The following is a 72089-nucleotide window of genomic DNA, read 5'->3' as shown; positions in this document are numbered from 1 at the left end:
TTGATGCAAAGAGGTTTGCTTGGAAGAATATTGTTACCCAATTTGGGATTCCCCACATGCTCATCTCAAACAATGGGCTTCAATTTGATAGTAAGACCTTTAGGAGGTACTACTGTGAGCTTGGCATTAAAAACAGATATTCAACCCCAGCCTATCCACAAGGGAATGGGCAGGCTGAAGTAGTCAACAAAGTTATAGTGAATAGGCTCAAGAAAAGGCTGGATGAAGCAAAGGGTAGATGGGTCGAAGAGCTCCCACATGTTCTTTGGACATATCGGACAACTCCTCGTCGTTCAACAGGGGAAACGCATTTTTCTATAACTTATGGATCTGAGGCCGTGATTCCCCTAGAGACTAGGTTTCCGACTTTAAGGACAAGCTTGTTCACCCCTGACAACAACGATCAGTTACTAGAGAAAAGCTTGGACCTAATCAATGAACGAAAAGAGATGGCCATGGTCCAGTTGGCACACGATCAGCAAAAGCTTAAACAGGAATATGATGTGGGTGTGAAGGTTAGACGATTAGCACCAGGGGATTTGGTGTTGAGAAAAGTGGTGGGAACTGCAAAGAACCCAACTTGGGGGAAACTAGGACCTAATTGGGAGAGGCCATACCGCATCACTTCCGTGGCCGGGATAGGAGCTTATTTTTTGAAAGATTTAGATGAAAATGTTGTACCACGTCTGTGGAATGTAAATAACCTTTGAATGTACTATTATTAATGAAAGGCACTCTTGCCATCATTTATTTTCATTATTGTTGCTCAATTTGCTTTTTACTGCTCTAAGTGTTAAACAAAACCTAGGTTATGCCTGGTTCCTCGGACCATATACCTTGGGTAAATTATTGCTTTTTACTTTTCTAAGTGTTAAACAGAACCTCGGTTATGCCTAATTCCTTGGACCACATACCTTGGATAAATTAATGCTTTTTATTTTTCGAAGTGTTAAACAAACCTCGGTTATGCCTGGTTCCTTGGACCACATACCTTGAGTAAATTAATACTTCTTACTTTTCTAAGTGTTAAACAGAACCTTGGTTATGCCTGGTTCCTCGAACTACATACCATGGGCAAATTAATGCTTCTTACTTTTCTAAATGTTAAACAGAACCTTGGTCGGGTTCGATTACTCAGATCACCTACCTTGGGTAAATTAACACCTAGCTTATCATTGAGGGTTAAACAGAACCTCGATCAAGTTCGATTCCATGGATCTCCATAAGCATCACTTAAAGCATTTGAAAGTATATCCATGAAATATTCTTTGGTGATAAACATAATTTCATTATGCATTGCTCCTTGGATTACACACCTTAAGTGCATTAACACCGTTCGTTTGATTCAATCTTAGGTACATAAGTACTTTATTAAATATTTCTTTTGCTTTGTTACTTGGGTATTTGGTACTTTATTAAGTATTTCTTTGCTTTGTTGCTTGGGTATTTATGAATATACTGGAATAATTTTGTGCCAATTGACAATCTTTGGGGACTTACAAGTCATTTTTATACATTCAAATGTAGCCATGATTGAGATAAGATTGATAACAATGTGTATTATACTTTTTTTTTTTTTTTTTTTTTTTTTTTTTTAAAAAAAAGGTAGAACAGTAGCACATGCCTCGAAGGAATTGAAATTTTCATTAAGTAAGAACTGAGACTTTTCATTGAATCATAGAATTTTCCTTTGGGAAAAACAAGGAGGGTACATTACACTTGGTATTACACAAGGTCAAGCCAAAATGGTAATGCCCTAATTAATAGTGGATGGTAGGGGGTCGGCTTTAGCTACTGACTGGGAAGAGGGTTCAGGCGCTTTGCTCTGTGCTGCCTCCTTCTCCTTGGAAGCCTCTTGGGTTGTTGATGAAGGTTTAGTTTGCTCAAGCACTTGCCTGGGGCTGCCTCTTTTTCCTTGGAAGCCTCTTTGGGCGTTGGTGGAGGTTTAGTTTGTTCAGGCATTTTATCTTTGGCTGCCTCTATCTCCTTGGGCTCCTTAGAGGTCTCTGAAGTGGCTGGAAGGGTACCAACATGAGTAGACTTGGCAGGTTCAGGAGCTTTAGGAGCAGTGACCGCCTAAGAGCTAGATTGAACTGCTATGCACAAAGCTGGGGGGTAGAAGATATTTTCTGTCTTCCTTAAATCTAAAGAAGCACCCACCCCGGCCAGGTTTAATGCCTTGGTCCATACCTGAAGGTAGTAACCTCAGCAAACTCCTATGACTTGGGCCCTTAGGGTGTCTTCAATCTCTTTTACCCCAATGTCATAACCATTTTGCTCGTCCCGAGTCGCAACTTCCTCAGCCTTCTCCAATTCTTTTTTATGAGCCTGTATTTGCTCTTTAGCAATCACAAGCTGCTTCTCGGCTTTACACAGCTGCAAACGTTGGTCTTCAGCCTGCTTCTCAGCACCAGCTAGTGCAGCTTCAGCACTTTTCCTCTCCCTGTCTGCCTCGGTCAACTTAGTGCCAAGGTCCTTTATTCTTTTCTCAGCTACAACTAGAGTTTGGACAGCAGCTACACGCCTTGCTTCCTTATCCTTCAACTGAGCATGGGCATCATCCACCCATTCCTCGGCAATGTTTGTTGTTTGGATGGCTTGGAAGAAAGCAACACAATAAATCCTTTAAATAAAGTATATATGTATGTAATGATGATAGTGGAAGAAAGGTGCGTATATTTAGTATAAGAAATTAACTAAAGGGCATACCATGGCTAAGTCTCTTTTCAAGGTCAGGAACACCTCGTACTTTTTAAGAGTTCTCAAGTCGGCCATGTCTTGAGGCAGAAGCAGGGATTGTTCTAGTGCGTTGGCCACATAGCCAGCCTTGCCTTTTTGGAAATCCCTAATGGAGGAGTCCAAGGGGAGTGGGGCTCCGTCCAATACGAGTGATAGGTTCCAAGTCGGAACCCTAGGGCGACGCTTGGACGCTCTCTCCACGCCTGTACCCTCAACCGAGGTCTTCCTATGCCCCCCCTTTTGTGATTGTTGCCCCTTTTTGGGGTTCAAGCTCTTTGGAAGGAACAACCTCACCTTCCTCAAACACATCCTTCCCTTATTTATCCCTCTTCCTCTTCTTGTCTACTAGTTCAGAAAGGGAGCCATGGGTTAGACATGGCAATACGGGTCAGAATTTTCTGACCCAACCCGAAAAATACCTGACCCAAACCTGATTTTTTTGACCTGAAGTAAAAACGGGTTGACCCGTGACCCAACCCGATTTTTTACGGGTTAACTCGACCCAACCCGAATAACCCGTGACCCGACCCGTTAAAAAAAATTCGCTAAATTTTTTTTCTTAATTACATCCTGATACTATGTGTATAAAGCACAAAGTACCAACACTAGTAATAATATATTCAATGTTTATCACAACTAATAAGAAGAGCTTCAGTGCTACTGTGCTTGACAGTAGACAAGACATCACAACACTACACAAGGGCTAAGGCCGTCACAACCATTAAAAAAAAAAATCTCATTCAATGCTTGCTAGCTATAGTCCATCACTCGATTCACCCCATTGTCCAAAGCCAAAGCACAAAATGCACAATACAATTATACAAACAAACCTGAAACCTGAAAGTTGAGTTCCTCTACTTCTCTTGTGCCTCCAGAGTCCGGCCTCTGCCCTTCTTCAATCTTCACACATTTGGCATTCCACACTTTTACAGTTCACACAAACCAGTCAAAGCTTGCGCCTCTGCCCTTCTACACTGATCTGCTTTCTCACTTCTCTCAGTCAAAGACTTTTTCCATTACGAATTTATGACTATAAATTATTTTTATCATGCTCAAAAGTCAAAACTATCAGAATTGGAAGGATATTAACAAGAGGCATTAAGTGCATTTCATTTGCTTAACTGATTTTACTCATTCTCTCTAAACAGGTTGTCATTGATTTGTTTTTGTAATTGAAAAAAAAAAAAAAAAAAAAGAACACTTGTTTGAAAAATACCGTTTAAAAATGACTCGTGACCCGTTTGACCTGCAAACCCAATTTACCCGACCCGACCCGCCCGTTTTGCCACGTCTACCATGGGTAAGGAAGGGAGTTGGAGGCCGGGTTTGGATAGCCACCTCGAGAGTAGACCCCTCAGCGTGTGACTCCAATAATTCAAGGAGGCTTATGTTCTTTTTCCTTTAAAGCACCATGGCTTCGGAAACGTTGGATGGTTCTTAGTTGCTGCTTACTTGAGCAGGGGGTAGATGGGAAAAGGAAGCATGTAGAGACTTGGTAGGGGATGATTGATTAAGAACCTCGAAGTCTTCTTCAAAATTTGTGATCTCAATCACTCTGAATGTCTCTTCTTTCAGGGCAGGATGTGAAGAGGTTGCTTCTTCTCCAATTACACGCTAAGTAAGCAACTCGACTTGTTAAGTACCTTCAGGTGGAGGATTGCCAAGGAACCCAGGGACAACGATGTTGATTTGTTGCAGTCGGGGGTCCTTTGCCTTTATTACATACTTCGGGGATTGAAAGTTCAAAGAGATCGGCTTGTATCCGAGGATTACGTGGGTGGCTTGCAGTTGTCTATCCATGTGGAGAAAGATTTCGGACTTAAGTATCCTAGTAAGGTCGAGCTCGTTGACGAAATTGAAATTGGGGGCTATGAAGTTCTAGTTTGCAAAAATCCCATAAATGAAAGTGTTATTAAAGAGGGGTTCATTAAACAAAGAGAAATAAAATTTTAAATTACAAGAGAAGAAGTAAGAAACTATGAAATTAAAGTGTTCAGAGTTAAGACAGGAGACTAAGCCTAAAATACCCCACCTAGTTTCCCCTCTCGTGTCGGACAATGAAGACTATCATGCCCTTGTTAGATTCGGGGAGACACAAGATGATCCTAACTTCGGGAACCCTAGTCTTAAGGTAATATCTCATACTTTTTAGGTGTTGGCAATTATACACTCAATTGACATCGTGATGGGTAAGATTTACTCCCATCTTGTCATTAAGGACATCCACACTACCTAGTATCCTAAATAGGTTTGGGGAACATTAGGTCGAGCAGAATCTATGAGCAATCAAAAAATCCCTAGTCACTCTCCCCATGGGAATCCTCATCCCTCCCTCTATAAAAGCAATCATAGGGATCACTACTTCCCCCTCTGACCTTAGAGCATGCCATTCTCCTTGAAGGCAATACCATATAGAAACCCTACGTGGTATATTATATCGGGCCTTGAAATTTTCTATACCCTCGGGAGTATCCACTAAATTAGCAAACCTACCCATCTAAGAACTAAGAAAGGGTTGTTAAGAGAATGAGGTGAAAAACAAGAGGCTGAGGAGGAAAGGGTCCTAAAAGTCAATATGCTAGCTAAAGAATACTTACAAAAGTGTAGGGAATGAGCACCTCAGACCGCTTCCTGAGAGTTTGAAGATTCAAAAAATGGAGGATTTGGATTCTTCGTATGCTTTATATAGGAAGAGAGAGTGAGCGCGAAAGTTCCCACTTGAGTCCCTATGGAAAACCTCTACCGTGGGATTCTCATCACACCATAGAACATAGGGGACAAGGCACTGTGCGAAGCAATTAATGGGACGTCGCGGATGCCGAAATGTCAGGAATGCGCTCATCGTAAGTGAAAAGATATCCCTACATGGGGATATTCATTAAGCGTGGGAAATTCACTAACCCAAAATCAAAACCCCACTTTCCTCAAAAGAGAGAAAAACTAGAGTTTTGAAGGGCTATTGTGGGGATAAAAGAATTGAGTGGTAATATTGGGCTGTGGGCCATACCCGAGGATACAAAGTAGCCCAAGGATGATCAAACAGTAAGATAAGTAAACGGGATAAGGGGCCGAGAAGAATGACAAATAGCAACGAACAAATGGTATTTCTTGAGGAGCCAAATGTCCTCAGGGAGCATCGAGGAAGGTTGGCACCCCGTAACATACAAAATACCGTGTAAGGGGCGACCATATTTTTAAGGATAAGCTTCAAAGGAAGGAGTCCACAGTAAACTAAGAAATATCTGAGAATAAGGTTGCTACCACCACATTAAAAGTTCTACACCTAACCAACTGGCCGCATTTATATGGAAATGACACTTGAACAGTGGTATTCAACCTCACAGCTACACACAAAATCTCCAGGAGAGCTCTGATGGAACAAGCATCCAAGAGATCATCTACATAATCAACAAGTGGAAGGCTGAGATCAAAAGAATAAAGACTATATAAGGGAAGGGGCTCCATGAAAAAAGGAGAAAAGGAAGAACATCTTATACTTAGATAAACTTGAGTAAATATAAAAACTTATCTTCCTCGGATTTGACCAAGGAGTGTTTATCTCTTCAAAGTACATTTCTCAATCTTTCTAGCACTAAACCAATCTATTGTGGCCCATACTTGATTCATTAAATCTTCACCCGTAAAATCCACTCTCTTACAAATCTATTATTGTGGGCTTGTTTGGCCATCACTCACATTTCTTAGGTCGAGGGTCTGATCCAGTCTTTACAATAATAATAAAGCTATTTTTTAATCAAGTTTAATGAAAGCCTTAAAAATAAGATTATAAATGAACTAAATTGTTTATAAATAGTTTGGACTTGACTTGAAGAAAAAAAATTGTATATATTTGTTTATTAAACAAATGAGTCAAAACCTAAGTGTATGCTCAACTATTAAACTCAAGTTCAAACATAATAATGTGATCATGAAAGGTAATGAATATGAAACTCGATAAATGTATAAATGTTTAAAATATACTTATATATAAACTTGAGATTGGATTATAAAAAATTGTAAATAAATTAATAAGATATATAATTATTACTTATAAAACAACAAAAGATTGATAAGTCTAATTTTTATAAGTTTATAAAAAAAAATTATTCTATCTAATTAATTAACTGAAACAATATAATTTCAAGTATAATTTAGTTATTTGTATTAAGGTAGGTTTGATAAGGGATAAAATATTTTAGTTGTAATATTTATATGAAAAAATGATAAGTTAATCAAGTAATTCGTGCAAACTCAAGCTTGTTCGACATGAAAATTAACCAAACTTGAACAAATAAATTTAATTGAAAATGACCTCGAGCTCAACTTGTGTTCAAATAAATTTAATTGAACCATTTGCACATTTAAAACTTGGTTCAACTCATTTTTGCACAATATATACTCTTGCAAAGTAACCTAAATATATCTCCCAAAACTAAATTGGTCTTTTTGTCTCATTTCCATTGGTTGTTTGGGATTGAAATGTTATCCATTTAAAATAAATAAATAAACTATTTTAAGTAAAAGTTAATAAAATTTATTTTGATATTTTCTTGTAATTTTTGAAATATTAGTGTAGACACTCAATTTTGCAACCATAATTTAATCAAGGAAGATGACTAGAGTGACCAATCATATACCCAAAATTCATGATTGCATTACATATGTTAATTCATTCATTGCATATCATAAAAATAATCTTGGGGTTCTAACAATCGTGACGGTATGCCCGATTTCCGAATCGGATCGTTGGATTAAAAGATATCGCATGATCAAGTTTGCACAGCCTACATGCATTTTGTTTAGATGAAACCAACCTCGCATGATTAATTTAAATTAATTCTAATTGGCTAGACAATTAAAATTAATTAAATAATTTTGTGATTGGTTGTTAGTGAGTGTCAAAAATAGGCTTGCTTGCATGAGAATAAAAGGGATAATCAGATAACCACAAAATTGTGGATAATTAAGACTTTTTGGAGTATTTATCTACAAGATAATCATTGCTAAAAAGACCTGAATTATCAGAAAAAGAGTTTAATTTTTAGAATATATATTAAAAATGTGTCTAAGTGCAAGTCCCGGCTCAAAAAATCTCAAAAAAGGAGTCCAAAATGGACCAAAATTTGAACATGGGACCGGCACCCAAAAGGGCCATTCGACACTTTTGGAGTGCTGACTGGTACAAACACAGGCCACGGCCCGAGAGCACTTAGATCGAGATAAAACTCATACTTTTCGATTTTTTAGAAATAAGGATGTGTCCCAGTTCTCTATAAATAGACGCTGCATCTCAAAATTCAGGAGACTTTTTCACACTCTCTGATTTCCCCTCTTTCTGACTCTCATTCTCTATTATTTTCTCTCTTACGTTAAAGACATTCTAAAAGCTCTAGCCTTAAGAACTTCCTTTTTGTAAGCAAGGTATTTTAGGTTTCAAAGATAATTGAATAAATTTTTTTAAACCCTAAAATATTCCCTCAATAAGAAGAGTACGTCCATGCAAGAGGTTGTCTCTCTTTACCCTTTTTTTCTATTTTTCTATTTTGATGATGCATGAGTAGATATTCTTTTAGTTTTAATTTCTAATGTTCATACCATGTGTTGTTAGTATTTTTGTTGAAATATATTCTTAATGCTTTTGTTGTCATGATTTACCTTGTTGAATTTCAAAAATATGTTCATTAACAAATCTTTTTCAAAACATAAAAACAGATCTTTATCTTCCTTAAATGCAGATTTGAAATTTTCAAAACCAAAAAACAGATCGGTATCTTCCTAAGATGCAGATTTGAAATTTTCAAACACAAAAATAGATTTGTATCTTCCTTAGATGCAAATCTGAATTTTTTCTAACATAAAAACATATCTGTATCTTCCTTAGATGCAAATCTGAATTTTAACACAAAAAACAAATCTGTATCTTCTTTAGATGCAGATTTGAACTTTTTCTAACACAAAAACATATTTGTATCTTCCTTAGATGCAGATCTGAATTTTTCAAAACATAAAAACTGATCTGTATCTTCCTTAGATGCAGATCTAATTTTTTTTAAATACAACAGATTTTGAAATAAAAAAGAAAGTCATAAGTAGTGATGTTTTGTTTGTTTTGTTTAATGCAAGTAGCGTAGGTTTATTTCATGGGTGTAGTCCTCTTCTAAAAAATCCTTTTTTTCACATAAAAAACAGATCTGATTTTTTTTCTCTACAAATCTAGATTTTCTTACATAAAAAAATAAAAAAACTGATTTTTTTTTTTTTTACATATAAACCAAAAATCAATTTTTACTTTACTTCAAAACATATCTGATATTTTTTTAAAGCAAAAAAAAAAAAAAAAAAAAAAAAAAAAAAAAAAAAAACTTGTTTTTATTTAATAAAAACAAATCAGATTTTTCTTTACAATTTTTTTTTTTTTTTTTACACCCATACCAAAACAAATATGATTTTTTTTTTATGAATCAAATCAAAATTTTTTATTCACAAAAACAAATCTGAATTTTTTTTTTTTTTTAATAAAAGAGGATGCATTCATAAAATAGATTTATATGACTTAGTTTAAGGTTAAGTGTCTCATGTATGCAACATATCATTCATATCATGCATAAAAGTTATATTGGTCATGAGAGTCTAGAAGACCAAACTCTGTCTGGGCGGAATGGGTGTCTAACACCTTCTCATTCCATAACTTAGCCTCAAAATTTAGTTTGTTTTGGGATAGGTATACCTAGGTTTTATCTTTCTTTTATTTTTCTTTGGTAGATTGTAACTAGGATCCAAAGTCTTGTAATATTCAATCTATCAAGTTTGTACTTTTTTATTAAATTAATGATAATGGAACATTTCAGTCATGTAAAGTTGTATTTAATTTTTTTTTCTTATTTTTTTGTATAAAAAAATAAGTGGCAACTCCACACCATTTACCCAAAAAGAGAGGTGTCCTGAAAAAGCACCTGAAAATCTCTTTTTCTGAGAGCCACCTTTGCCGGTCTCTCACAATTAGATATAGAGTTTTATTTCCTTGATTTTAAGTTTTTTTAATGGTTTTCTCATCAAATCAGGGTCTTTAATTACATAATATGGTATCATATATATGATCTCTTCTAGAATATTATTTATTATCAATCAAGTTTTATAGAGGGTCTCATAAATAAAATAAAATAAAATAAAAAGTTTTATAGAGGGTTTAAATTGGCAACTCCTTAAGGGAATGGAAAGAAATGGAATGATCATAAGGGAATGAAAAGGAATGGAATGTATTTAAGTAAGGAAAAGGAATGGAAAAGAATGAAATGGAATGGAATTAAGTAACTTTGATTGGATGTTTTAAAATAAAGGAATGGAAATGAATGAAAATGAATGGAATGTAAATAATCTTGTTTGGGAGCAACATGAAGGGAATGGAATGAAATCATTTTATGACAATATTACTATTAGACCATTATTTTAAAATAAAGAATTGAATATACAGGGGTATTTTGGGGGTTTTAGTAAAAAGATCATTAAATCTAATTTCATTCCCTCCCATTCCTTCCAATTTCGGAGGAATGAAAATTTAAGGTTTTAAGAAAATAGATAGGAATGAGTGTTCTCTCCTACCCATTCTATTCCTTCCTACTTAAACTCTCAAACAAGGGAATGGACTTTCCATTCCCTCCATTAAAACTCCCAAACAAGGGAAGAGAAGAATATTCTAAAATGATTCTTTTCATTCATTTCCATTCCATTCCATTCCCTCCTTCCAAACGAAGCCTAAATGAATTTTTAATTCAGAAGTTGATTAATAAATTTTTCAAAAAGGTTTTTCTCTTTTCTTTTATGGCAAATTCCAAAAAATATCCTTCAAAAAGGTTTTCCTCTTCAATTTGCAATGTTTATATAAATTGTATTTACATAAAATTATTCTATATGCAAGCGTTTTATGTTACCATCTTCCCACATGTATGAATAGGCATTTATGTCAATTTAGGCTAGAAAGTCACAATTACACAAAAATTACTTAATCTTCCTCTTGCCAAAAAAAAAAAAAAAAGGATAGAACAAAACAAAGTTCCACATGCTTCTTTTTATTTCATTAAACTTTTAAACAAGGGAATGGACTTTCCATTCCCTCCATTAAAACTCTCAAACAAGGGAAGAGAAGAATATTTTAAAATGATTTTTTTCATTCATTTCCATTCCATTTCATTCCCTCCTCCCAAACAAAGCCTAAATGAATTTTTAATTCAGAATTTGATTAATAAATTTTTCAAAAAGGTTTTTCTCTTTTCTTTTATGGAAAATTCCAAAAAATATCCTTCAAAAAGGTTTTCCTCTTCAATTTGCAATGTTTATATAAATTGTATCTACATAAAATTATTCTATATGCAAGCGTTTTTCTGTTACCATCTTCCCACATGTATGAATAGGCATTTATGTCAATTTAGGCTAGAAAGTCACAATTACACAAAAATTACTTAATCTTCCTTTTGCAAAAAAAAAAAAAGGATAGAACAAAACAAAGTTCCACATGCTTCTTTTTATTTCATTAAACAATTAACATAACTGTACGGCACCTAACGCCCAAGTTCATATTGGGCCTTGGACCATGAATCAATGATATGGGCCAAGAGTCCAACCTTCACATCAACAAGAGCCCCAGCCCAAACCCACGAATAACTACCAATCTGAACTGAGTGTTGTCCAGACACTTAAAAGGTGGACTGCGTATGCCCCGCTCACAGGATGCTCGGGAAACCATTTCCGGGCACTATGCACATGCTCGGTCACATCGCCATTTAAGTGCCCAGCAAAACCTTAAGAAACTCCGCTGTCGAACACATTTACTGAAGTGGAAACCGTTTCCAAAGCCACTCATACCTAAAAATTCACTTAAGTTCATCGACATTGGACCTTTCTTTGCACTAAGGGAGAAGATAATGATGATCACCCCATTAACAAAGGTTATAAATAGGAGAAATGAATGGATAGTAAGGGGATGCAATTTTGAGGAAAGAAAAGAGTGAGTGAGATAGAGAGAAGATAACATTGAGAAAGAGAGAAAAGTGATCTCATTGGGTCCCTTAGCCTAGGACAACCCAAGGTAGAAAACCCAGACCCACCAAATAAATAAATTGTGGGCCCAAATAGTGGTTTGGCCCAGCAAGCCCGTCTTTGGAGCCTACAATAACAAACTTCAAATTACGGAATTTGGGAAACTTGTTAATTAGCTTGTGCGCTTGATGGCGATGGACGTGGATTAGTTGAGTTTGTAAATAAATGTATATTCTTCTCTCCTATGTGTGTTAAAATACTTAATATTCAAAATAAATAAATAAATAATAATAATAATAATAACAACAATAATAATAATAATAATAATACAAGCTGTGGGTTTGTGCTAGTGTCATTGTTCAAAGCAATTGAAGATGTTCTAATGGATTAGTTCAAGAGTTGAATTCTAGATCTCATCCATCTCTTATGATTTATGGAAGACCTACTAGCTAGCTGCTCAATTAGTACAAATATAAAAACAAAGCATTTAAGATTGACAGAGGATGGAGATCAGAATTACTGGTTGATTTTATCTGTTTTACAATACAAAAACAAAAACAAAAGTAGAGAGAAGTTAAAAGAAAGGAAAGCTATAAACTGTTGTGACTCAATAGTTTTAAATAAACCAGTTTTTTTTTTTTTCTTTTGGTATAAAAATAGATCAATTTTTCATTTTTTTTAAAAAAATTAGGCTATATATATATATATATATATATATTTCTTTGGATGAATAGTAAGAACAAATAAACGAAAAACATGTGACTAACCCATCGCACTCCTTTCTGAACATCCAATTAATGGAACTATATAGAGCAGCCCAAGTAACAATATTATGAGTCAACAAATTAGCTTAGGAATAAAATTTACAATTCAAAAAAAAAAAAAAAAAAACCCTACAATAATGTGGACAAGATGACGAAGCAAATTAAGAGTCTGTTTGGATACAACTTATTTTTGCTGAAACTGAAAACCGAAAACACTGTAGCAAAATAATTTTTAAATGTGTGAATAGTGTCATGGGACCCATTTTTAATATTTTTTTTAAATAAAGTGACTGTGGGTCCCATGAACAGTGCTGCTATAGTGTGTGATAATTGTCTCTAAAAGCTAGAAATGCGTGAAAAAAAAAATATGAAGAAGAAGAAGCAGCAAAACGCAAATGACAGACACAACATAATTCCTATCCAAACGCTCACTAAAGCTAGCTATTTTAAATAAATAAATAAATAAATAAATTATATATATATATATATATTTCCTCTTTGGGTTGGCCTTCTGACTTGGTTGGACCAAAGAGAGGACTCTTGAACTTGTTGGATTGGACGAAGACTCTGACTTTCGTATAGGGCGACCTTACTACTTTCAAACAAGACTCACTCAGTGGTTATCTCTTGGCTCTCTCGTTCACTCATGTCTCCACATTAATCGTCTTGACCACAAATTGTGACTGGCCTCAAGTTCTCATGTAGAGCACTATTGCTGGAGATTCTGTGTGGTAAAAAATTCATACAAACACAAAGGGGTTTGATAGGAAAGTCGTTTCGATCCAATCCATTCTTGTACGAAGAGCCTTTTTGATGTAGGGGCTCTATTCTTGCTTTTGGGAGATATCTTGATAGATCCAAGAAGCGTCCCTGCCTTAATAAACCAATGCAGTGTTTCTTCTTATAAGAGTAAGAGAGAATGATTCATGTGGTGTGGAATCTGTAGAGATTGGCGACAAAGACCTCAGTTGGTTTAATACCTGACCAATTGGCAAGTGAGTAATGAGAGTGTCACAAGCAACACAGTCCAATTTTGTTGGCTCGACGAAGTGAGTGTTGGCCATCTCAAGCAATTATGTCAGATTAAGCGGTGTATTTTATCTCTTGGCCTTTTACGCCACTGAATTCTTGTTTGATTTAATTTATTTTTCATTTTAAAATAGGACCTAAGTAATTTAAAGCCTCACATTTTTTTTAATATAATTATATTGTTATGTTTTAAGCAAAATAGATCAAGAAAAACTGACATTGAATTGTCTTAGTACCTTTGTATTTGTAGTTTACATTTTATTTTGATCATAAACCCCTCAAAATCACATCTACCTTTTTGTTATTATTTCACCTATCAAAGTGCGTACTTGGTACGTATAAGACAGTATCCTTACCTATGATGGTTCTTTGGTGATAACAATAGGGAAAATAAAGATAAGAATTGGATTTAACTGAGGAAACCCTGACCTTTTGAGACTTAGCTCGAAATTAATTCTTTGATGATTTATTCATTATTGTCTTACTGCTTAAATACAGCAATTGATAACAACAAAAACGAAATACAAAGACTTCTTCCTAATATGAAGGGATACTGTGGCACAACAACCCAACATGCTAAGGACTCACTAAAAATTGAAAAACAATCCAAACTGACCAAAAATCCAAACGTTACAATAGAGATCTTCCCAAAGATACTAACAAACACCTAAAACAGAGGGCACTAATAACAATCACCTGAAACAGAGGACTCCAAACCACATCCAAGTAGATACACGTATCAATTCCCTCCCCTCTTGAGAAGGCCCTTGTCCTCAAGGGTATACTGAGGAAACTGCAACTTCATAGCTGTTAAGTCTTCCCACATGGCATCACTAGTTGGAAAACCTTGCCAATGCACAAGTACTTCAATTCTGTTGTGACGAGTCCTTTGATCCAATACTGTCTGTGGCCTTACTAGTAACTCATCTTGGTCTCCCATAGTAATTGGTAGCTGAGGTTGGGCAAAAACTTTGGTGCCTAACTTCTCCTTTAACAAAGACACATGGAAGACCGAATGTATACGAGAATCTGAAGGTAATTCCAATTTGTAAGCCACATGTCCAATACTTTGCAGGATGCGAAATGGACCATAATAGCGTGGAGCTAACTTCGCATTTCGGCGCAAAGAAATAGAGACTTGATGATATGGCTGAAGCTGTACATACACCCAAGTCCCTTCCTTATAGACCTTTTCCCTATGCTTCAAATCATATCTTTTCTTCATTCAATCTTGTGCCATATTCAGATTTTCCTTGAGATCCTTCAGAATCTGATCCCTTTTCATCAATTCCATTTCCACAGTAGCTACCTTTGCAGTACCCGGAACATAAGTCAGTAATGATGGTGGCTCCCTACCATATACCACTTCAAATGGAGTCTTTTGGATAGCCGAATGCCAACTTGTATTGTAACAAAATTTTGCCCAACATATCCACCTGACCCAATGCTTGGGTTTGTCACTAGTGAAGCAATGTAAATACATTTTATAGTTCTATTCACCACCTCGCTTTGTCCATCTGTTTGTGGACGGTAAGCTGAACTAAAATTGAAATTATTTCCATTAAGACGGAACAACTCAGTCCAAAAGGCACTAGTAAAAGCTGGATCACGATCACAAACTATAGTTCTAGGCATACCATGGAGCTTAAAAACATTTTCAAAGAATATTTGGGCAATACTCACTGCTGTGTAAGGATGTATTACGGGAATAAAATGTGAGTATTTAGAAAGCCTATCTACCACAACTAGGACAGTGGACTTACCTTGAGACATGGGTAGCACATCCACAAAATCCATGGAGATATCTTCCCAAACTCGACTTGGAATTGGCAACAGCTGTAGTAAACCAGCAGGAGAAAGTTGTTCCACCTTATGCCTTTGACAAATTTCACATTCCCGAATAAATGCCTTGATGTCCTCCCTCATCTTAGCCCAGTAAAAATTTGCTTGCACCCTTTGAAATGTTTTTTGGAATCCTTCATGAGTGCTTCCATGAAACTAGTTGATGATATAAACCCTTATAGCTAAACCTGAATCAAGGTAAATCTGATCCTTGAATAAGAGCAGACCATCTCTTAGCTCCCAAGGCCCCACTGCCTCATCATCCTGAACCTTCTGAATTAGTTGCTGTACTTGAGGCTGAGATTATTGTTCTTCACTTATTGCATCAACCCAATGAGGAACAAGGGATGAGAAATCTAACAATTGCTCCTCCTTCATAGCTTCATCTCAACAAGATAATGCATCAGCCACTTTATTTTCACTACCCTTCTTGTATTCAATTGAAAAATCAAATCCCATAAGCTTGTATAACCAATTTTGTTGAGCCTCCGTTGTGATTTTCGGACTCCAAAGGTACTACAAACTTCACTAGTTTGTTCGCACTATGAATTTCCTTCCCAATAAATAATGCTGCCATTTTTTCACTGCATTAGATTTTTCCCATGTAGTGCTTGACTATGAAAGGTAATAGGACGATCTTGACGTAAAACAGCTCCAATTTCTGACCCAGAGGCATCGCACTCAACTACAAATTTCCTTGTAAAATCGGGAAGTGCCAAAACAAGGGCTTGGGTCTTGCTTCCTTCAATCTTTGAAATGCTTCTTCAGCTTTGGTAGTCCACTTGAATGAATTCTTCTTCAACATGTTGGTTAGTGGAGCAACAATCTTACCATAGTCTTGAATAAATTTTCGGTAATACCCCATCAATCCAAGAAAGCCCCGCATTGCCTTTAGAGACCGGGGTAGAGGCCACTGTACCATTACTGAAATTTTTTTAGGATCCACGAGAACCCCTTCTTGAGAGATGATATGGCCCAAGTATGGACCTTAGTTTGGCCAAAACTGCATTTTTTTAATTTAACATGAAGTGTATGGCTTCTCAGAACCTCCAATACTTCTTTAAGATGTCATAAGTGTTCATCCCAAGTTGCACTATAAACTAGGATGTCGTCGAAAAATACAAGCACAAATCTACAGAGTTGGTTCTTGAACACGTCATTCATTAGTGATTGAAATGTGGATGGTGCGTTTGTGAGACCAAAAGGCATAACAAGGAATTCATAGTGCCCATGGTGATTGCAAAATGTCGTTTTTGGCACATCCTTATCTTGAACTCAAATCTGATGATAGCCAAAACGCAAGTCTAATTTAGAAAAGAACCTTGCTCCATTTAATTCATCAAGAAGCTCATCAATAGCTGGAATTGGGAACTTGTCCTTGATGGTGATCCTGTTTAACAATCGATAATCCACGCCAAGTTCCATCTTGCTTACTGACTAATATCATTGGAGAGGAAAAAAGACTATTGCTAGGACAAATCACTCCAGTAGAGAGCATTTCTGTCACCAATCTCTCAATCTCCACCTTCTGATAATGAGGATACTGATACGGGTGAGAACACACAGTCTAGTTGCCAAGTTGTAGTGGAATTTTATGATCATGGACTCGATTGGGAGGTAAACCAGTAGGCTCTTTGAAAATTCCGAAAATGAGCCTAATAATTCTTGAAGTTCAGGTGCATCACTCCTTTGTTCTAGCTGGTCATGGTCTTCAATAGCCATGATTTGAACCAACGCCCCTACAGGTTGTTTTGATGAAAGATGATTGATTTCATGGCTGTCCACCACTTGGTTTGTAAGGCCCTTCAAAGTAATCATTTTACTAGCACTTTGGAACCTCATAATCATCTTAGAAAAGTCCCACATGATTTCTCCAAGTGTACGTAACCATTGAGTTCCCATAACAACATCATACCCTTCAAGAGATAAAATGTAGAAGTCAGCCTTTGTAAAAAATTTCCCAAGCTTTACCATGACACTGACACACTTCCCTTTGCTAGTAAGCTTATCTCCATAAGCTACCATTACTGGAATCATAGGGCCCTTAATTGGTTGCAGTTGAATTTTTTGAGCAAGGGATTCACTCAAAAAATTATGAGAACTCCCTGAGTCTAACAAAACAGTGGCAGGAAAGGATTCAATGCTTCCAACAACCTTCATTGTCTCTGGTGCGTGACCCCCACTAATAGCATGCAAGGAAATTCCAGGAGCTTCTTCCTCAAAAGGACCTTCCACTTCCATGTCTAAATCTCCATCTTCCTTTGTGGTACAAGCCTCAATGAGGAACAATTTCTTGCATCGATGCCCTGGTACAAATCGCTCATTACAATTGTAACAAAGTCCCTTTTCACGCCACTCTTTAAGCTTAGCGGGTGACATTTGTCGGACTACAAGGGGGGTTCGTGGAGGGGCACCCTCCCTAGAAACTTGAGGAGTGACTCTGGTAGTTACAGGAACTGTCACAGGTGTTCGTCATAGCGAAGAATTTCTAGCTTCATATAATCGGGCTAACCCGATTGCCATAGACAAATCAGTTGGCCTTCCTACTAATACATCAGCCTTGATATCTTCCTTTAATCCACTCACAAAGCAACTTACTTGACGAACAGGTGGGAGGTGCCCAACCTTGGCCAATAGTTGCTCAAACTTGGTTTGGTACTCCTTAACAGTACCAGTTTGTTGTAACTTGGTGAGATCTCCAAAATAATCATAAAACTGAGTGGGACCACAACGGGCTAATAGGCCTACCTTGAAGGCAGCCCAAGTAAGAGTCTCTGCTTCTTGCTGCATCAATTGATACCACGGTTGAGCTTCTCCCTCTAGATGAAAGGAAGCCAACGCTACTTGGTCTTCAATGGGCGTTTCATGGAAGCGAAAAAATTGCTCAGCACGGCATATCCAACTCGTGGGATCCTCAATTCCATTGAATCTAGGAAAGTCAAGTTTCACCAAACGAGGAGCATATGAATGATTACTTTCGCCAGAATGACCACCCTCGGTGGCCACTCTTCCTTCTAGCCGCTTGCCATTGCGGTTTTGGGAGCTCTCTCCCTCTTCTCGACTGGAAGACAGTGATCCAAGCTTGGCACAAATCTCTGTTAATTTTTCCATTATCTGTTTCTGGTTGCTAACAAGAGAACTCACACTCTGTTCTAACTGCTCCACCCTCTAGTCCATTCCTAAGCTCTGATACCACTTTGGTATGTATAAGACAGTATCCTTACCTATGATGGTTCTTTGGTGATAACAATAGAGAAAATAAGGATAAGAATTGGTTTTAATTGAGGAAACCCTAACCTCTTGAGACTTGCCTCAAAATTAATTCTTTGAAGATTTATTCATTATTTTCTTACTGCTTAAATACAGCAATTGATAACAACAAAAACAAAATACAAGGACTTCTTCCTAATATGAAGGGATACTATGGCACAACAACCCAACATGCTAGGGACTCACTAATAATTGAAAAACAATCCAAACTAACCAACAATCCTAACGTTACAATAGAGATCTTCCCAAAGATAATAACAAACACCACCTAAAACAGAGGACACTAATAACGATCACCTAAAATAGAGGACTCCAAACCACATCCAAGTAGATACAAGTATCAATACTTTAGGCGATAACTCGGCACGGCAACAAGAGGAACAGCTTTTGGAGCAGTGAGTCCAAATGAATCACTCATATCAAGTTCACTACTCTTCATTCCCTCATGTAACTCCCAAGTAAAACAATGAACAAGCTCTGCCACACTCATCTCTAATGCATAAAACCCTAGTTGCATGCCTGGACAAGACCTCCTTCCTGACCCAAATGGAATAAACTCAAAATCATTTCCCTTAAAATCCTTAGCACCTTGTTCCAAAAACCTCGAGGGCTTGAATGGGTTTGGCTCATCCCACACCGTCTCGTCCCGCCCAATAGCCCACGCATTGATCACCACGCGCCAGCCAACTGGGATTGGATACCCAGCTAACACGGCGTCCTTGGCAGTCTCATGGTGGAGGACGGGGATTGGAGGGTGGAGACGAAGAGTTTCTTTGAGTGTGCACTTCAAATACGTGAGGTTTTCGAGGTCGAAGTCCTGGACTCTACGGTACAAGCCTACGACATTTGAGAGCTCTTCTTGAACCTTCTTGAGCTCTTTTGGGTTCTTCATTAGCTCTGCCATTGCCCACTCAATCGCTGTAGCAACAGTTTCGGTTCCACCAAACATAACATCCTGTGTAATAATATAAAGAACCAGCAAATCTTACTTTTATCATCCATGCACATATGTATACAATTTATGATAAGTGATGCGAGGGAGAGACTGAATTTTACTAAATAAGCCATTGCAAATGTGCTATATAATTTGCATCCTTACACACTTCTTGTCTGGTGTCGATTTATATCACAAGTAGTTATCATATTTGTTATCGAAAAAAAAAAATCTAAGACCACAAATTAATTTACAGTTTTTTACCACAAATGTGATGTGGTAGTTTGTGAGGAGTGGAGAAAAAACTTTGGATCCATGTATAAGTAATAGACAGTTACTCATAATATGTCATATCAGAGTTCATAATATGTCATATCAGAGTTATGGTAAAGAAAGTGTGAAATTGTTTATGATCCTAGAACTACTCTTAATCCAAACCCTCTATGGTATTAAAAATACTAAAATTATTATCAATTATTATCAAATCTAGTACAAATTTAACGACTTAGAAACTGATATGATAAATTGAAGCTTTATCGATAAATAATATAATAAATAAATTTGTGAATATAGTATTTATAGCAATAGCATCATCCATGGTATAAATGAGAATATGTACAAAATGTGTATTATATATAAGGGGAAAGGTTAGCCAATACCCAATGTGCAATGGGCATTATCAATTGGTTTAAGAAATATTTTATAAGAAAATAAAAACGTAATATATTTTTATATTTTCTATAAAAATATTATGAAGTATTAAAACATTCTTAAAATAATTAATTAACAAATATTTTAAGAATACCGTTAATTTATTTATTTCATATAAATAAAAAGTTCTTACCATGATAAGAGCTTTGATGTTATCTCTAGTGAGCTTAGCGGTGGATAGCGAGTCTGTGAACTTGTTCTCATGAGCACCTTCATCAAGGAAACTTATTAGTTCATCCACCATATCTGTAGCTGCAGCCTCATTCTCATCCTTGCTATTCTTGTTGCTCTTTTTGGCCAAGTGTTCATCGATGACCTTATCAATGAACACGTCAAGTTCCCTTCTTGCATTAACCAATCTTTTCTTGAATTCTTTTGCATGAATCCAACCCAACCATGGTATAAAATCAGCAATGTTAAACTCACCGAAAAGCCTCGAGAATTCTCGCAAAATATTCTCAAATTGGCCCTCTTCTCCTTCATGTGAGTTGGAACCAAACGCTGCCTTATAGATAATGTGGCTGGTAAGACTTAAAGCCAGCTTAGAGAGATTAATGGGTGACCCAGTTTTGGTCACAATGGTTTGGACCATCGTGTTGATCTCGTCTCGTACAGAGACCCAAGACTCGAGTCGTTTTCGGCTAAAGAGTTTTATGACACATATCTTACGCATTTGACGCCAAAATGGGCCGTAATTGGCAAAGGCCATGTCTGCCCCATCATAGCTAAGGTATTTAATGGCGGTGCTCGAGGATCTGTTTGAGAAGACACTGTCTTGGGCCTGTAGGACTTCACGGGCCATGTCTGGAGTTGATACGACCACCATGTGATGCAGGCCTATTTTGAGATGGATGAGCCCACCATATTGCTTAGCAAGCTGGGCTAGGCCACGGTGAGTCAATTGGGCCATCATCGACATGTTGCCAATGATGGGTAGCCCTTTTGGGCCTGGTGGGTAAGGAGAGAGTTTTCTAGATAGCTGAAACAAGAAAACCACGAAACATAACAAAGAGAGAAGAAAGAAAAACATGGCTGAATTTTGTAATGGGGATTCCATGGCTTTGGAATAGGGGCTATGAATTGGAGATAAAAGAGTGTAAGAGAACTTACAAATGAGGGAAAAATAAGAAATCTCTTATATATAAAGAAGTACAAAGATGATAAATAAGCAATCCCTTCTTCTTCTTCTTCTTCGCAATTGATTATATACAAACAGTGTATTTTGTTAAGTGTCGCTGGCACCAATGTGAAATTGATTACTTTATTCAAAAATTTATGTACTAACCACAGCCATATGTGAATCATGCAAACTATCCTTGCCATTTGTCTAACATGGAAATGGGTTGCATTTGGTGCATTTATTATTATTGGTGTTGTTTAGCTATTAAGCTGACATTTCAGCTAGAAATTTGGCGTATATGCATGAAGAAATTTGCATATATGCATCCAGGGATGACATGTGTTCCTTTAATAATGATTTTATTTTCCAACTACACTAATAATGATTTTATTTTCCTACTACAATAATAATGGAGAAATTATTAGATCCATCGTAGGGCTGTTAAAATGGTACTTCCAATCAAAAAACGCTACCACTTATACAAATTTGACATCACCTAGTGATTTTTGTTAATTTTTTATACTAATTAAAAAGCTGATTAAAAAGCATACGTACCATTGTGTCTTTTTTTTTTTTTTTTTTTTTTTTTTTTTTGAGGAAGAGGTAACATGGTGTCATTGATTGGAAGAATTGGTGAAGTGATCCTTCCAGTAAACCTAATAATTTCTCCTCCTAATAACCAATACGATAGAAATTGAGCATATCTCTCCTAGTCTTTCTCCTTCTTAATTAGCATATAGGTTGACAATTACATTTTTTCCCCATTATGATGTTGAGCTGCCTATAATTTTCTTAGACTCAATAAACCTTTTTTTAATGAAGTCTTTTATTTTTTTTAATTATAACATTTATGGGTTTATCCCAATTTTTCAAATGTTAACATGACTGTTACCAAAATGTGTTTGGGGGATGCAAAAGTAGGGGGATAGACTTTCATATGTTGACATGGCTATTACCAAAATGTGTATAGGGAATGGAAAAGTGGTGCAATAGACTTTCATATGTTGACATAACTATAACCAAAATGTGTTTAGGGGATGGAAAAGTGGAGGGATATCAAATCTCTCCAACTTTCCACCTCAACCAAACAACCCAAAAAACTATTTTCTCTCTCCCATTTTTATCCCTCTTGTTTTCACCCCAACCAAACAGATTCTAAACTCTTTTACAACCATTCCCCTTCCTACACAAAACATGCAAAATCAACTCTGTGTGTGTGTGTATATCTCATATTTGCGTTGTCTTAATGACTCTAAGAATTGCAATGGAGAAATTAGGTTCCACACCATTTTTAATTCTCCATGGTCAACAACTTCTCTTTAATTCTTAATTTCTCTCTGATCAAATATTTTTTACTAGGGGTATTTTTGGCATTTAAATATTTACTTGGGTTATTTTAGACATTATACAATGAAATATCCTAGAATCAAAAGATTCCATTAATATTTAATTGAGAGTAATGGAACGGGATATTTGCTTATTTTCGAAACATAAAGGGAAAAATTACTTGGTTTTAAAGTTTAAGTGGGGAATTGTGAATTACCCTAAACATAAAGGAATTAATGTTCTTTTTCTCCATGATATTAACAGTCCACTTCTTAATAAAGTTATATACAATTTTTTTAAATAAGGTTGATGAATCTATTTTTTATTAGTTTATAAAAAATAAAAAGTACTCTATTTAATTAACCCTAATAATATAATTTCAATCATAATTTAGTTATTAATTATTAACATAGATTTGTGAAGGGTTAAAGTTTTTAGTAATATTATTTATGTGGGAAAAGAATAAGTAAATTAAGTAACTCATGAACTAGCTCGAGTTTGTTCGACATGAATTAAACCAAACTTAAACATACAATCTAATTTGGTAATAAACTTAAAATCGAGTCATGTTCAAAATAAATTTAAATAAATTATTCTAAACTTCTAATACTCGGTTTGGCTAAATTTGTTTACAGCCCTACTTTACATAATACGTATAATTGCAAAGTAACCTACATATATCTCACAAGTGGCAAGCCTAATTATAGATACACACGTGTGTGTAACTTTTTTCTTCTCTCTCTTGCAACACATACAATCTCTCTTACAATGGCTCGACTTATAGACATTTCATTTTGCAACCTACATTTAACCTTATTTGGTGGCTAAAAGAATAATTTTCAGTCCCAAGTGTAGGATCATAATTTTGACTGTTGGACTTTAATCACTTCACATAAAAATAGGTTTCTTGGTAATAACATTCAAAATGACTAGCCACGTCCTCAATCAGACCATCTATTTTGAAATCATATTTTGATGGTGAATATGCACCCACACGATTGAGCCTAATCACACATGATTATGAGTCATTGATGTTGATTGGTCCCACTTTGAGTCAAGTAAAATCAGTGACATGTCACAGTCCTATTGGTTCGGGCTAAAATTAATAACAATGATGCACACACTTGATTAATCTAATCATTAATAAATCCTTAATTTTTATCATAATTAATTAATTAATAAATTTACTTAATTTGGTAATAATTAGGGCTAAATAATGTCTTAGTAGAGTTAAGTAGGTGGGAAATAAGAGAAAACTAGGAGAATAAAGTGAAAATTAGACTAAAAAGGAAAGAAGAATGTCACTGGGTCAAAGTATTGATCGGTACTTGGACTTGCCATCCATCTACCGTGATCACTCATGACCCTTCTTAGTTTTTAGGATAGATGCATCCTGCAAGCCATATGTTGTGCAGTCACTAGTGATATTGTCCACACACTACAAGAAAAAACCTATATTGCAACAAATTTATTGCAACAAAAAGGAACTTTAGTGGCAATAGGAACTAATTTACTTTGTAAATTTTTTTTGTTGCAATAGTCTATTGCCACAAACTTTACAACAATAGTGGGCAACGAAAAAATTTCGTTACAATAGAGGTTTATTGCAACAATATGAAGCTTATTGCAACAAAAAATTTAGTTGCAATAAGGCTATTTTCTTGTAGTGACACATGATGTTTCCATCTATTATGCAGTTTCATGCAATTAGTGTCAGCCATCATCACCAACCAATGTAGTTTGCTGCCTCCGACATTTGTTTTGCTCGCTTCCAAACTGCAAACTAACTCTACTGTTAGTTTAAATTCTCTATTATATAAAGTTATAAACCCTATGTTAAGTTCATTATTATTAGATATAATTCAAGAGTAAAAACATTGTCATTAGTGACTTTTCATTATGGACGTAAGTTGTTAAACTAAATCACATTAAATTCTTGCTCATGACTTTCTCTTTTCTCTCTCCGTTATCCGATAACGTTAACAAAATACATTTATCAAAGGCTAGTTTAGCCCATTCACCACATTTTGCCGACACCACTGTACCAAATATAACCATGTGTGTTAAATTCAAGGAAAATTCTGCTTATTAGGATTATATTGAAATGGTTTGTGCATATTGGCTGAATAAAGGCTTCATGATAATATTGTAATGTTAAAATTCGTGCCAGGTTCATGAGGGCTCATGATAACATTACCTTTTATTTATTTTTTTTTTCATAGTGAAACTTTTAACCATGGGACCTTCACTGTTGTTTATCCATCATTAATCATGTTTTGTGCATCATTATGCATGCCAAATTAATGGTCAAAGCTAAAAAAATTAATAAAAAAATTTTATAAAAAAATTGATGAGAAGAGTCTAGGGTATGTCTTTTCTCATTAGGTTTTATAATCTAGTAAATTTCAAATTAATTTACTAAGGCTGATTAGTTGATAAATTTTGATATTTTCAGTACACCATATCAGTATTTCAGTATTTCTACATTTACAAATCCTTTACTAAATGGTTTATGGGATGTCCTTAGTTACAAGGATTGGATATATCCTCCTATTTCCACAAAGAAGAGGAATCTCCAATATTAGAGAGACTGAGACAACAAAATCAAGATTCTAGCAATTTGAACTTGCACTTGCACTTAATCAGGTGACGACTCTTTATTCTTTAGTCTTCAGTCTTGACCCTTGACTTTGCAAGTGGGTCAGGGTTTTTGTGAGACTTCGGATATTTAAACCACTTGACCATACTATATGGCAAAACCACACAACTTTGGTGGGCTCAAACCAATATTCAAGACTATCCTAATCTTTCACATCCTATAACTTTCATTCTTTAAGTTACGTTTGGTATTCAAATTTTTGAGAATGTGATGCTTAACAACGATAATGATTGGAAATGTAAATATGTTAATGTTTGATTTTATTGCGAATCTAATAAAAATTTATGGGAATATAAGATCCCTATGTTTGGTTTATTTTCTAAACATAAATAATATAAACTGTTAAGTAAAATCTCCTAAAATAATAGTTAAACATAATCAACACATACAAGACCAAAATAAATATTTTCAATTTTTTTTAATGATATATCATGATATCATTCCTTGACAATCCAAATTATTTATTTTCTTAAAAGACTAAAATAATTCTAAATAGGAGATAAAAAGCAAAGTAAAAAAAGTACTCCTTAGAGGTGAATATAATCATAATATATATATATTTCTTAAATTTCTAATACGTAGTATAAGTTATCTACTTAATTTCATTTTAATTAGTCAAAAACTGCTAAGTGAAATAAAATTTTCACAAATCATATGAAATTTGAATACCCATCTTTTTCTAACAAGGAATCCATATTCCTCAACATATTGCAAAGCTTTTTACAACTAAACATGAAAATGAATGAAAATTATGAGGATTCCCAAAAATTCTAACCGGTAAGTTTTGATAAAAAAAAAAGGGGGGGGGGGGGAGAGAGAGAGAGAGAAGGGGACTTTAATATGAACCCACCACTAAAATTGCTTTCTTACCCACCAAAAATAGCAAGTAATATCCTACTACCTAGGATTTGTTGTGAACATATTGTGAACACAGTACTTCTCTTTTTTGAAAGAGATAAGAGTTTTAGAGAATTTGGAAGGATAATAATAATATGGATCCAAACCCCACATTAATTCCCCTAAATAGAGGGAATAGATGGGGTCGAGAGGGGTTAATATTAAAAAAAAATTAAATTATCAAATTTTCCCTTATGATTTTGATTTATATTTACTATTTTAAAATTAGCAAAAGATGTCATAATTGACAATTTATATAATCATTCCCCTCCTCTCATCTCCCCTAAACCCCGATAAATTTTTAAACATCCAAATAAAGAGGGAAGGCGAATATTATCTATTCTCTTTTACCTTATTGGCCTAGTTTATTACATTTTGACACCTAAGGTAAAAAGGTTTAGAGAGCTTTTTAATAGTTAGATATCAATTAAATTTTTGAATGTATGTTTTATTAAACTCTCTAGTACAAATAGTCAGGGAAAATGAATGTCAATAAGTATTTGGAAAACTCGTAACAAATAAATATATATATATATATATATATATTTGGTTGAAAAACACAGTTTATGGTTTCAATTGAGTTGGATTTCTACAATTTTAGGATTTTCTGTTTAATTTTAAAAAATTTCGCTTATGAAATGGGAAGCCTTGGAATCCTTCATAAATTTTTAGGAAAAGCAGAGGCCTTAAGATTAAGCCTGAAGTAGACCCTACAGCATAATTTTTAAAAGATTCAAGCAAGGGGATGACCGGACGAGTAACAATTCCTTTCTCGTATCCCCTGTTTTACTTTCCTCTCCCTCCGTTCTTCAAAAAATACGGCTACTTAACTAATCAATGGCAGCCTGACCCACCTCAATCTCATTGTCTTTTTTTTTTTGATGGGACTCAATCTCATTGTCTTCTCTTCAACATAAGTTGGCTTATCCATGGCCAAAAAAATTACTATCATATTTAAATTGGCCTTTCAAAGTCCATCAAAATCCGCCTAACCATTTTGAACACTTCAATGGCTTGTGACGGTAACAAATACAAAAATGTCACAAACAATTGACTAGGACATATGTATATGACATACCTAGCGTGTGTTTGGATTGAGCGTTTTGCTCAATGAATGCGTTTTACGTTTTTTTAATTGGTCTCATGAGTACTATTTACAGACCGACAAACTCAACAAAACACAGATTTCTAAGTAAATTTGAGTCTTACAGCACTATTCATACCTTTAAAAATGAGAGATACTACGTCTATAACATTTTTATAACATTTTCAGAACAAATTACGGATGATTAGTTGTTATTAGTTCAAATTTAAACCTAACACTAAGATTACTTTTTTGCCCCAACAATAACAACCTGCCACTTAAGATTTATTGTAAAAATATTATGGACATATCATTTCTTTTTAAAAATTAATTTACTATAATATTTTAAACAATAAATTTTTAATTTTCAGCAAATAAACAATACCCAAACACGCTACTATTCTTCTTTCTTGAATATAGTACTTCATCCTTATGTTTTCATAGCAGACAATTAATCCAAAGGTATTCATAGTCAGTAACATGCTACCAAAAAAAAAAATTTCTTTATATCAAATGAAATTTTATGGTGTTTTCAAGTGAAACGTTTAAAATTTGAATCCCACCCTTCACTTAAAATTTATCCAAAAGAAGTAAAATGCCATCAAATACTTCATTCTTATATTTTCATAGCAGACAATCGGTCCCAAAGTATTAATTGAAGGCAACATGCTAATAAAACTTTGAAAATAAACCAATTTATCTAAAGTCTAACTTTAAACCCATTTTCCCTCTTTAAACCTGCAAATAAATAAACTAGCACCTATAACTAAGTACCAGCAAAAACACAAAGAATACAAAAATACTAGAACTATAATAATTAGGACCCTTCCTACTGTTACGTTACAACCCTATCTACCAAAAAAAAAAAAAAAAAAAAAAGAACCCGGTTCATACTTACCTATTTTTTCTCTAAGTTAATGATTAAAAGCTTGAAACCATCTGGTTCAACCTGGATTCCGGTTCAGGCACCGTTTCCTTTCTCTTCCTCATCTCCAACACTTTCCGGTGACTATTGGAGTGAATTTCACCAGAAAAAGTCGGACTACAAGCCGGTCTATACTCCGGAAAAAGCCGGCCGGACTTGAACCTAACCCCACAAGCATTACAAAGCGTTTTTGCACCAAGTGGACCGGTTCTCCACTGCGGGGTCTTCTGAACCTGACAATGGCTGCACCTACGCTGAAACTGAGTCCCACTACCGGTTTGAACCGCCGGTTTTTTCTTCTGCTTCTTCTTTGCCGGTTCAACAAAATTGAACATGCTGGTAAAATAACTAGGTGATGAAGATAACCCAGATGAACAAGACCCTGAAGACGACAATGAAGACAACGATGACGTGTCATAAAAACCAAGAGTCGTGTGGCTCAGTAGCGCTGCCTGGTCCTCCGTACGAGGAGAACCAGGGTTAGAATCCCAAAACCGTGATGAAGGAAGTGACCAAACTGGATTACTGGTTCTGGTCCTGGTCCGTTTGGTTCTGGATTTGGATGGAAATGGAACCCCCAAAGGTAAACACGAAGCCCTGTCTAAAACCGGTCTGGATTCCGGTTCAGACCGGTCCATTGCATTTGCTTCGGTTTTTTGTTTTCCGGCGGGGTACAAAAACGAGAATTCTGATATAGAATCGTCCACAAAATGAGAAACCCATTCAAGCCCTGCCAAATCATCATCCTGTAAAACCCAACAACAACAAAAAAAAAAAAAAAAAAATCAAAATCAAAATTTAATAGAACCCCAAAAAATAAAAAACATGCAAAAAAAAAAAGGTTTCATTTTTTAGAAATATATATATTATAATTACCGGAACGGCAAGCTCACTGGCTAAAGTGAACTCAGACTCCGCTGAGCCAGAAAAATTGTTGGAATTTGAATTGGAATTGGAATTGGAATTCTCTTCGTCCTGTGACGAAGAAACCGAGAGAAAATCTTTTTCTTCTTCTTCTTCCTCCTCTTCATTTTCTACAAAGTACCCATCTTCAAACTCTGCATTAGACAAGTCAAGAAGGTCGTCCACAGGGAAATCTTCACTAGCAACACCGATAGAACCCCGAAAATCTTCAAAAACTTGGGTTGTCGTTTTCATAGCCAATATTTCTCCACGTAAGCTTGATTTCAAGGCTCTTGCTTCCACGCAGTATTCCATTTCTACATTCATATTGAAAAAAAATTAAAACTTTTTCAACAAAACGTTACCATAAATTTAAAGCGACCCCATATAAGAATTACAAAATTCTGCTTCTTTTTTATATATTGTTTTGTTAAAATTATTGTTTAGTGAAAGTTTACCTGACAAAGATGAAGATGAAGAAGATAGAATTGAAACTGTGGATGGGTAAGGGATGGTTGGTTGGGACACTGAAAAGAAGGCTGGTTCGTGGGCGAAAGTGGTGCTGAGTTATTGGTTTATCTTTATCTCTCTCTCTCTCTCTCTCTCTCAGACACTGCTTTTTGAGATTTAAATTTAAATATATATATGAATATTGTTTTTGTACTATGTGTCACGTTACATTACATGGAGGTGGAGGAGCTGACTATTCTATTCTGGGGGTTGATGATGGGGCGGGCACTTGCCCTGCTTGGACCGAACCAACAATTCCACAATGACTTTTTATTCTTGGTCATCATGGGTTTGTTCCACGCCGAACTTCCAACAAAAGTTAAACAACAAACTAGTCCAACAAAAGTAAAAAAACAAAATTGTGCAAACTATGATTTTGATCCCTTGAAGACTATTAAATTTAAATGTTACTTTTACCTTGTAGAAATCAATTAATTTGTATAAAATCACTTTAATGCAAGACAATTAAATAAATTAAACTTTGGATAAAACTTAGACACAATTCTTTATGATTACTAAATTGGGTTTCCAATTAAATCCAAATACATAATTGCATTGATTAATAAAGTACAAATATTATTGTTTTTTCAATGACCTAATATACCATACCTAAATTTTACCTTAAATAATGTGGTTTAAATTTTTAAAGGGTAATTATATTGATATTATCTATAGAGAAATTAGACTCATATGCCTAACTTCAAGAAATGACATTTCGCCCCTGTACCCATCTACAAATGATCAAGATAATTGACACTCTGTTCCTAGGACATGATATCATTTTTGAAAATTAGGTATAACAAGTCCGATGTACTTCAAGAGTAAAAGTATAATTTACCAAATTTAAATAATTTTTGATTAGTAGGTAAGTAATGTAAAAATGTTTTAAAAAGTAAATATTAAATTGTCACAATCAATATTATTATAATAAAATTAAATTTTGATACACAATTGAAAGGCCAAAATAATGGGATTAAATGCAACCATTAAATTACCGAATATATGCAACTTGCACCATAAATTTTAAAATTTACGATCAATACCTTGATTTGAGAATAATTTGTGGTCTCTTCACCTTCCAAATTAGAGTTCAAATCAATACCTTAATTTTACCAAAAATTATGTTGACCCTTACAACTTAGGTGGTTTTTTTACTAGTTCCAAATCAACCGTCAACTAGGTTTTTTCTTTTTTAATTTTCTAAATCAATAATGATAATCGAGTAGCTTAACGTGTGTAACCTAGACACAATGACATGCCTTTAGTGGTTTGAAAAAAAAAAAAAAAAAAAAAAAACGAGCTCAAAACAATGTCACCTATCTTTATGACAATCTACCTCAATTTCTCAATCTCTCTCCTCAAACTCCGATAGTAATTTCATGTAACAACCTAGTGTGATGGGGGGGGGGGGGGGGGGGTTTCAACGCCAATGCAGTTTGGATGTGATAGGTCTACTTGTGTAAATCCCACTTTCATCATAATTCAAACCCGCTCTAGACCTCCATCATCTTAATATATTGCCATTTATGGTGGTAATTTATTGATTGCATGATCTTAAAGAGACGGTAAGTGGTGGCATGAGCCGATATTGGGTTTGAGGATGGGTGTTGATCTGGCTTCAAAGGTGGTTAGTAGTGGCCTCTAGTCTTTGAATACTTCCACTTGTGAAATGGTCTTACAATAGAAATTCAAAGGAAAATAAAGAAAAATGTCAAAATCCAAAATATATATATATCCCTTGGATTTGAATTAGTTTCAAAAACACCCCTTTAGAGTTTCAATTCTTTCTTATAACTCTCTAATGTTACTATGTCTGCCAAATGAACTCTTGAGACTAAATCTCATTAACTTTTATGAAAAATAGTTAATTTTACACATGTTGATATTTGCTTATTTTAATTGAACAAGCTGCCATAAAGTCAATAACTATAAGTCTAGTTGCCACTTATAGACCATATCACTAACAAATATGGACAAGAAGATGAAATTGACAATAATATCCTATTTGAGTGGCAAAATGAAAAATTTTAAATATAAGTCACCAAAAATAAAAATACTCCAAACATAAAGGGTAAAAAATTGTAGTTTACACCGTATACCAAAAATAATAATTAAAAAATTTGCATGCTGAGGTCACGTTTTACTTTGAATAATTTAGGCACAGCCTCTCATAAAAGCACTGGACCTAGGGACCGCACAAAAGATAAGACCGTTCCGTTGTTGTTGTTGTTGTTGAAAATCAACGGTATTATAACGGGGCCGTGACAGTGAAACCGTGACAGCAAGTTGGGAACCCCTTAAAGATATTATTCAAAACGGAAGAAACGAACCACCTAGGAAACCGGCATGATTTTGTGTGTGTTGTCTGTGTCTTTTTGTGTGTTTGAAATTTGGGTCTCATTTTCCCACCTATTTACGTAAACGGGGCTTTTCCTTATCCGCGTTAATTGCGCCTCCTTTTCTGGAAGGTTTGTAAAACATTCCCGCTCGTTGTCTTTTTTTATTAAAAAAAAATATAAACACAGCATTTTTCACAACTTTAAATTATAATTTTTAATTAATAAAATGTAATTAGTAAAAAAAATAGTAGATTTATGTGTAAGTAATAGTTAATTACTCATAACTTACTACCGTCAGAGTTGTATTAAAAAATTTGGAAATAATTTGTGGTATTAAGTGTCCGTTTGGCATGATTAATTTTACTAACTTATTTTACTATTCAACTTATTTTTGCTATTATTCATAAGTTTCACTTCATTTTTTGGTACTATTCATATGTCCTACTGTACTATTTCAGTTATCTTTTACTTTTATCTATAGTACTTTCAATAAAAAAATTTCAATTTTAACAAAATAAACGGATCTCAAACAAACTTTAAACTAATTTTTTTGGATAAATTCGGAGAATTACAATGACGACGAGAAAGTATAGTGCGTTGAGAATCTAATGGTCAATATGCTCAGTAGGTTTACATCGGACGGTCAGGAATGTCGGGTTGATTTTTCACTCGCTTTTGTATTGTGTTCCAGCTAAGGTTGCATTGTGGTTATCGTGCAAAAGTATCTTACGCGCGTTGCATTTTATGGACTCGTAGCTGGCTGGCTACGAATACTCAGAGAAAAAGTGTGCGCAAAAATAATAATCCAAGAATTTTCCTTTACACTTTACTGCTATTTCTTTCTTTCGGATTATTTTATTTTTGTTTTGAATTTTATTTTTTATGGTTTTGGGAGGAGAGGTGGGCCGTGTGAACACCATTATTATGGGTCAACAACCGGGGTCCATTGGTGGTGATCCGTTTTCGGATTGGAGCCCATATAACATCACATCATTGCTGAAAGATCATTGTGGGTCCACGGAAACAGTATCTCATGTGCCTAATGCATATAAGACTTTTGCACGCAAGAGTGTTCAAAGCATCCTCGAGAGTGTATAGTCCTCCGGTCTACATATAACAAATAATTACAATGAACAATCCTTTAAAATGGTCCTAAGATATTGGATAAATGTTCTTGAGTCTAAAGTATGTGTTTTGCAACCAATTATAAGATAATTTTTTGCTTAAATTATCTATTGTTCTTCTTTACTATTTAATAAAAATCGTTAAGGTGTAAGTAGAAGAAGAGAGAATTTAGTTCTTAATAAAATGTACGGCTATCCTTAGCTAATGCATAGTAAATGACTGCCCATGCTTATAGGGGATTTGAATTCACCACTACCTTTTCTTTTCTTTTTTGATAACATATAATTTTTTTTTTTTTTTTGAATTCACCATTACTTGAAATTTAGAGTAACACGTGTACGCTTTATTATAATTGTAAAAACTTATGGGATTTGAGAACCACATAAGTTTTTGCAATCTGACTTGCTCTAAAAACTTATTTTGTTTTTTATTTTAGAGTATTTAACACTTGGGAGTATGATTGGATGAAGGATAGTGGAGAAAAAGAGACCAGAGGAAAATGGGACAGGGATTTAATTCCCCTTAGAAAATAGGAATGATTTGATTTGAGTGACCATTGACCATTCTCACTTTTAATAATTCCCACGAATTGAGGGGAATTGGAGGGGGATTGAACTTTGGATCATTGTTTACTAAATTTTTGATATACTTAATACTTATCATTTTATCATTTTCTTCTTAAAAAAAACTTTTTATCATTAATATATAAACATATATTTTAATAAAATAATGGTATATTCGACTATTTCTTAAATGGAAAAAACTTAAGTAGAGTACTTTAAGTGTTGTTCCTTAGATTCTCCTCTTAAAATTTAGCCATGTGGCTATTTAACTAAAAAATACACTTCCATCTCATTAGAAAAAATCTACATGGCAAAATTTTAAAAAGGAAACCTAAAAAACAGTATCTAAGTAATGTACCTAAATCTTGCTTTTCTTAAATAGATTATCCTCTAGTTTCCTTTTCACTCACAACCAAACAAGAGAGGGGTATTTATTTCCATCTCATTTCTTTTAATTTTTAAAACATTCAAGCAAAGATGAAGAGTTTTTACTTAGGAACTAAATCCTCATTATTTCAAGTAAAATTGAAAGTGCCTATTTCAAGGTTAACATTTTGAACAAAGTTTTCTTCCAAACAAATTTGGAGAAATCTCTTTTAACTCATTATGTGTTATTTCATAAGACTATACACATATATTATTTAAACAAGTAATATGATTCATTAAAAAAATCATGTGACTAAAAGTACATATAGATTGTCCTTTTAGTCACCACGTTATGGGTTGGAGAAAACTTTCCTTCAAATTAGTTTGGAGGTAAATTTTTTTCCTTAAGATTTTATTTCCTAGATTTGACAATATACAAAGTGACACTTTATTTCCCCTTTCCCCAATTTTGCAAACATAGTGTTAAAGCTAAAGACATTAATTACATTTAATGCATTCATTATTTATTTTAAGTAAGGGCATATGATAAGGAATGATAGATATTCAATTATGAGTTGCAATTTACATTTTAAAAAATGAAAAATATGTTTGCCTAGTGAACATTAAAAAAAAAAAAAATTTTGTGAAAGAACCTGTTTTGATCTCAAAAGAATTATGTGGCGGATTTACATATTAACTACCAAATAATTTAGTTATGTGAATACAATTATATCAATTTAATCAACGAAACTAGCAAGTCACCAAAGTTGTAAAACATATAAGCCAAGTAATAAACAAGAGACAACGATATAGTGATGAAATCGAAAACCAATAGATAACGATATTAAAGAACAAACCACAGTGAGAATAACCTACTCTAATTAAGGAAATTCATTCTAGGATGAAAAGTCATAGATCTAGTACAAAACATTTGTTTCTAAACACCACATGGTAGTTAAACTTACCACTATGACCCATAACAACTTTAGAACTATTGAACTCTTTGTATTTGAACCCCTACATGAACGACCCAAATTTGTGGTCACAACTAGAACTTTTGACTGACTCCAGGGAACCTCCTTGAACATTTGATTCACCTTAGTGATGGATTATGCTCTATAATTTTATATTCAACCATGTGGTTACGTTAACTTGTAAATCACATAATTAAATTTGATTGCTTTTATAAAGGATGTGATACATTAATTATTACAACTATATAATTTAATTTAATTAGGAAACCGCTCATACTACATTTAAGAAATTAGACTTAACTTTTACTTAGTTAACAAAAATCACATTTTTTTAAGGTTTATCAGTCTCCTCAAATATTTAGCTAAACTAATCCAAAAAACTCTACTTTTGCTAGTTTAGCTATCTATTATTTTCATACACATACATCAACCTCAATACTTTATCAACATTAATATTTAATATAGCAAGGATAGAGGCTCACTACATATAGCGATGAGACTATCCTCTTTACAAACTTTAGTTAATATAGTGAGGCTGATGCATGCTTGTTTTGATTGAGTTTAGATAAATTTTTGTTGAAATATTAAATTTGTGAGACTAATGTAAATGTTCTAAATTGATTATTTTTGTAGGTTGCCTTTTCAGTTTTGGGTTTCGAAATTCATTTTGAGGATTTATTAAAAACTAAGGGTCTGTTTGGGATCTACTTATTTTGTTGAAAGTGAAAACCTTTTATTGAAAGTACTGTACATAAAGATAAATGTTAGTTGAAATAGTACAGTGAGATCCATAAATAGTACCAAAAAAGTGTAGTAGGACCCATGAATAATAGCAAAAATAAGTTGAATAGTAAAATAAGTTGGCAAAAAATAAGCTAGCTAAACAGATACTAAGGGTCTATTTGGATACCGCTTATTGTTAAAAACTGAAAATACTGTAGCAAAATAAATTTTAAATGTGTAAATAGTGTTGTGGAATCTAGTTTTAAAGAAAAATTTGTTGAAAAAAGTATTTGCAGGTTCCAGGAACAATGCACAAGACCCACATGTTTAAAATGCAACCGCAGACGTGGTGGATTTCATTGCAATCCAAACTCACACTAAATTACAAGGTTTTTCAATATTTGACCATTTCTCTAAGGGTGAATAGTCCACCGTCCCATTCTGACACCGCATTCATACATTCAAATAATTTGGAGGCACATCAAAACCATATTGCAATATAGTCCTTCTAGTGCCACATAAAATGGCACAACAAATGCCACAACTCACCCATGTGGCGAGTTGTGGTTGGTGGAGGGGCATGGACCCACTACCACCCCTCCACTAACTACAACTCGCTAATGCGGCGAGTTGTAACGTTTATTGTGTCACTTTATGTGGTATAAGACTTATTCATTACAATAATACATTGTACGTTGAATATTTCGCAATGTATGAATTCCAACTAACATTGTTTTACTAATTTTGGTAATACGAACTGGTTATATGCTAATCTACACAAGTCAAATTTCAAAGGCGAAGTTAACCAAACCCAAAAGCATAAATTATAAATAAAATATCTTCTAGATTAATTAGCTCAACAGCTTTTCAAACTATGAATTAAAAAATAAAACTAAATCATTCAATTTGTGAATTTGACTTTGTACATATACATTCTCACCATACAATTTAATAATTGCATTATACATAATTACACACTAGAGCACGTATCATTGAATAAGCATTACATAAAAGCTGCATAGAAAATTTCTTATAATGCAATTACAATGACTTCGCACATCACCTAATTACATATTACATGAAGTCATTTTTATATATGTAGTTTTTTTTTCCCCTTTCCTTTCTTAGGGTTATTAAATTGTTAACACAATTTTATTTTTAAGTTCTTAATAATTGTTTTTTATTATTAGACGAAGACACCAATTAATTAACCCTAATACCTAGAAAGTTATAAGAAGTCAAAGTTATGCTGGTTTTTTTTTTTTTTTTTTTCCTTTTAATGAGGTAATTATTAAGTTGTTAACACGATTACGCAAATGTAATATTATCAATGACTCGTGACTTTTAAAGTAATATCAGTTCACATCGTGCTGATCAGATGTTAGTCACTAATGTAGCATTAGTGAATTGTTGACATATAAATATATATATCACTTCAATGAGTCACAGACCACATGGCTTGGTGTATTGACAGTCTGATTTGGTTTCTTGCGCAGATACAGTAAAGTATAGCCGACCGTTGACGAAGGAGGACTGATAAACAGTCTAGGAATCAACACTTGGCGATGAGAGTGATCTGCGGAGAGATGAGATGATCAAACATAATGACTACAATCGGCGAAAGGACAAGCTCGTTTGTTACATTAGTTCAACAAACTATGACCACGTCTTATGTTTAACGCGTAATAAGACTATATAATTTTATAGACTTCGTAATTGCTCTCATATGCCTAAATCTACTCCTCCAGTCAGGCTTCGTTAGTCAGAAATTTTTTTTTTTTTTCAATACTTCTTCATTTTGGGTTCTTAGAATTTTTATTTGCTTTTTTCAAGTTATTTGATTTTTTAATATTTTTATTATTTTTCTATGTACAATATAATTATATTTTTATACAACTTATTTTTTTAACCTAGTGATGCATAAAATCGTCAATGAGTTGATCGTCCACACGCACGGCGATTGAAGGTACCTGAAGGACAAAAGGTGAGAGCACCGATGAAGTTATTAATAGAAGAATCTCCAATAACTTATAGTGTAAAAGTTAGGAAATTGAGGAGACTTGACGCTTATATAGTAGTATCGGGCTGATCAAGATCCCATGAACGTAGGATCTTCCTTTGTAGGGAAGATATGGATTTAACGCTCCAAGATCTTTGGACTTAATTTCTCATATTTGGAGGACGTGATTATGTATGAGGATTTTTTGACGTAGTGTGCAAGTTCTTTCTATACAGGAATACATGAGTGAAGAATATGCAAATGGTATGAGACTAAGTGCAATTAGTCGTTGGTATGGAGAGATTCGCCGTGCCATGGTAGACACGAAAAACCCTTGGCTACCCAACGATGCCTATGATTCAAGTGACATGAGCGGAGAATTTGGGCTGAGTTCATTCCAACATGACCTCGAAGAGGATTTAGTGACCGACAAACCATCGGAGATCAAAGGTTAATGCTAGGCCAAAATGTCAAGGGAATTAGAAAATTTTTCAGTCAAAATATTCCTTATTGGCACCCAATAAATTAATGAGCATTCAAATTTTATTTATCTTTATTTTATTTTATTTTCGTTGAATGAAAAATGAGGTTTTCGATGTGAACTCATCGATCTCACACCACGTAAGATAATATCACATGTACCACCAAGGTTTTAATGGGATTATTGTTGTGGGCACAACATTTTCATTGAAGCACTACAACTCGAACAACTCAACTCTTGTCAAAAATCATGTAAAATGATATGAGAACTCTTACAACCAAGTGACATCCTGTGATAATATCCTTATTTTATTCATGGTTGTCATTTCATGTTTTATAATAGTAGGGTTTTATTTTCTACACTTTAAGTTTCTACACGAAGCTTACATAAGCAAATCATAAGTATTTTCTACACTGTAACACCTTGATTTTCATGATGCACACTTACAAAATAGGTGGACCTAACTTGTGGCAAGACGATTGTTTCACTTGTTAAAAACAACTGAGTGAAAAACAACGATTAAAGACGTGTTAAGACTTATAAAAGCATTCGCATAATTCTATCTTATCCTATTTTACCATCTCAAAAAAACCACTTTATCAATTATACAATACCATTTTACAACACTTCAGCATCCCAACTTTTATTTTACAATATAACACATTAAAATAATATTTCTACATAATAAAATAATATATCCAAAACCCAAATAAAAACAAAAACCCAAAACCCATAATCAAAATCAAAATCAAACCAAACCATCGCAACCCCCAACTTCAGCAACCCACAAAATCAAAATCAAACTAAACCCACCTCTTCCTTTAAGCACTGGTCATAGCAACAACAACAACCAAAAAAAAAAAAAAACCCACAAAATCAAAATCAAACCAAACCACGACAACCCCCAACTCCAGCAATCACAACAACCCACAAAATCAAAATCAAAATCAAACCAAACCCACCTCTTCCTTTAAGCACTGGTCACAGCAACCAAAAAAAAAAAACCACAGGACCCAGAACTCCAAACCCACCGATCCACCACGATCCTCAACCTTAGAGCCACCACAACCCACCACGACCCGCCACGATCCACACCAATTCAAAACCCAACCAACGCAACCGGACTTGAGAGACCCACAACCCACGATCTACACCTGACTTGAGGGAGCCACGACTCACGCCGGACTTGATGCACCCATGAACCGTGACGGAGCCATGATCCACGGAGAAGACAAGAAGCTTGGCGTTGGCAGCGATGGCGAGAGAGACATGGGATGAGAGAGAAGAGAGAGGCTTGGTGTGAAAGAGTTTCAGCGATGGAGAGAGAGAGAGATGATAAAATATTGATATATCTTTTACAATTGAGCTACAGTGTAATTCTACCTTTAGAATTGCACTGTAGCACAATTGCAAATTTTTTTGCAATACTTGATTTTTACAAGTCCGGATGTAGGTGGTTTTTTGGGCCTTTATGCTAAATTTTGCCTACATATGGCATATGGCATTTCCAATGTGAATGCTCTAACATGCTTTAAAGAATGAGGGGCGCACGGTGTCTATCAGTCCATGACTGCACTCTTGCGCCTTAGTTGACTTATCAAAGCTCATAGTTTGGGGACCATATATTTAGTAAACCACAACTATGAGTGGACTAGTGGCTAGGATTTAGGCCAACAGAGTCTTAGGTCCTAGGTTCAAGTTCTTTCTCCACTAACAAAATAGTGGGGACCTTTATACTTCATAAAAAATGAAATCTTGCTCGGAGCAATTAAGGGTGCCTAGGGGTGTTCATGGTGCAGTGTGATTTTGGGTCATTTTTAACACCGCACCTTGCGGTGTGGTTTATCTAAACCTATAACTGCACCGCACCATATTTTTGCGGTCACATGTGCGGTGCGGTTTAGAGTTTAGCCAAAACCATAATTGTACCGTACCTCATTTTTGCAGTCACAAGCGCGATGCGATGTATAAAATGCAGTTTGAAGTTAGTATATTTTTCAAATTTTGGGTTTTTCCAACCAGCCCAAAACTAAATTTTCCCTTTGTTTTGGACCAAGTTTTAAACTATTGAGCTAGTTTTTCTTTATTTTGGACTGGCTTTCCTAGTCAACACTTACTAGGGTTATCAAACTTTTTTTTTTTTTTGAAAACTAGGGTTATTAAACTATTAATAATATATTTAATATTAAAAATAAATAAATATATTAATATATAGAGAGGGTGCAATGCAGTGCAATGCGGTTTTCTTATTATAAAACCGCAAACTGCATTGCACCATGCTATGCAGTGCACTATTATATGCGATGTAATGTGGTTATGTCATTTTACGAGCAGTTTTTGCGATTTGTGCAATTTGGTAAACACCCCTAGGTGCCACTATGGCACTATCACCTTTTAACCATTTTTTCATTACCAATATATATAGTAATTGCCAATGCAATTTTGACTATGTAACTATACGATGATCATGTCAAGAAATGATAATACTAAGGACATAACTATTTACATACTTAATTTTACAATTTACCGATTAATGCGATTGGAAGTAATTGGCAAAATATGGTAGTCCATATTGGTAGAAAGTGCTCCAACACTCATAGTCGCACAAGTCTGTAATTTGTAAAATTGAGTATGCGATTAGTTGTATGCTTAAGATTATTCGGCTAGAAAAATAAGTTGGATAGAAGTATGACAGTATTAGGCTAAGTTTGGATACGGCGTTGCGTTTGCTGCGTTTAGTTTTTGCGTTTTCGCCCTTTTTTTTTTTTTTGCACGCGTTTTCCTCCACGAGCGGTTACTGTTCATGTACTATACATGAACAGTAGCCACAACTTTTGACCAGTCTTCCGTGAATAGTGCATCCGTGCACTGTTCACGGATCCACAAATTTCATTTTTTATCAATTTTTTCATTAAAAATGGGTCCTACGACACTATTCACACATTTAAAAATTATTTTGTTACAGTATTTTCAGTTTTCAGTTTCAGTAAAATAAGTTCTATCCAAACAGACCCTTAGAAAGAAAAATGTTAACAATGTTGTACAGAAGGTGACTCCCTTAATGTCATTGACCCCATTCAAAATTTTGTCATTGCTCCTCACTAGACAATATCAAATATCATCAAAGACATTAATGTAGCCGCTAAATCATTTTCTTGTATTTCTTTTTCGCATGTTTTAGATCTTCAAACTGTTTAGCCCAATCCCTGCTGATTGGGCCCCTTTTATTTTTCTTGGTGTCATCGCCATCTCCTCTCTCCTCTCCGTTGTTTTGCAGGCAAAGAAGACTGATGGTTGCTGCCCCAAGTCTTTAAATTAATAAATTTTCGTATTATTGAACCCAAAAAAAAAAAAAAAAAAAAGCTAGGCAAATAGCCTAAATAATCTAAGAGTCATGCTAATTGATATTTTAAGAAAATTTTGACATCATTTTTATGAAAAATAAAATAAAAACTGTCAAAATATTAATTTTTTTTCTAATAAAAATTTTCTTTAAATTAATTTTTAACCATTGCCCCCAAAACATTGGTTAGCATTTTCATAATTTTAAAGCTAAATTTTGCCGAAGGATGCATGAACGAAACTTTGCTAGTGGGTTCGAATCTTTAGTAGAGTAAAAGGAAAAACTGTGCCGCAAGTCAATGCAATTAATTGCACAACATGGCTACCTTCTTCAGTCAAAAAAAAAAATTGCACAACATGGACATGCCAAAGACCCACTTGGGTAAAGCATTTTTTATTAATTTTTTTATTAATTATAATGTGGATATCCATGAATTTTTCGAGTATCTTATTATTCTCATGAGTAAAGCTAACTATAGTGACAGATATGGTTTCTTTTATGACCCTCACGAGAAGGAATGCAATCATGCAAAGCATGGCAGGCTGGCAGTAAATTAAGTCAAGTTGAGCTAACTCCAAGCCATGGATTCCCCTTTTGCGTACAAGGTACATTAACTTCATCAAACAGAGATTAGTGTTTCAGCCCACAAAAAAAAAAAAAAAAGAAAAAAAAAAGATTAGTGGATAAGCACAAACCCAATAGGGTCTCAAACACACAGCCACACAGGTCGGTACAAGCCTAACAATTGCCTTGAATATCATGCCCTGTGCCCACCATAGATATTATTTCTCAACCACTGAGATGTTAGGTGTGACTCAGCATTCACTTAAATTTCATAAAAAGACATTGTACGACTGGACAGAAAAATTTTGTGATTTGTCATTAACACCAACTAAGATTCTTACAAAACCAGCAAAAAAGGATTATTAGGACAACGAAGATTGTTAGAGATATACTGTATATTAGCTCATTAGTACAGTCTAAAACCCTCGTCCACATGGTATCAGAGCCAAACTTGGTTCTTGGCCTCTAGTAAAAAATGTCTTCTTCTCTCTCTGTTAAGCTTGCGCGCAAAGTAAGATTGGGTTTAAGCCTATGCTATTGGGCTAATATATAATATATCTCTAACAAAGATGTTGAGAAAATAATCAAATTATGGGTGTGCATGGTCGGGTTAAGCGAATTTTTTGACCTAACCTAAAAAAAATTCAACCCAACCCAACCCATATGGGTCGGGTTGGGTCGGATTGATCCCATGGGTTTGACAATTTTTTTTTTTATTACTATTATTATTAAATTTGGCAGAAAAAAATATATCACACATGTCACTAAGTTGATAAACAAAATATACATTAATATATTAACTAATATTCCAACTCAGTTATACATTAATATATGAACTAATATACATTAATATTGGCTTTTATATAAGATAAGAGGAAGAGCTAGTTATTTAAAAAATATATATTAATTATATAAAATATTTTAAATATATATTAAATATATGGGTGGGTCAGGTAGGGTTTGGCGGGTTTGAAATTTTATGACCCAAACCCAACCCGACCCGCTATATAAAAAAAAAAAAAAATTGTAACCCAACCCACCAAGCCCTAAAAACCGACCCAACCCGGCGGGTTGGGTTGGGTCGGGTCGGTTTTTGTGGGTCGGTGGGTTGGCTGCACACCCTAAACCAAATTAAGCTCTCAATTTTCTTTTGAATATGGGAGTCATTTTGAAACCATTATTTACAACAAGTTTATATAGAAGCTAATAACCAAATTAAGCTCTCAATCTTCTTTTGAAGCAAGTCGATTATTTACTATTTGAAATTTGCTTAATGGCAAGTTAACATATGTTTAATTGATAGCTGCGAAAGTAGTCACACAAATGGGCCAAGTGTCATTGCTTATTAACATGGGTATTATCTCGGATTAATAGATGATATGTAAAAAATTGATATGATAATCTCTTATTAAATGATATAAAATATAGATTTTACACTCCATCCTTACCAAATTCAGACTTATTTCAATAGTGTGAAAATGATGGTTAAAAGTTAAAACTTAGATACAAAAAGTCGGAAAACTTTTTAAATGTGGTACATTAGATTCTCCAATTAGATTCAACACTTAGATTGAATTTAATTTTCTTTTAGGATACCCATTAATTTGGTGTCCTTGAACTTATTTATGAGTGATTGTCTGATTGACTAGAGAAACAAAGCCATAAAATAGGGTAAAGTAAGAAACAAGCAACTACTGATATGTAGACAATAAAGACAGCTGGTTACAGGAAAAAATGACAAAGTCATCTAAATAGGTTACAAAGTAACCGTCTGAAGATTACAAGTAATGAATGACAGCATAAGAAAACGATAAATAAAAGCAACTACCCATAAGAACAGCCGAAGGCAACTACACTTCTAGGACCAAAAAGCATTAAAGACAAGTGTCCATTTTGAACCATCGATAACCACCAAGAAAGAGACTTGGCAGGAGCAACGCCTAAAATAGGGTAGATACCAGACTTGGAAGGCAATCCAGGATTGCTTATCACATTAGTATTTAGTCTAATAATGATCATATAGTTTTCTTTTCTCAAACCATGGGTGGGTGGAACTAACATGAAATTTTTCTTCTTTCTTCTTAAAGGGTTGTGAGAGTAGTTATGAGTTATGGCACTGTCGAGATCAAAAGTTTAAATCAATGCATTTAGGTCAAATTATATTATATTAACAATTCACTTTTATTATTTTTTTCAAGACACTTATTATTATTATTAGAAGAAGAATAATGCTACAAACACAAACTATTTTACAACAATTTTATAAACTATTGAATATTGACGTGACAAATTCTTACTAGTTCTAATATGAGTTCACCACTAACATCACATTTTTGCTTACCAATAATTATTTAGAAAATGTTAAAATTATATTAGTTTGTAAAAATATTATAAAATAGTTTGTGTCTATAGCATTACTCCTATTATTATTATTATTATTATTCAATTTGAAACTTTATCTCTTAAAAAACTAGACGACTTCACTCGAATATTTCAGAAATTTCTATTTTGTAGTTTTAGTTCATATCCTTGTAAAATAAAGTGATTTAAAAAACTTTCATGCTTAGAGTGCGTTTGGAATTTGATGAAACTAAAGCTTATTTAAAGTTTTTAGCTTATTTTTGCTACTATTTATGGGCTCCACTATACTATATAACTAGCTTTTAGCTTCTTTTTTTTTTATCGTATTTTCAGCAAAAAGTTTTCAATTTCAATTAAATTAATTGTTTTCAAATGGACTCTTAGAATCAGTTGTAATTGGCCAAGAGCTTAACTAGCACCTCCAAGTGTTTTTAACAAACATTCATGGTTCAAATCATCCTACCCCAATTATTGAATTATTTTGTTAAAAATCAAAAAACAAAAAAGAATAAAGTGTAATTTTCCTCTCGGTTAATGCAAGAGCAATTGCATTTATGTATTGTTGATGTCCAATGTATTTGAAGTCAAGTGGTCTATACTTGCGGAAGTTTTCTTAATTGACACAATGTATTGAGCTACATTTATGTAGAACTAGAAATTTGGTAAACATTACCACCGCACGTTGGGCAGAGTAGTACTCCCCCAAGCCTTAAAGGCTTGTGGGGTTTGAGGACCCAGGTTCGAGTGGTCTTGGATGGCGAGGGGTGGGGGTAGCCTATTAGGTTCATTAAATTAAGATTTCTAACTGAGCTCAAAAAAAAAAAAATGGTAAACATTGATTATGAAGGCCTTCTTTTATTGGGTATTAATAGCTTTAAATGGAAATCATTTGAATGGTTACTAAAAGTTTGAACAGATTCGTTTTTGAATAAGCCAGGGCTCTCAATCCTCTCAACCTCACCGGTGAATATCCATTTTCTATAAGTGCACAAGATTTAAAAATGAAATCATAAGGTTATTGACCCATTGTAATCATGTGTGTTTCATGAGTTAGTCATTGAAGTCAAGCACTTTACAAGCAAACTCATTTGGCTAATAGCATAACAACAACTTGAAATGATTTCATAGTGGAAGAAGCGTGAGCTCTCAATTTCACAAGGTGGCCTGACTCTTAAAGTCAACATCTTAAAAGGTAGATTCATTTAACTAGTTACCTGAAAATGAATCAGCAATATGAGGTTAACAGATTATTAATCATCAATGATAATTTATTGATACAAAGAGAAGCAGTTGGTGGCAACAGCATCATGTTTCTGCATAAAAATCTTGTATGACAGTCCTAACTATCAATGGTATTCTCACTACATGGAAACCATCTTTCCAAAGAAGATTGCCAAATGAGTATCTTCCTTGAACTCTTAGCTGGGAGTGGAAAGTAACCTTGAACTTTAGCTTCCTTATTGTAGAATTAAAGAACAAACTTGATGGCTCAACTATCACATCGGTGCCTGCTGGGGCTTGAACAAGAGCAGTGTAAACAGAGTTAACTGGACCAACATTTGTGACTGTTCTTGACACAGTTAACTTCTTCTTCAGCTCAGGAATGGTAATAGAGGGCAGATTAAGATTTGCAAGGAAGTTGGCTGATTTGCGGCAATGGATGCGAGCCTTAGTAATCGAACTGATGGCAGAATTATTGTAGCCCATTGCGCAAAGAAAATGGTAATAATCTGAGAACCCCATGTCATATATGAGACCAGGAGCTATGGCTTTATTAGGATCAACATGACCACCTCCATAGTCGAATGGGTCTGCCTTCTTATGGGGAGCTCCCTCAGCCACAATACACTGACCATATTCATCTTCCAAAGAAGCTATACAAGAGACAAGATAATCAGCTGTGTACATAAATTTATGAGGAAATAAAATGCCAGTAAACTTTTTTTGTCAACCTGTAGTGACCAGTGCAGACTTGATTGCAGCAGGGCTCCATGTTGGATGGATAGCTTTAAGAAGAGCCACAATGCCAGATATATGTGGACAAGCCATGGAGGTCCCCGATTCAATATTGAAGTTGAGTGGAGGTGGTTGAGTCATAGCCATAGGGAGGGGAGAAGCAGGGGACCAGGAGGCCAAGATATTAACCCCAGGAGCAGCAATATCAGGCTGCAACAACATTCAAATACATCATATGTGAGAATCAAAGTATAAACCATTTTCTGAAATATTTTCAGTACCTTCAATACAGATGGAGATAAGGAACTGGGTCCTCGAGACGAGAAGAATGCCACTTCTGGAGAAATCTGCTGTCCCACAGCTGTTTTCGTTAGGCTAAACTTGACTACAGGATTGCTGTTGAATAAACATTTCAGTAGGTCATTAACATGGCAAAAGCAAATTTAGGAACAAAGCAGATTATTTTGGGCCATTTATTAGTACAAGTTCTTTGTGTCTACAAATCACTAAATCAGACACTTTTGACACAGATAACAAATTACAGACAATTTTTATCCGTCTATTTTAAACTCAAATCTGTTCTATGCATTCAAGATATAATTATATCAACCTTTCCCATAGCCCTCTTGAAGTTTGGAAGTTCACAGTTCCCAAGAACAAGGGTATACTGCTGCTGGTGAAACAAAGGGCAATTTTTTTGGCATTATATTAAATAGTGTTTGTTAGAATTGATGTATGAATTAAGAGTGAAAGTGAGGAGAGAGAAATAGAGGACGGAAGAAAAGTTAATGTGGTTTTACCTGATGGCCTACATCCACAATAGAAAGCTCTTCATGGTTACATCCTTTTTTTATTGAGATCTGTGTTACAATGAACCTATTGACGAGTACATATAATAAAGTAAACCCTAGGGTTACTTTACTTGCACTAAAAGCAAGATTAGGATTTTTTTCGCTTACACTATAACTAAAACCTAGTATAATGAACCTGGGCTGTTTTAATGGACTTAGGCCTTGAATAGCATTGGGTGTGGATGCCTCTAATACCCCCACTCAACCTTAAGGGGAATCTTGAAGAAACCTTGAGTTTAGAATGAAAGACTATTAAGGAAAATAGGACCACGTTGGACTTGATTTGATGTGCAGAGGGCCTTGCTCTTCCTGGAATGGAACACATAAACAAAAGGCAATGGTTGGCGATGGAAGGTGGCTGCTATGGATGGATGATGATTGTACCAGTGGCTAGAATGATGAATCAGCAAATGAAAGTGTTCCATGTATCTAGGTGGTGGCGATATCAACAACCGGAATGATTACATCAGCTGTGGACAACGTCACTAGTGGTTGGTCAATAATTGGTTTGAGATGTGTATCTATGCTTGAGAGACTCATGGGTGAGATGTTTTTGAAGATTTACTACTAATCTTTTGAGAGGTGTGATTTACGACTCGAACAAATACCCTGAAGGCATGGAATTGGAGTTTGTAATGCCTGAATGATGATGAAAACACCTATAAGGGGCAGCACTGCTTGTAGGGAGGCCAAAGAAGAAAAGAGAAAAAAAAATACCATGTTGAAATGAAGAGTGAAAGTGAGAAGAGAGAGAGAAATAAAGACTAGAACTAAAACTAATGTAGTTCAACCTAACAGCCTAGCCATTAGCGACTATATTTGTACCATTGAGATATATTAGTTACAATGAAGCTATTGAAGGGTATATATAGTTCAGTAAAGCCTAGACTACCCTAGGGTTACTTTACTTGCAATAAAAGAAATGTTACTAAAGGCTTACACTACAAGTAAGTCGTAACACAATAAACTTGGACTAGGATAATGGAACTGAGCCTTGATATTTGTAATAGTGTGAGACCATTTATCATCTGGATCAGAAAATAATAAGGCACAACGGCCTTCTTTTCCACTAGGAACGACACAACATAGAATTTTATAAAGAACTTCCTGGTGTCTTAACAGTGGATTGTTACTGCCAAAGAAAAGGACAGTTAATGAAAACAGGTAAATGCATGACACAAGATTTGTTTATTTTCAATTCTGCATAGTGGATTCAGCTTGATTTAGTTGCTCTGATAAAATTACCTGGTCATCCCTATGTAAGTGAGCAGAGATGTCCCGATTGCAAAGTCCACTTGGACAAAAGGGATGTCCCAAGATTTTGCAACATCCTTTGTTGGAAACTGGGCAAAGATGAGACCGGCAGCCAGAACATCCAGTACAGTACTTAATGCAACGATAGCTGAACTCTGTGAACGAGATTGAAAACAAAGAACTACTTTTCCTCTTGCTAAAGTGGCGTTTAGAGTTCCTGAATCACAACTCCTGTTAAAAGTACCCACTATTAGAATACGAATCCTCAAACATAGAGTAGAGGGTTCACTCAGAGTTCAAGCCAACAAGATGCAAATAGTAAGGCATTGTACCTTGCACTGCCGTCAACTGCACCACTAGCTGCTATGTCATCTCCATATACAATAGGGTGAAATTTGTTCATATCTTTCATTGTATGGAAAGCCTGACCCTGTTTAAAAACTAAAATTTACTTCTAGTTCTAGGTCCATACAACAAAGAGTTTAATATCAATAAGAAAAAAAGACTGTTCACTATGAATCTGAAGTTTGAGAAAAGGCATTTATGCATGATTTAACAAAAAACAGTTCTAGGATCATATTCAGACTCTTCATATGACACCATTTATCAATATTACTCAAATCTGTTTAACAGAAATCACAAGTTAGATTACCCCAAATATTTGCATTTCTTTCACGGAAACAGGCATATTACTGAACCGCATATTTGTTTTACACATGGATTCTAGGTTTGGTGAATTAGTTGTGGTTATATTTTTGCAGTTATATTTTACTGGAAGTTTGTTTCTATCTTGTTCCAATATAAGCAAAACACATACTTTCATGGCCAGAAAGGAATTTAAGAAGTACCACAAGAGTTTGATTGTTTCCCATAATGATCACAGTGGGGAAAGCTCTATCTATGGTGCTTGCAGCTACAGTTATAATCCATGGAGCTGTGTTTATGACAGTCTGAGGATAAGGACCAGAATTCCCAGCAGAGCATACTACAGAAATTCCTTTAGTTACAGCATGAAAGGAACCAATAGACAAAACATCCTCAACATAAGCAGGAAGTGGAGGTGGTGAGCCAAGAGATACTGAAAGCACATCTACACCATCTAATATTGCATCATCAAATGCAGCAAGAAGGTCAGCTGAGCTGCAGCCACCACTAGACCAGCAAACTTTGTAGACAGCTAGCCAAGCTGATGGAGCACCCCCTCTTGCCAATCCTTGAGCTAATCCCATAAAACTAGCATTTTCTACAGGAAGACCAGCTGCAGTAGATGCCGTGTGAGTACCATGACCTGCAGCATCTCGGGGAGATAAGTATTCAACCCCATCACTTGTATTTAGCTTTCCGAATTCAGCTTCATATCCTTTGACATACCAACGTGCACCAATAATTTTTCTGCCCAAATAATCATAACGGTAAGTAGTTAAGGCTAATTATACTTCTTTATAGAAAGGCGGGTTCTTCCACTCAAACATGGACTGTCATGGTACAAACAAACAATAATTCTGAAATTCAAAGTGCACAATTCAATTGCATGCTGACAAAGTTGTGGAACATTTTCGTAATTTCATCAACTTAGATAGACCAAGTCATTGCTCTAAGCTGCATTGTCATTCACCTTGATTGCTGGAATGTTTTACAATTACCTTACAAAATTTGAGTTTTCTTCTCAAAAGAACTTATTTAACAATATATTAATTCTGCTCATACGACAATGCTTTAATCAGGAAAGTTAATTTAAAATGAAAAATGAAAAATAAAAAATAAAAAATATCAAGTGAATTAACCTGTTACAGTGAGAGTGATTGAACTTCTCTCCTATTTGGCATATGCCTTTCCAACGAGATGGAACCTTGCCCATTCCCTCATCTTTGAAGCTTTCAGACTCGGGCCAGATTCCTGTTCAACACAGTGAGCACAAATCAAGCCTGATCCTGTATTATCTACAAGCATATGCAGCATTCCCACACTAACCTGTGTCCAAGACACCAATAATAGACCCGATTCCAGAATGACTCATTGAAAGAATTCCATTCCCAATGTGAGGCTTTACTTGGAGAAAATCCCAACTTCTAGTCGTTTGCAGACTAAGAACTCGGTTTGGTACTACACGGACAACTCCTGGGAAATCTGCATTGTTTTATGAGAAAGGATACTATTAATTACAAATGCTTGTTAGCAAAGGTCAAGTCTGATAAGAAAACAGAGTTCACAGTTCACCACCATTGTAACACCTGCAATAAGCTTGGCTTGAGACTCAGTTAAGACTGCAGCAAAACCCGAAAAGCCATGTTTGTAGCTGTACAAAATTGACTCCTTGGCAGCTTCATGGCTGTCAAATTGATATCATAATTAGGTCCCAGTCTCATATCTTTACAAGCAATAATGGTGAAAATGCATTTGTAGGAAACAATCAGCACAAGGGCCAAATATACAAAATTCACATGTGCACACACAGATTTGTTTGCTAATAAGCACTACGAAACACAACCTTGGCCATTTTTATGACCACCGCCACTGCCCCTATGGGTTCAAACTCAATACCATCTGCTCTATGACCATGAAAAATTATCATTTGTCCCAAAAGTTTAAACTATTAAGAAATGTTGAATTTAATTATTTAATCATTATTCCAATATGCATACTTCACGGCCTTTATGAATAGGCAAGACTTGGATACAATTCCTTATGTGCAGTACTTTAAGTTGTCCAATTAAATTCAACCATATAGTTGCATTGACAAATGCAATACAAAAGGTGTTCTTTCCCATGGACAATTCAAATCAACTTTAAATGGGGAACAAGAGGTAACAACACCTAAGTAATTGTACTGAAGTTTAATCCTTAATTAAAACGAGCATAAACTTACACGCTGACAAAGAGGTTTGATACACCTAGGAACAGAAAACTTGAAGATGCAAGTAGTAGGAGCACATAAATTATCTTATAGCCGTTTTAAATTTTACAGAAACACATAAGATTGAATTTTTTCTTCTTCTTCTTAATTTATTATTATTATTTTTTTAATGAATGCTGACAAAAAGGAGTTAGAACTGAAACCTTCCAAGTATATTGGATAGGACCTCATGGTGGGAGTCTTGAACGAGTTCAGGTTCATCATGCTGTCTCTCTCCCATATACACAATGTGAACCTGCCAAGACCAAATAAAAAAACAAATTGATCAAAGACACTGAATCGAGGAACAAACAGAATAACCGCCATATATAATTTAAGAAAACTCAAAACTCACATTGGTTGAAGCAAGTGCAACATGGACCAAAGGCTGTAGTTGCATAGCAAGAACAAGCAAAATAATACTATGAATCCAAAGAGAAGCCATGAGAGACCTCTGAACTCGATAACCAACCATGAAAAAGACCGTGTTTGATTGTCTCTCACTCACTCTTTATATTTTAGCTTAGGCTATCCGCGTGGGGTCCATGTAGATTTGATTTACTGACTCCACCACTGGTACAGTGGTACAAATTAGGCACTAGCATTAAATACTAAAAATGGACTGTTGTGCCAGATATTTATAAGCATTTGTCTAATATTTTACTAACGTAACGTGTGTCCTTAATTTTCATTTTTGAAAATATTTTCTTGAAAATTGAAAAAGTGAGTTTTTTTAATTCTCGAGAAATTTTTTTCAAAAATGAAAATTAATATGTGTCTTTAGGGTATACACTAACATGACTCATGTATATATATATATATATATATACAAGCATTTGTCTTAAAAGGAAAAAAAAATTCAAAAACTTACTTTATTTATTTTAACAACTCACTTTTTTTTTTTTTTAGAAAATGGTAAGTTAATATTATTAAGGTAAATCAAATTGAAATACAATTTCCAACTCACTAGGTAGATCTTCTACCCATACATTATAATCCGCAGATGAAACTGCTCTCCTAACTAGAGCATGTCACATGTGTCAACTTATTACCATCCCGACAAATACGCTTAAATTGACAAAATTGTAAGGATAAACTTTGATTGCGCACATCTTCAATTATATTTTAACAACTCACTTTACAATACATTCAATATTAAATGTTTTATTTTAACAAATAACACATTAAAATAATATAAACAAACAAATATAATAAATATAATAAACGGACAAACTGGAAAGAGTAAGAAACTAATTTAATAACAAGAGAAAAAAGAAAAAAATAATTTAATATTTGTAGTAACATGTTACATCGAGGTGCTATTCCTAACAGCTCACTAACAGCTCATTGTAACAAATTGATAAAATATTTTAAATTTAGCAACATTCCTATGGCGGTGTTTTTATTTATTTGGAGTTATAAAACAACTAAAAAGCTGTTTTAATTGCTGTGGATGGCTGTACATATTTAGCTTTTGGACGTGAGGGTGTGTATGTGAGAAAGAGAGAGAGTGTGAAGCCATTGGACTTGACGTTGGACGTATTGTCGTGGGGAGGTTTATCTGAGTGCGTTGACTGTAATTTCTCTAACAATAGATAATAAGTGGTGAGATGACCAGGGGCCGGGGCGGCTCCGCATGCAAGAAGTGGCGATGGACCACCCGACTTGCAAAAAAATGTGTATATATATTGTGGGGCCCAATAGTTTATGGGCCTGGCACGCTCGCTTATATGGAGTCCACAGGCCCCAAACTAAAGGAGGCCAGGGCCCAAGCCCAAAAATAGTGAGCCCGATATGGCTCAAAGATACGTCCGAGGACCGCTCAGTCCTCGGAAGACCCAGAATCCCATTGACGAAAGTGGAGTATAATCAAACTTAAAAGATCAGAAAATATCTCAGGGAAATAGTCCTTAATACCCTTCATTGACATGACACCGCACCTAACAGAGCCGGATTCTTAGGCTTTATGGACCATCTCCCACAATTTCGGGATGAGACTGATGGGACAAATCTCTGTCCTGGAAAAGTCGACCCTACACGTGGACCGGGGATAATGAACGTAGGCTAGTATAAAAGAAAACACAAGGTAACAAAAGGGGGGGATCCATCTCACTTCCAAAAGAAAAACTCCAGGAACGAGAATGCCCGGAAAGTATATACGCTCCACCAAGGATAACCCATCGACGGGTAACCGGAGAATACATTAGTGCTCCTCGGACATGATCCGAGGAGTCCAATCCCTCAATTCATAAAGTTAATGGGCTTAGATAACCGGACTAAAGCCTTTTTCAGTCTAGGTTTATCTAATGTCCGGCCTGTACCAACGCCCCGTGACCCAACGCCAGCCTTTCACACCCATTCTCTACAAATTTTATTGTGAGGGATCCATCACGCGCGAGCCCAACGTCATCGTTGGGCCACTTGAGAATCGTGTCCCTACATATATATATATATATGTCAAAAAAATTATATGCTAAATTAACTTATTGCGACTATCTTAATAAAAACTTTGAACACTCTAACTTGAGAATTACAAAAATTTGGGTTAAACAAAAATAAGAGTAGTGATACTATATTCACAACATTTTCACAATAATTTCACAACAAATCTAATGTGGTAAGTTGTTATTGATTCTAATTTGGACCAAATACTAATATTATTTTTTTACACACTAATAACGGTTTTTTACATAAGATTTATAATTAAAATGTTATGGACGTAGCATTACTTCAAAATTAATTATGTTCCCAAACATAATTCTTAATCCCTTTTTCTTTTAAAGCTTAAATAACAACAATAAATATTAGCTCAAATAACAACAAACACAAACCAAACAAAAACAATACAAGACTAAACAATATCAAGTGAAAAAATTATTCAACAAAAAACCTATTATAAAACAAAAAGAGCTTGTTCAACCTATTTAATAAAAATACTTTTTAATTTCATTTTTCCTTAAAAAATGGTACCCAAAAAAAAAAATAATAATAATGTGATAATTTAAATTTCTTAGTAACCACCTAAATAAAATTCCTAGAGCTGCCACTGGAGGTGACTTCTTAGGAATTGTGGGGCCCGGCCCAAAAACAATGGGCTATTCCAAATTCAGGCCCATCCGAGGAGCGTCCTGTCCGAAGAAAAACCACATATGAAGCATTACTCAATCCCACTAACGCCAAGGAAACCTGTCCGAGGAGTAACTCCTCCTCGGACATCACGAAGCCCAGACGAGGAACTCTCCCCAGCCATTTCAGTTCATCCTCCCAACATATAAAATGAATAAAATCCAAAATATCTCATGGAAAGCTACCACCACATTTATTGCGTCCCAACCACCCTCTTGGCCGCATTAATGAGGAAAAGACCCCTGAACAGTACCACCTTGGCCTCTGCAACTCACAAAGGGACTGATGAGGGCGTCTGATGGGACAGGTGCTCAAGTAGATGCTTAGATGATCAACAGGTGTAAGGTTGAGATGAGAGGAAGAGAACTATATAATGTAGTGGAGTCCCTCAAAGAAGGGGACGGAAAAAACTGTATTGAGAACTGAAGAAATAGAATCATACAGGAGAGATCCATTCTTGTGTCTTTCTTTTTTCTGCAAACAATACTGTCCATGTATCAGACTGAACAGGTTCGCTGAGGCTAAGTTCTTTGACCCATCCTCTACAAATATTTATTGTGGGTTGCGCTTTGGACCAAGGCCTGATCAATAGAAGTTGGGCCAGGAAAATCGTGCAACTACAGGAATTATATTAGACCGGATTATAATTGGTTCTCTGTTAATCCATAATTTTTTTTCATCACTCACAACAGGTCACAAATGTATGCATGTGGACTCTCCTAGTATGTGGGTCCCAATAGTGTTCATGTACTATGAGAGTTTAGATGCATACTTATTCTCTCTCAATGTTCTTGTTTAGTATAATATGTATATGATTTTTTAAAAACAAATTTGGCTAATTGATAAAGAAAAAATGTGTTGTAGGTTAAGATTAGTAGAACACAAAGTGAAACACTCAGAATTGGACAAAAGATTTGTATTTCTTTGTTAGAAATGTCTTATTCATAAGTTGTGTTCATTATGTATGGCTACTCATTTGAGTTATTATATGGACACTTCAAAATCTAACAACATTTTGACAACAATATGAGATGTCAACCAACCACAAGTAACAATAAAAATAAAATAAAAATGACCCACCACAACTCAAAGCAAGATTATTGTATAAATATTGTCTACTTATATTCTACGTTTGATGCATTTAATTAGTGCCTTCATTATTCATTCATGTCACATGGTGGGTGTGTACATTTAAGTGTGTTAGAGATATTACAAACTTTACTATATAACCTTTACAAACTTATGTGTCACCAAGTGTTTGGTGGTTTAGGAGGGAAATGGTTCAAGTTGCGGGGTTAGCAGCATGTTGTAATTATTTCTCAAAAAAAAAAAGCTAATTAAAATATTCATTTATTATGTTGTTGACATCCAATGGGATCGAGGGAGGACAATTGCACCTGTGTGCCACTAAAAATCCTCTTTTATACTTTATTTTCTATATGTGCCAAAAGTTTGTTTTTAGAAAATGGAAGTTAAAACAATGATAAGAAGAAAAAAGAAAAATAAAGAAACAAAATTTTTAATTGAAGAGAACAAATTAAAACTGTTAGTTTTCAAAAATGTTCAAGAGCTTAGATTCTTTAGGTAATTTTGGTTTTTTTTTTTTTAATTATAAAAATGTGTGCATAAGCATAACTAATACAATTTTAAAAATAATTTTATAATAAATTCATAATTTGATATTGTTTTCAAGTTAAACTTAAACGGACACCTAATTGCTAAAATTCATTACATGAAAGTACAAGTCGAAATCTTGGTTATGAAAAACTTAAATTATAACACAATTTATACATATATAAAAAAATCATAACAAATAAATACAATGTAATAAAATTAACATTTTAATAGTATTCATGCGAATGCCATAGAGAAATGTTTATTACACACACTCTATTACATACATGCAAAAATTCAACTGAAATTATGTCTTGAAATCCTTGATTTCAAATTAAGTAGAAATTGTAATTTGAAGTTATGTTCTCGGTTATTTTTTGCATGTGTGTAACAGAGAATTTATAATATATTTTTCCCTTTATTTTATGATCTAAATTGGTCTTTACAGTCTCTCTCTCACATATTATTTATTTATTTATTTATTGTGTGGTGGTGACTGGTTATACACAAAGTGTATATGTATCTATGTATGTCTATATATGGGTAAATAAAAATAGGGCTTTTATTCTTTCATGTGATTATTTTCGCATTAACTATGGATAAATATGAAATAATGGATATAAACTAGTGCTAAAGAAAATTTTACCATAAAGAGAGAGAGAGAGAGAGATATATATATATATATATATATATATATTTATATATGTGTTAGTTATAAATTGGGTTTCTCTCACTACTTGAAAAAGTACTTGAAAAAGTGATATAATGATAGGAAGCTTTTATGACCTATCACGTCTTGACATTGACAAGTCCCACTAATGTCCCAATGAACCCAAGTCATAACTCAACGCGGGAGTTCAACCATTTAAGCGATGCTCAATTCAGAATGGTTATGGAGTAAAATCTATCTATAGTATCTTTAGCTCATTCTTCTTCCTTTTTTTTTTTCTTTTTCTTTTTTTGAAAAAGTCTATAAACACAAAAAATAAAAATAAAAATAAAAATAAAAATTGACAAAACTTTTCACACCTTCTTTTTCTTTTCTTTTTTTTTTTTTTGAAAGCTCACACCTATTTTTTTTTATAAGACTTTTCACACTTATTTGGTGCGAGGTAAGTAAAAAATACGTTAGTAAGACGTCACAGTCGCACAGAATATTTCATCACAGTATATGCCATCAAAGCCAGTCATGCCTTGAAACAAACCAAAACTCATCCTTTTTCCATGTGAAAAGAAAGATGGTCTCCTGAGTCTTCTCTGCTTCTAAGGCTACCCCACTACTGACAAATCTGCTTAGCTGTGGTGACTGTGTCTGTCATGTCTGCAATGGGAGTGGAGCAGAATCATCTGGTCCGACATAGTTTGCATGGTCCCAGCCACACGTTAATGCGATCGAGACCTATCAAGAAACATATATGGCCGTAACCAACCTCCCATCTCCATGGAACGAGTTCATATAGAAACTAACCAAAGCACTCAACTCAAACTTCCTTTGAAGCAGATCGATTATTTACTATTTGAAAATTGCTTAGGTTACGTTTGGATTCGGCTAAAAAAGCCAGCGCATCTGCGTCTGGCCTTTTTTTTTTTGGACACGCATTTAGGAGACAAATTTCATTATTACGGATACTGTTTATACACGGTGCATGGACAGTGGCCGTAATATTTGACTTTTTAACCTTTTTAGCACATCAGTGGATCCATGCACTGTTCACAGGATCTACAAACCTCACTCTTCAGCAACTTTTTCATTAAATATAGGTTCTCACGGTACTATTCACACATTTAAAAATTATTTTGCTAGTGTTTTTCAATTTTCTGTTTTAAACTGTATCCAAACGGACCCTTAATCAAAGGTTGACACATGTTCAATTCACAATTGCATGAAATGTGCATTTGAAATCAAAAAAATTAAATAAAAGAAAAAAGAAAAAAAAAGTCCTAACTATCTTAAAAGGTTGATGCATTTGACTAGTTACTTGAAAACAAGTTAGCAAATGAGTTCACTCTGAAACCGCAACAGATTATTAATCATCAGCAATAATTTATTTAAAGCGCTGATTATTACACATAGCGGAGTGTGTGCCACACTGCCACATGGCCCACATCAACTGAAATTGTGTTTTGAACACACGAGTTTTAAGGCTATGTGTATATGGATGTGTGCAACAGGCCGTGTGCAACCTACATTAACCATTTATTTATACAGGGGGATACAGTCAGGTGGCAATAGCATCATGTATCAGCATAAAAATCTTGTATGACAGTCCTAACTATCAATGGTATTCTCACTACATGGAAACCATCTTCCCAAATCAGATTGCCAAATGAGTATCTTCCTTGAATTCTTAGCTTGGAATGGAAAGTCACCTTGAACTTCAGCTTCCTTATTGTGGAATTAAAGAATAAAATTGATGGCTGGACACTAACAACAGTGCCTGCTGGGGCTTGAACAAAAGCAGTGTAAACAGAGTTAACTGGACCAACATTTGTGACCGTTCTTGTCACGGTTAACTTCTCCTTCAGCTCAGGAATGGAAATAGATGGCAGATTAAGATTTTCAAGGAAGTTGGCTGATGTGTAGCATTGGGTGCTAGTCCCAGTAACCGAACTGATGGCAGAATTATTGTAGCCCATTGCACAAAGAAAACGGGTATAATCTGAGACCCCCATGTCATATATAAGACCAGGATCTATGGCTTTGTTAGGATCAACATGACCACCTCCATAGTCGAATGGATCAGCCTGCTTATGGGGAGATCCTTCGGCCCCAATACATTCACCAAATTCATCGTCCAAAGAAGCTATACAAGAGACATAGAATCAGTTGTGCACATAAATTTTATGGGAAAATAAAATGACTGTAAACTTCTCTTGTCAACCTGTAGTGACAAGTGCAGACTTGATTGCAGCAGGGCTCCATGTTGGATGGATAGCTTTAAGAAGAGTCACAATCCCAGATATATGTGGACAAGCCATGGAAGTTCCTGAGTCAAATTTGAAGTTGAGTGGAGGAGGTTTTGTAATGACTGAATAGGGGAGAGAAGCAGGGGACCAGGAGGCCAAGATATTAACCCCAGGAGCAGCAATATCAGGCTGCAACAACATTCAAATACATCATCTTTGACTCTGAGAATCAAAGATCTAATCATTTTTTGAAATATTTCTAGTACCTTTAATACAGATGGAGATAAGGAACTGGGTCCTCGAGCCGAGAAGGATGCCACTTCTGAGGAAATCTGTTGTCCCACAGCTGTTTTTGTTAGGCTAAACTTGACTACAGGATTGCTGTTGAATAAGCATTTTATTAGGATATTTTAATTCAATAGTTGTCAAAAAAGTTATGCTTGCGATTTCTCTTTAGAATGACAAAAGGTACAGTAATAAGCAATTGGACTCTGTTATACAGAATTATCTGCTTCCAGGGCTTGGAAGCAGAAATGAACAAAAGGGTCATTAACATGCCAAATGTAAATTTTGGAAACAAAGCAGATTATTTTGGCCATTTATTAGTACAAGCTCTTTATGCCTACAAATCGGACACTTTTGACACAGATAAGGAATTACAGACGTTTTCATCTGTTTATTCTAAACTCAAAACTGTTCCATGCATTCAAGAGATAATTATATCAACCTTTCCCATAGCCCTATTGGAGGGTGGAGTTCACAGTTCCCCAGAACAACAGTTCTCTGGTGGAAAAAATATAGGGAAATTTTGCCATTACGGTAAATAGCATTTGTTAGAATTGATGTTAAAATTAAGAAAGAGAGAAGAGGAGAAATAGTGAATGGAATAAAAATTAACGTGATTTGGCCTAATATCCTCCATCCACAGAAAAAAAGCTCTTAATGGCTATATCTTTATTATTTAAATCTATGTATGACAATGATTGAGGGGTACATAAAGTAGAGTAAACACGAGACTAGAGTAATCCTTGGGTTTCTTGCACTAAAAGTAGGATTAGGAATAGTTTGCTTCCACTAAAAGTAAGACCTAGTACAATGAACCTGGATTATGGTAATCGAATAAGGCTTTGACGAGGATTGGGCCTTGATATCTTTAATACCCCTGCTTAAACATAAGGTGAAAGCTTAAAGAAACCTTGAGTTTGGAATGTAAGACTTGAGGAATAGATTACTAGGTTGGATTGAATTGGATGTGCAAAGGACCATGCTTGATGTGGAATGGAATGAGTAAAACAGATCTCAATCACAGCAAAGGGCAGTGATCGGTGATGGAAGGTGGCTGAAGATGGTTGAAATGGTCAGTTGATGGCTACACTGGTGGCTGGAATGATGCATTGTTTGTAACCAAATGATGACAGCATCAACAACCTGTATGATGACATCTGCTGTGGACAGCATCATCAGCAATTGGCTTAAGAAGCATGTCTAACCTTAATAGGCGCAAGAGCAAGACGTTTTTGGAATTGATACTGGTGGAGTTGCATAGATCTATCACTGATCTTTTATGACTCAAAAAAGTACCTGAAAGGCTTGAATGGTGGTGAAAACTGAAAACACCTATAGGGGGTAGCACTACTGGTAGGGAGGCCAAAGAAGACATAAGAGACTCTAAAACCATATTAGGATTAATGTTGGAGAGTGAAAATGAGAATAGATAGAAATAACCAGTAGAAGGAAATTAACATAGTTCGAGATCATGGCCTACGTTCATAGCAGAGAACCATTAGTGGCTATATCTATTCCATGGAAATATATTTGTTACAATAAACCCATTGAAGGCTAAATATAGTATAGCAAACCCTAGACTAATGCTAGAGTTACTTACTTACACTATAAGTAATGTTATTACATATAGGATTAGGATTTTTAATTCCACATAGTGGATTTAGCATGAATAAGTTGCTCTGACAAAATTACCTGGTCGTCCCAATGTATGTGAGCAGAGTTGTCCCAATTACAAAGTCCACTTGGACACAAGCGATATCCCAGGATTCAGTAACCTCCTTTCTTGGAAACTGGGCGAAGATGAGACCAGCACCCTGAACATCCAGTACAGTATTTATAGCAATGGTAGCTGACCTCTGAAAACGAGATTGAAAACAAAGAACTACTTTTCCTCTTGCTAAAGTGGCATTTAGTGCTCCTGAATCACAGCTCCTGTTAAAAGTACGCACTATTAGAATAGGAATCCTCTAACATGGATAGAGGCTTCACTTAGAGTTCATGCCAACAAGATGCAAATAGCAAGGCATTGTACCTTGCATCATCTTCATCTGCACCACTAGCTGCTATGTCTTCTCCAAATACAATAGGGTGAAATTCGTTCATATCTTTCATTGTATAGAAAGCCTGACCCTATTTAAAAAATAAATTTTACTTCTAGTTCTAGGTTTTAGCAACAAAGAGTTAAGCATCAATAAGACAACTAGAATGTTCATTATGAGTCTGAAATTTGAAAAAGACTTTTTATGCATGGTTTAACAAAAAGCAGTTCCAGGGTCATATTCAGATTCTTCATATGACACCATAATCAATATTACTCAAACCTACTTAACAAAAATTTCTAGTTGGATTACCCCAAATATTTGCATATTGTAAAAAACAGGCGTTGAAACTGAGGATTATCGGTTACATAAACCTTGAAAAAGAAATTAAATAAACAGAAAAGAATATTTCAATGACTGTGAACGTAGAAGTGTCAAATGTGAAAATGATCTGAGACTCACTTATTATTCTCATACTTTCATACAAAAGCTTCAAGTACATATTGTAGATGTAAGGGTACTTTTGGAGTTTTTCCCCAGGTAGGCTGGCTTTTAAAAGAACAACATGAATTGTAATCCAAATCTCAAAAATAGTGAATTCTTTACATTTCTTTAGGGACACAGGCATATTACCGAACCACATATTTCTTTTACATATGGACTGTTTGTTAGGTGAATTAGTTATAGTTATATTTTTGCAGTTATATTTCATCACAAGTTTGTTTTCATCCTGTCCCAATATAAGCAAAACATAGTATTTCATGGCAGAAGAGAATTTAAGAAGTACCACAAGAGTTTGATTGTTTCCCATGGTGATCACAGTGGGGAAAGCTCTATCTATGGTGCTTGCAGCTACAGTTATAACCCATGGAGCTGTATTTATGACAGTCTGAGAATAAGGACCCGAATTCCCAGCAGAGCATACTACAGAAATTCCTTTGGTTACAGCATGGAAGGAACCAATCGACAAAACTTCATCAACATAAGTAGAAAGCGGAGGTGGTGCGCCAATAGATACTGAAAGCACATCTACACCATCAAGTATTGCATGATCAAATGCAGCAAGAAGATCGGCTGAGCTGCAGCCACCAGTAGACCAGCAAACTTTGTAGACGGCTAACCAAGCTGATGGAGCACCCCCTCTTGCTAATCCTTGAGCTAATCCCATAAAATTCACATTTTCTATTGGAGCACCAGCTGCAGTAGATGATGTGTGAGTACCATGACCAGAAGCATCTCTAGGAGATAAGTATTCACCCACATCACTTGTATTTAGCTTTCCGAATTCAGCTTCATATCCTTTGATATACCAACGTGCACCAATAATTTTCCTGCCCAAAGTATCATAACAGTAAGTAGTTAAGGCTAAAATCAAATTTAACTTAACCCAAGCTCCTTTGAAAACGGTGAAAGAAGAAAAATAGGATTAGTACTTCTAAATAGAAGGACAGATTCTTCAACTCAAACATGGATTGCCACGGTACTAACTAACATGAATTCTGGAATTCAAAGCACGCAATTTGATTGGATGCTAACAAAATTGTGGTACATTTTAATAATTTCAACAACTAACTTAGACCAAGTCATTGCTCCAAATTACATTGTCATTCACCTTGATTGCTAGAATGATCTTACAATTATCTTACCAAATTTGAGTTTTCTTCTCAAAAGTAGTGATAGAAAAATATATTGATTCTGTTAATATGACAATGATTTAATCAGGAAGAATACTCTAAGAAGACAAAAGGACTAAAATATCAAGCGAATGAACCTGTTACAGTGGGATTGATTGAACTTCTCTCCTGTTTGGCATATGCCTTTCCAATGAGATGGAACCTCCCCCATTCCCTCATCTTTGAAGCTTTCAGACTCGGGCCAGATTCCTGTTCAACAAAATAAGCACAAATAAAGCCTGATCCTGTATTGTCTACAAGAATATGCAGCATTTCCACACTAACCTGTGTCAAAGACACCAATAATAATCCCATTTCCCGAATGACTCATTGAAAGAATTCCATTTGCAATTTGACGCTTTACTTGGAGAAAATCCCAACTTCTAGTTGTCTGCAGACTAAGAACTCGGTTTGGTACAACACTAACAACTCCTGGGAAATCTGAATTGTATCATGAAAAGGGACAATATCAACTACAAGCACTTGTTTGCAAAGCTCAAGTCTAATAAGAAAACAGAGTTCACAGTTCACCAACATTGTAACACCTGCAATAAGCTTGGCTTGTGACTCAGTTAAAACTGCAGCAAACCCCGAAAAGCCATGTTTGTAGCTGTACAAAATCGACTCCTTGGCAGCTTCATGGCTGTCAAATTGATATCACAAGCTCTTACTTCATTGTTGTTATCATAATTAGGTCCCAGTCACATACCTTTAGAAGCAACAAAAGTGGAAAATGCATTTGATGCACATAAAACTGTAGGAAACAATCAACACAACAGCCAAATACACAAACTTTACATCTGCACACACAGATTTGTTTGCTACTTAGCACTATGTGACATAACCTATGCCATTGCTACGACCACCGCTGATGCCACTGCATCAGCATGTTTTTAAAATCCAAATACAACCTCTACCTACCAGCATGACCAACTATATCACCAAAGATACCATGATACCTACTAATACATTGATAAATTACCACTAATCCCAAAAACTGAAATTATTAGGAAAGTGCGAACTTAATCATTTAACCATTATTTTATTGGTTTGTGTGTATTTCCGACATATTCCAACAAGTATACTTCATTGATTACAACACTCAAATCTTCTTTCTTTCACATAAGAAACTCTTCTTCTTTCTTTTTGCCAAAACATAAGGACGTATTGAAACAAAAATGACAGAAGCTTCTTTTTGTTGATAATTTGATAGTTACAATGAGAGTGGAGGAATTTGAATCCTAAACTTCTTCATTAGAAACATCAGGAAGTGCTAGTTGAGCTTAAAAGGGTTAAGAGAGGTTTTACGGCATGCATAAAAATGCATGCTGACAAAGAGAATATGATACATTTAACAGCAGTAAATAATTAAAGATGCAAGTAGCCAGAGCACAGAAATTAAATTATAGCCGTTTTAAATTTTACTGAAACACATAAAAATTTAAAAAATTTGAATGAATGAATGCTGACTAAAAGAAATTAGAACTGAAACCTTCCAAGTATATTTGATAGAATCTCATGGTGGGAGTCTTGAACAAGTTCAGGTTCATCATGCTGTCTCTCTCCCATATACACAATGTGAACCTGCCAAGAGCATAGAAAAATACAAACCCACCACCAAACAAATTGATCAAAGAAACCTAAATCAAAAAAAAAAAAAAAACCACCACATATAATTAAGAAAACTCCAACTCACATTGGATGAAGCAAGTGCTACAAGGAGCAAAGACTGTAGTTGCATAACAAGAACAAAGAAAATGATACTATGAATCCAAAGAGAAGCCATGACTTGAGAGACCTGAACTCAAAATTTTAACTCACTGCCTCTTATATATTAGCTATAAATGGGGCCCATAGGGATTTAGTTGCTCCACTACTGGTACAGTACAAGGCACTTGCATTAAGGCTGTGTTTCTCACGCACAAACTTATCAACACGCATGTTTTAAACTGAAACCGTGACTCGCAATTTCAGTTTAAAAACGCGTACAAGTATGTGTGTCACTTGCATTAAACACCAAGATTGTTGTGCATTAAACACCAAGATTGTTGTGCCATTAATGTGTGTACTACACCACATAATTAGCTTATGGAGGTTCTGTTACCGTTTGGTGAAAGCTAAAAGCTAGTGGACCTTTGACATTGACTCATTGAGTGAGTGAGAGAAAGAGAGAAAGACTTGTCTGTTCGGATGTCTTATCGTGGGGACTGGGGACGCAGATCCTAGGGGGTTGACTGTAATTTCACAAAAAAAATGAGACAATACTAAGTGGTGAGGTGAGGTCAATTCCCTCTGGTCGGAAATGTCGGATTCATATTTCGTATTTGCGTTCATTATGTGTGGCTACTCGTATTCCATATCCGGTGCATTTGAACAGTACTTTTCTTTTTAAGAAATTGTTTCAACTTTCAACGTGTTTCGCTCGTAATGCGAAGATATTATCAAACGTTTTAAAAGAATTTACCAATTGAATTAACCATAATTCACCATTTGAACAGTATCATTCTTACAATCTGATTACCATCATCATCATATAAGCTATTCAAAATCTACTCTTAAATATTCACAAGAGACTCTACTACTATTTTTTTGATAACCAAGAGACTCTACTACTAATAAACTAATTAAAACCCCATTATGATATACAATTTTATTAACCCAATGGGGTTGGCCAAGCGGTTCGGCGCTTGGTCTCAGAGTGCTTGTACTTGGCTCGACTAGGTGTGCTCCCTAGTTCGAGTCTTGCTACCTGAACTTTGAAAAGAATCCCTGGGCCAGTGCTTTACCCCTTCGTGGGCCGACCCGGCACGAACAGTGATTAGTCTCTGGTTGAAAGCTTTGAGGATACACTGTGGGAAACCAAAAAAAAAATATATATACAATTTTATTTGTCAGTGTGAGTTTCAATCCTCACTCTTTTATTGTATTTATCGAATTATTGAAAAAAAAAAAAAAAAAAAAAAAAAAACCTTTTACCTGGAACCCACCATTTGAACAGTTCCATTCCTACAATCTGATCACCATCATCTCATATAGGCTATTCAAAATCTTTTCTTAAATAATCACAACTTCACAAGAGACTCTATTACTAATGAGCTAATTGAAACCCCACTATGATATATAATTTTATTTGTCCGTATGACTTTCAATCCTCACTCTTTTATTATATTTATCGAATTATCGTTAAAAAAAAAAAAAAAAACCCTTTATAGAAAATAATACAACAATAAACTTCAAAAATGGTTTACTTCATACAAGTTAAGCAGTTCCTACTTCCTACTTCTTCATTCCCTTGAGTGAAACTCATTTTTTGTGGATGAGGCTGAAATTAATGATGTTTCATATTTGTTTTGATTGATAAAGTATCCGAGATTAAGGATTAATTTTAAGCTCGTTGCTACCGACTAAGGCATTCCAGTGATGATGGAATAAGCACGTCATGATTATACTTACACCTTATTGCTTGCCACGTCAATTTATAAAGAAAAGAAAAGAAAAAAGTGTACATCACTGTTACGCACAAGGCAATTATTTAAAAGTTAAAACCCTACCCTTGCCCATGCAAAACTTTCAATACTTTCTTGCAAGCCTGTGAGTTAATTACAAATTAATAGGTAGCATTAGTATTTAGCGCCTCACTGTTTAAGAATATTCCATTCTTGACATCGTTAAGATTTTTATATATAGAGCGAGGTCTCATCCTTTCTTCCTCTAATTCTCATATTATCCCTAACAACAGCTGCAGCAGAAAACATTTCAGGCCCATGAGTAAATTTCATGTTGATATATAAGAGGGGAATTGAAAAAGCTACTGATTTGTAACTTGTAAGTCAAAGCATTATTTCCAATGGGAATCTATAACTGGTAGTATAATTTAGTTATTTAGTTCAGAATGTCATTGGTGGTGAATATTGTAAAAGCATTTGTGTACTTGGCATGCTTTAATCTGACCCCTTTTTCAAAGCGACCATCAACTCAAACTTTCAAGTTTCCACTTTCAACCAATGTCATCCTCGAAAAACCCTCGAAAAGAAATCTCTCCCCCCTCTCCCCTTTTTATAAAGATAAGTTAATATATTTTCAACTTATAATTATGAGTTATGACGTTCTTATGATTGTTTTTGATCATTAGATTAAGACATCAATTAATTTTATGGTATAAACGAGGTACATTTCAATATTTTATTTAACAACAATAGATTTTACTAATTAAGCTAATTAAACTGACAAATTCCCTTATTTTGAATAGCTAATAATTATTTTTTTGAGAAGAAGAATCACTAATAATTAGTCTTTAGTCCTTAAGTAGAAATACATGTTTTTAAACCTAACACAATATTATAAGACGTGTATCTTAATAAAAATTAGACTAATATACATTTCTTTACTCGAAAGTATACTTTTGATCTTAAAATTTGAGGTTATTTTTATTTTAACTATTTATGTTTCAAATTTTCATTTAAACCCTTCGTGTTTGTTTTCATTTTCATAGCTTTGTCGACCATTTTAGTTAGTAATCTGATCGCAAAAAATATATATTAGTCTAAAAATGAAGCTCAATTATAAAGTATACCCCTAAGTGTGTCAATATTAATTTTATCTCTAAATTTTTGACATTTTTCAGTTTATCAATTTACTTCCATCAATTGGTAAGTGATCCCCAAAACAGCATAGTTTTAATTTTAATTTTAATTTTTTCACTTTTAAAATACTAAAAAAACAAACAAATAAACAAAACAAAACAAACAAATAAACAAAACAAAACAAGTATTTAAACAATTTTATAAATCAACTAAATTATTTATTAATAATCACTTTCTTTTCTTTCTATCTTTCTTCTGTTTTTCTTAGTATACGTTTGGCTCAAAATTAAAAAGCCAATTTATTTTACCATTCAGCTTATTTTTACTATTATTCATGGGTCTTACTGCACTTTTTAGTTCTATTCATGGGACCCACTGTACTATTTCAATTAACTTTTACCTTTATTTACAGTATTTTCAGCAAAATAAGCTGATCCCAAACAAACCCTTATACTCTCTTATGGCAGTCAACTTCTCCTACACTCTCGTTCAATTGTGTTGGTGGTAGCTGAGAAAAGACATTGCGGTCACCCAAAGGAAATAATGTTAAGCTTAGAAGGAAGTTATAAGTGCACCATGAACCTATATTCAGCCAAAAAAAGTGCACCATGAACCTAATTAATGAACACTATGACCACTGTTTCGATAAAGCAAATGAAACATATCCCCTTATGATTAAACAAACCCATTGGTGCATCGCTAGGCAAAATCTACAGTGAGTCTAGATATCATCATAGATTTATGTATGATTCTATCCCCCTATCCTACATTGCCAATTCCAATTGCTATCAAATCAAAAGAAGAAAAAGGAGAAAAAGTAAGATGCATTATGCGTTTATGACCTTCCATTAAGCAATATAAAGATGACGTAAAATGCAAGATTTAGATGTAAATAATGCAAGGTGCCTTTCGCTAAGCTTATATACAAAAAAGGGACATATATACTTTCGGCATTAATGATTGAACTGGAGAAAAAATCTTGTTGGCATATGTATATTGCTTTTGAATTATATTCGAAACAAAGGTAATATATAGATATTAAGGAGAAAATGGGCAAAAGCCCCTTTCAAAAAAAAAAATCCAGTATTTTGCTCATTTTTTCAAACTAATTAGAGAAATACTCATCTTTTGAAACTCGATTTTCTCAAAATAGAGTTATAAAAAAATAAAATCTGAAGCCCTATAGTGGCGTTTTAAGGAGCTTATAGTAACGTTTTTAGGACCTATAGTGGCGTTTTGTAATTTGATCTCCATGAAATCGAGTTACATGCAATTTTTTTTCTTTTTTTTGCCTGTAACTCGAATTCAAGAAGCTCGAGTTTCAAAACGCCACTATATGTTCTTAAAACGTCACTATAGGCTCTTTAAAAATGCCACTATAGGACTTAACTCGATTTTGAGAAAATCGAGTTTCAAAAGAGGGACATTTCCTTAATTAGTTTGGAAAATGGAGCAAAATGCTGGATTGTTTTTTTAAAAATGGCAAAGGCCAATTTTTTCCTAGATATTAATCATTATTACTGTGTTACTTAACCCACAATAGGTCTTTTGTGCAGTTGAGACTAGAGAAGTTATATTATATAGTATAATGCAATACAATTGACCATTTCTTTTTAACACTGTTAAGACTTTGGGGAGTTGTACCAGTGCAATCCAACACAATTGACCATTTCTACAGTAAGGCAATTTTTTATTGTATGATTTGGATGCTCTCTCTCTCTCTCTCTCTCTCTCTCTCTCTCTCTCTCTCTCTCTATATATATATATATATATATATAAAAGATAGAGGAGAACATTACTATCATATATACGTAATACAATTTAGTAAACAAATTTCCAGTTTCAGCTCTTGAGGGACAAAGAAACGCAGTCAAGAGGAAATAAATCAAACTTAACCTTTAGACAACTCCATTAGCTAGATCACTGTCATAATTAGTTTAAGTACACCTTAGCTGTGCAAATGATTTTTTTGGACTTTCAAATTTTATGGTCCGTTTGGATTGAGAGGGAGAGAGTGAGAGTATAATAGAGTAAAGTAGAGTAGAATTGGTCCAAAATTAGCCTATTTTTAGCCAATTCTACTCTACGATCCCCTCCACTCCCCCTCCCTCTCCTCTCAAACCAAACAGACCCTTAAGTCCTTTGAAAATCATTTTAGGATTAAAGTGATAACCTAGGTAACATAGAACAAGCTAAGGTTAATAACATCTTTTGTTGTGTCATATATCTGTGATTTGAATCTCACCTCTAATTTCCCCCTATTTATCTCTAAAAGAATTAAAAATTAAAAACTCATTTAAGTGACCCATAAATAACATTTGCATTACTAAATAGTAAATACAAAGGGCTAATTCAGTAATGCTATGTTGACGACCTGATCTTTTCTGTTTTAAGAAAATACATATTTTAAGCCCTATAATTCAAATGTTTAACAAATTAAACCATGTAATTTCGAAGGCAACAGATTAAACCTTAAAGTTTTTTTTTTTATTTAAAGAAACAAATTAAACCCCAATTCATTGTATTTGAGGTTTAAAATAGGTTGAGGGCTTGATTTGTTTTTTTTTTTTTTTAAATAAAACTTAATTATTTGATTTGTAACTTTTGAAATTAATGAGTTTAACGTGTTACTTTTAAACTCTAGGATCTAATTTGTTACCCCGAAACTAGGGTTTAAAATGATTTTTTTTTTTAATACCATACCACAGTTGACATTACTTTGGTAAAGGTTTCACAATTTGCTCATTATGGCATTTCACAATTTAGTACACAAAGTTTAAATAGTTAGACTTTGACTCAGTTGACCACTAGAGAAGATGGAGATGCTAGTGAGAATTGAAGTGGAATGTGAACACCAAGTTGCTGCACTAGAAGAATACAGCAATTATTTATTTGGTTGACGTTGTCACCATTAGAAATACTAATGCTCATGTGATCATGTCTATCTTGGCAACCATCATGTCTATCAGTTGGTATTTGGGGTATACTTTAACCAAAAAGAAAAGATCATGTCTATAAAACCCCAATCATAGACATGATGGTTGCCAAGAGTTACTTCTAAACTCTTGAAATTAAACCCCAATTCAGGATTTTTTTTTTTTTTTTTTACTATCATATTTAATGTTGTGTTTGTTTGTATTGATTGTTGATTGAGTTTTCTCTGTTATTATTTATTGTGATTTTGGAATGATTTTTTTTCCCAATTGAGAATTTTAGTTTTTTAATGAATATTAGGATTTTGGTTGAATTTTGATTCATCGTTGTGTTTTCATATTGATTTTAAGTTTTCCCAGTGAGAGTTTTGGAGTTTTTGAAATATTAGTAATGGAATGGTTGAGATAATGAATTGGGATATAATAAATGATGTGTTCCTGATGAAATTAAGTTGAGGGAAATGGTTACTTTCTGTTGAAATCTATAAGGTTGTGTATCTTTTTTTCTTTTTTTAAGAGATAATTATAACATGCTGCTAACCCCACAGCTTGAATCATTTTTCCCTAGACCCTCAAGCACTTTGTGCATGGAGAGGTGTCAATTCAGTTACAAGGCCTTTGGCATTGTGTATCGATTCTATCGAACAAAATGATTTATCGATGTGCATGCGTGTGTATGTTGGTTTTTATGAATATTGGAATTTTGATATATCTTTATTTGCTTGTATGTCGCTTATCTAGCTCCATTATTTGCTTCTTCTTTTTTTTCTTTTCTTTTTTTACAACGATAGTTAGAGGTAGGAGATTTGAATACTAAATATCTCTATAAAAAAACACAAAGAGATATCAATTCAACTACAAGGCTCTTGGTACCTAATTATTTATTGTTAATTTTTTCTAGTTTTTAAAAAATTAAATTTGCTTGTAAAAACTCATGTGACAAAGAAAATTGATTAATAACTTTTTACCGTTGTGGTGGTGGGGCTGTGGTGTTTGGGTTTGATTTTGTTTGGTTTTGATGGGTTTTTTATGTGGGTTTTGTGGTTTTGATGGGTCTTTGGTGTGGGTTTTGTTGGCTTTGGGTTTGTTGGGATTCTGACGAGTGGTACCATGGCAAATTCTGATGGTGGTGTTGTGGTGGTGGTGCTATGGTGGTTGGGTTTGAGTTTGTTCAATTTTTTTATGGAGTTTTTGATGTGGGTTTGTAATGAGATTTTTGAAGTGGATTTTGTTGGGTTTTCTGTTGTAGTACTGTGGTGTTATTATATATGGTTGTGCCATGGATTTATTGTATGTGGTGGTGTTGTGGTGGAATATTGCCATTGTGGTCTATGCTAAGAGAAGAGAAAAAATATTTTTATTGAGGCTAATGTGTAAGCATAAAAAACATG

The 72089-nt window shown here is 34.6% G+C and overlaps 4 protein-coding genes across 6 annotated transcripts; all 4 read right to left on the bottom strand.

The window, feature by feature from the left end:
• Positions 1–18302: 18302 nt before the first annotated feature.
• On the bottom strand, positions 18303–23057 carry LOC126707175 (cytochrome P450 84A1-like). Its single transcript, XM_050406772.1, has 2 exons — positions 20456–23057; positions 18303–19632 (listed from the first exon to the last, which is right to left on the bottom strand). Exons 1-2 carry the CDS (start codon positions 21377–21379, stop codon positions 19018–19020), a joined length of 1539 nt encoding a protein of 512 aa, XP_050262729.1. The 5' UTR covers positions 21380–23057; the 3' UTR covers positions 18303–19017.
• Positions 23058–28004: 4947 nt separating this feature from the next.
• LOC126705803 (GATA transcription factor 5-like) lies at positions 28005–29869 on the bottom strand. 2 transcript variants are annotated; one of them, XM_050405016.1, is made up of 3 exons: positions 29695–29869; positions 29210–29553; positions 28005–29079 (listed from the first exon to the last, which is right to left on the bottom strand). In XM_050405016.1, exons 2-3 carry the CDS (start codon positions 29549–29551, stop codon positions 28330–28332), a joined length of 1092 nt encoding a protein of 363 aa, XP_050260973.1. In that variant the 5' UTR covers positions 29552–29553; positions 29695–29869; the 3' UTR covers positions 28005–28329. The 2 variants fall into 2 exon arrangements, with proteins under 2 accessions (XP_050260973.1, XP_050260972.1); XM_050405015.1 differs by lacking the exon at positions 29695–29869 and having other exon boundaries at positions 29210–29563.
• A 15949-nt stretch (positions 29870–45818) lies between these two features.
• Positions 45819–52049, bottom strand: LOC126705368 (subtilisin-like protease SBT3.9). 2 transcript variants are annotated; one of them, XM_050404336.1, is made up of 11 exons: positions 51894–52049; positions 51703–51794; positions 50877–50974; positions 50617–50772; positions 50430–50541; positions 49494–50037; positions 48978–49075; positions 48637–48876; positions 46822–46936; positions 46537–46750; positions 45819–46458 (listed from the first exon to the last, which is right to left on the bottom strand). In XM_050404336.1, the coding sequence occupies exons 1-11, from the start codon at positions 52011–52013 to the stop codon at positions 45890–45892; spliced, it is 2358 nt and encodes a 785-aa protein (XP_050260293.1). In that variant the 5' UTR covers positions 52014–52049; the 3' UTR covers positions 45819–45889. The 2 variants fall into 2 exon arrangements, with proteins under 2 accessions (XP_050260293.1, XP_050260294.1); XM_050404337.1 differs by lacking the exon at positions 51894–52049 and having other exon boundaries at positions 50866–50974; positions 51703–51720.
• Positions 52050–58300: 6251 nt separating this feature from the next.
• LOC126705369 (subtilisin-like protease SBT3.9) lies at positions 58301–65161 on the bottom strand. The gene is made up of 11 exons (XM_050404338.1): positions 64879–65161; positions 64675–64766; positions 63728–63825; positions 63468–63623; positions 63281–63392; positions 62297–62840; positions 61503–61600; positions 61163–61402; positions 59452–59566; positions 59161–59374; positions 58301–59082 (listed from the first exon to the last, which is right to left on the bottom strand). Exons 1-11 carry the CDS (start codon positions 64966–64968, stop codon positions 58514–58516), a joined length of 2328 nt encoding a protein of 775 aa, XP_050260295.1. The 5' UTR covers positions 64969–65161; the 3' UTR covers positions 58301–58513.
• Between the last annotated feature and the right edge of the window lie 6928 nt (positions 65162–72089).

This window comes from Quercus robur, chromosome 11 (genome assembly GCF_932294415.1).
Source record: "Quercus robur chromosome 11, dhQueRobu3.1, whole genome shotgun sequence".
NCBI classification, from domain to species: domain Eukaryota; kingdom Viridiplantae; phylum Streptophyta; class Magnoliopsida; order Fagales; family Fagaceae; genus Quercus; species Quercus robur.
This window is presented reverse-complemented; position numbering and strand designations above follow the sequence as displayed.

What these genes read in the sequence shown, in the direction of transcription:
- LOC126707175 (XM_050406772.1), bottom strand. Translation starts at nt 21,379, where the DNA reads ATGGAATCCCCATTACAAAATTCAGCCATGTTTTTCTTTCTTCTCTCT. An exon ending in ACATCAAAGCTCTTATCATG is followed by an intron (nt 19,633 to 20,455) that starts GTAAGAACTTTT and finishes ATTATTACACAG; the next exon opens with GATGTTATGTTTGGTGGAAC.
- LOC126705369 (XM_050404338.1), bottom strand. Translation starts at nt 64,968, where the DNA reads ATGGCTTCTCTTTGGATTCATAGTATCATTTTCTTTGTTCTTGTTATG. An exon ending in ACAAGCCAAGCTTATTGCAG is followed by an intron (nt 63,624 to 63,727) that starts GTGTTACAATGT and finishes GATACAATTCAG; the next exon opens with ATTTCCCAGGAGTTGTTAGT. An exon ending in GAAACAATCAAACTCTTGTG is followed by an intron (nt 61,601 to 62,296) that starts GTACTTCTTAAA and finishes TTTTTTAAATAG; the next exon opens with GGTCAGGCTTTCTATACAAT.
- LOC126705803 (XM_050405015.1), bottom strand. Translation starts at nt 29,563, where the DNA reads ATGAATGTAGAAATGGAATACTGCGTGGAAGCAAGAGCCTTGAAATCA. An exon ending in CCAGTGAGCTTGCCGTTCCG is followed by an intron (nt 29,080 to 29,209) that starts GTAATTATAATA and finishes TGGGTTTTACAG; the next exon opens with GATGATGATTTGGCAGGGCT.
- LOC126705368 (XM_050404336.1), bottom strand. Translation starts at nt 52,013, where the DNA reads ATGGTTGGTTATCGAGTTCAGAGGTCTCTCATGGCTTCTCTTTGGATT. An exon ending in AATCACTCTCACTGTAACAG is followed by an intron (nt 50,038 to 50,429) that starts GTTAATTCACTT and finishes TTATTTGGGCAG; the next exon opens with AAAAATTATTGGTGCACGTT. An exon ending in TATCTCCATCTGTATTGAAG is followed by an intron (nt 46,751 to 46,821) that starts GTACTGAAAATA and finishes ATGTTGTTGCAG; the next exon opens with CCTGATATTGCTGCTCCTGG.